General features: G+C 40.6%; 1 protein-coding gene across 2 annotated transcripts; it reads right to left on the bottom strand.

Annotated features, from left to right (window-relative positions):
• Positions 1–35,697: 35,697 nt before the first annotated feature.
• Positions 35,698–49,240, bottom strand: LOC148038964 (uncharacterized protein At4g15545-like). Of its 2 annotated transcripts, XM_087674832.1 has the most exons (11): positions 48,966–49,240; positions 48,475–48,770; positions 40,193–40,261; positions 38,297–38,356; positions 37,885–37,966; positions 37,642–37,752; positions 37,282–37,545; positions 36,898–36,943; positions 36,739–36,817; positions 36,525–36,643; positions 35,698–35,992 (listed from the first exon to the last, which is right to left on the bottom strand). In XM_087674832.1, the coding sequence occupies exons 2-10, from the start codon at positions 48,757–48,759 to the stop codon at positions 36,542–36,544; spliced, it is 1,098 nt and encodes a 365-aa protein (XP_087530958.1). In that variant the 5' UTR covers positions 48,760–48,770; positions 48,966–49,240; the 3' UTR covers positions 35,698–35,992; positions 36,525–36,541. The 2 variants fall into 2 exon arrangements, with proteins under 2 accessions (XP_087530958.1, XP_087530957.1); XM_087674831.1 differs by having other exon boundaries at positions 35,698–36,643.
• Between the last annotated feature and the right edge of the window lie 22,849 nt (positions 49,241–72,089).

Raw genomic sequence — 72,089 nt, 5'->3', positions numbered from 1 at the left:
TGTTAAGGACAAAGAATGACTCATTAGTCTACTCAAAGGTACAATGATGTGTTTACCTAGAACTACTTAGACATCAAGGAGATATCCCATCAAGTGCTGACACATAAAATACCATTAAATCTTGATGTGAAAACAATCAAGTAAAGACTATATCCCACGAATTCTTGCTATACTTACCATGTTTGTGGACAAGCTACAAAAACTAGGATTCAATAGCGAAAGTAAACTTATGGACTGGGTCTCACACATCATAGTGGTACTAAAAAAAAATGTGACAAAGTACGTGATAATTATAAAAGGTAAATGCCACAATCAAAAAAGACCATTATTGACTACCATATACTAGTCACATGGTTGAAAGAGTGGTAGGAAAATAAACTTATATCTTTCTTGATGGTTTTTCTATAACTAAGGGCAAGTCCACCTAAATGAAGGCAAATGAAGGCCACTTTCCAATTATTTCAAAGGATGGTTAATTTTTAATTAAACACGGCATCATCTTGGGCTATGTGGTATCCAAGGATTGTATATTAATTGATATTACAAATATTAGATTAATAATGAATCTTCCACCACTTGGAAACTAGAAAGAAATTCAATGCTTCTTAGGATATACAAGATGCTCTATGTGCTTCCTCGTGTTGAATTATGCCATGATAACAAGACAAATCTACAAACTTGTGGTTGTCTAGGAATAGGCTAAGGAATGCCAAGATTCTTACAAAGATCTCAAAAAGGTTCTTGTAATTTCATCCATGTATGAGTGTCAAATCAAATGGTAGCATTCCATGTGCACATTGACCCATCTAAGATTGCAATTGGAACATATTGTGCTAGCCTAGTGAGCATAATATGGACTTTCTCATGAGTTTCACCAATACATAACTCACTAATGCATAAATGAACTATCAAATAATTGAAAGGACAAGATTGGGAATAGTATATGCTATCCATTAGTGCAAAAATAAACTATTGAATAATTGAAAGAAGGAAAGAATCTAAAATAGTATATGCTATAAAAAAAAGTTGATATTGTTTACTAGCCATGCCCTTCACATTCTTTGTAGAACATCAAGTATTGTTGTAGTTGGTAAACAAACCATGGGCCATGGGAAGAATTGATTGATGGCTTCTCCTATTGCTAGAATTTGTTAAGATTCATGGATCTAGAGCATGGCTATGGTGGATGGAACACAAAGATAATGTTCATGATGACATAGATTAGAGAGACTAGATGTTACTCAAGTGAATTAGGTTCCAAGATGGAAGCTTGGACTCATAAATAAACATAATCTTGAGTATGAAACTTCTGACTATGATTGAAAGGACAAAGTGCAATAGTATTCCACCATTGAATGATAAGAGAGTACAATATTTTATAGGCTCATGATGGTTCCCTTTTTCTTCATTGTGCCTATGGGATTCAGGCATCCTATATTTTAGGCATCTCTAAACTGTAGAGTCTTGCCCTACTACTCCATACAAATAAGCTATCATGTGGGTGTGACTGCATAACTCTCAACATCCCTCCTAAATCACAACCATAAAGAAAGCACTAAGTGTACAGAGGCTATCATGAGTAGAACCTTGCTAAGTGTGGGCATACCACAAATAAGTGAAGCATCTAGAGGCTGTTGTAGGAAAAACAAAACATCCTGTTAAGTGTGGGTATACCAAAACATGGCAAACATCCAGGGATTGTTACAAGGTCTCATTAATTATGTAGAGGCTATTATGCATAGGCTGCATGAGGAGTTTTACAAGCCTTATGACATGAGTATTAATGGAAAGTATGAAGGGAGGTGAGCCCTAAAGTGGAAGCACAAATGAGAACAAGAGCTATGGTGGAAGGAGCAAGAGTAAGAGAGAGAGACACACACACACAATATGGAAACTCCAATAGTCACAATGTGTGATTGGTAGTCCCTATATTCAAATGTCACTGAAATAATAAACAATGAAGTGACAATGATGGGCGTCCACTGCCTGTAGTGTGTAGGTGCAGCGCAAACACTATCAATGTAGTATTACACAAGCAGTTAGGTAGAGGTGCCTTACCCCCAATAACTTCCCACTTAAAGGCAAATTTTCCTCGATGAGGAGTGAAAAGAAAAAATGAAAAGACAATACAACATATACATAGATACAATAGGATGAGGAAAGATGTCATCTCATCCAATGCTCATCAACCTCCTAAGGAAGGCAAAGTGCTCTAAAGAGAGGCTTTTCATGAGCAAGTCTACAAGATTCTAGTCAATTGAGATCTTGACAAGGTCAACAAACCTGTCCTCAATGGCCTCACAAATGAAGTGATATCTCACCTCAATGTGTTTTGTCTTCGCATGGAAGACTGGATTCTTGGCTAACTAGATAGTACTCATAGAATTCAAATGCAATGTAGGGATAGCATCTACAATACCAAGGTCAGCAACCAAACGACCCAACCAAATGGCCTCCTTGCAAGCCTCAATACGCTGAAATATAATTAACCTTTGTAGTAGAAAGGGCTATGCATTTTTGCACCCTAGACATCCATGAAACAACACCTCGAGCAAAAGTGAACAGATAGCCAGAAGTTGACTTCCTACTATTTGCATGTTCTACATACTTAAGTTAGTGTATTCCTTGACTCATGTATCTTGGCTACCATAACAAATGCACATATCAACAGTGCCCTTCAAGTATCTCATGATACCCTTCACGGAATCCCAATGCCTCTTGCTGGGTGTAGCCATATAACGTGCCACAACACCAACTGCAAATGCAATATCTAGACGGGTGGCTATCATGGCGCATGCATAAGACTGCTCACTACGGATGCATAGGGAATCTTGGCCATCTTAGCTCTCTGATCATCTATCTACAGACAATCGGCATGTGATACCTTCACATGAGAAGGAAATGGATAGCCAATAGGATTCACATCCGGCATATGGAAGCGCTCAAGGACTTTATGGATATACTCCTAAGACAGATAGAGTAGTCCTTGAGACTTGTCACGCATAATGTGCATACCAAGTATATGAGAGGCTTGCCCCAAATCTTTCATCTCAAAGCTCTTCTTGAGCTGAGCCTTAAGAGCATCTAGCTCATCATGAGCTTTCCCTACTAAAAGCATGTCATCCACATAAAGTAGCAAAATTAGTAATGAACCATGACATGCTTTCTTTTGTACAAGCATGGATCCATAACACTAGGCTGTAGCCCTATGACTACATGAATGTATCAAATTCGTGGTACCATTCCCAAGGTGCCTTCTTCAAGCCATAAAGACTCTTCCTATATTTTCACACTAGGTGTTCCTCCCTGCCAGGCTTTGCAAAGCCCTTAGGCTGCTCCATGTATATCTAATGATGCAAGTCTCCATGTAAGAAAGTCATCTTGACATCCAACTAATACTAGTCCAAGTCAAGCTATATAGCCAAAGCCAAGACTAAGCATACAGTGGTCATCTTAACCATAGGAGAGAAGACATCATCAAAGACAACACCATGCTCCTATGCTTAAAACCTTTTACTACCAATCTGGCCTTATATGCCGCTAGCATGGGGTGTCTAGGGGTACTTTTCAACTTGTACACCCATTGGCAAGGCAAAGTGCATTTGTCACTAGGCAAGGAAACCAAATCCCACATATGATTCTTATGCAACGAGTCAATCTCAGACCGCATAGCCCTCTCCCAGGAGTGACTATCACCCCTACACATAGCCTCATCATAGGTGAGGGGCTCTCCTATGTCTGTAACCAAGACATAATTTGTGGAGGGCTCATAATGGTTAGGAGGTCATCTATCTCTAGTAGAATGCCTCAAGGTAGGCTGTGTTGCCTATCTAACATCCTGTTTAACATCCTGGCCATGAGGATCGTTTCTGGTGTGCAGGCTATCTATTTGGCTGTGTGGGAGCAGGGGGCTCCTCCTGAAAGATAACCCTGTGTATCTCAATAACTTTCTCAGGATGTATATACATTTTGTCCTCATGGAACACAACATCATGGTTGTGGATCACTTTTTGCGTGTGTTTGTGGATCCCAAAGACAATATCCGATCTCAGCTACATCTCCATAGCCAAGAAAAATGCATTTCACACTTTTAGGATCCAACTTATTGCATTTGTCCTTGGGTACATGACAGAAGGCCTCACATCCAAGGACACACAAATGAGCATATGAAGGAGGCTTTTATGTCCATACCTTCTCTCTAACTTGGAAGTCAATACCATTAAAAGATGGCCTGTTAATGAGATGCACGACAGTAGAGACTACCTCAGCCCAAAAATGTTGTGGTAAGCTTGCTTGGCTAAGCATACTACGGACCCTCTCCTGGATAATCATATTCATACACTCAGTCATACCATTCTGGGGAAAGGGCGGTCAACTAATGCTTAATACCTTGCTCATCACAAAACTACTCAAAGGCACATGAGACATATTCACCCTCGTTATTTGTCCTTAGGCATTTCAACCTGTGCCCAGAGTTGTTCTCTCCTAAAGCAAGTCAACGGTGAAGACATTAGATTTTTAATTTATGGGATAAGCTCAAACCGTACGTGAATAATCATCAATAAATGTGACAAAGCACTTCGCACCTCGCAATGACCAACAAGGAATGGGTCCACATACATCTGAATGCACAAGAGCCAAAGGCTCGCCCATGTGTGGAATAGCAGACTTTTAATGCGAATTCTAGTAAACAATGATCACATGACTCAAAATGCGAGTAGTGAAAATGTGGAAGATACTACAAAGCACTAAGCATTTTCATTCCCTTAAGTGACATATGCCCAAGATGAGCACGCCAGAGAGATACATGTGGGATAGAACCCACTGACAAAACATGGTCAATAGTACTAGATACAACCAAGGGGTAGAGGCTACCAAACTTGGCACCTCTTGCAAGAACAAGCCTGCCACGAGTTCTTCCATGCAGAATCACCAATTCATATATGATAACCTACATCATCAAGCTTCCCATCATACATAAGGCTTTTATTCAATGCAGGTACATGATGTACATTATGCAAAACAAAAGTGCTACTAGAGGGAAACTGTAGAGTGACATCGCAAATGCCAACAATAGCAAGAGACCGCACCCAAATCCAAGATCCAACACTCTGCATGCATAGACTAAGCCTCGATCAGCTAAGAGGCATTACATGAAGAGGCTACTAAGATGTAGTCACCATTGGACTCCTCAGGTTGCATGACATTTATCTCCTCAATCTTTACGCTGGAAATTGCAGGTATAATGCTATCATTTCATTTCCCTTGCAATTTTTCTTTCCCCTTTTCTTTGTGATTGTCATCGTGCAACGTATGGCACTGTGGTCATATGTGTCCTACTTTCCCATAATAATGGCATGTAAAATCAGACTTACATCCACGAGACTTGATGCATCCACGTGACTTAGACTGGGACTTTTGAGAGTCCTTCCCATGGCGATCATTATCTTTCTTACCACTTATGCCACCTCTAACAAATAAAGCATGTGAACTATGGGAAGCATCATTGTCTTTCCTATTCATTTCTTCAACCAAAAGAGCACTTTCTACATCTTTCAATTTCAGCTTATCAAGTTTTTTGGTACATATCGCTATGAGAAATACATCCCAAGACTTAGGTAAAGTGCCAAGCAGAAACAAAGGATGTAGATTATCGTGAAATCAATACCCTGTTGAAGTAGATTCTTCATGATAGAATGAAACTAGCTAAAGTGAGTGGACAATGGGTCCCCTCCTTCATGCAAAGATCCATCAACTGTTTAAGCCAATACATCTGCAAAGCACGGCTCTGCTTTGCATAAAGTTTTTGAATCTTTTCCCATGGATTACATACACTACGATCTTCATCTTCAACAACATTATTGTGGACCTCTTCAGAGAGTGATAAAATGATAGTGGACCTGCATAGTGCATCTAAATTAGCCTAGTCATCATCATTCATATTCTCATGTTTAATAGCTTTGTTTCATAGTGGCTTAATATGCAATTTCTGCACCAAAACTTGCCGTATTTGAGACTTCCAATAGCCATAGTTGGTACCATCCAACTTGGCAATGTTAAACAAAGTCATATCTTTGAAATGACTAGCCATAATGAGTAAACATGCCAAAACAAGCTGAAAATAAGAGAAACTGCTAAAATGACCACCTGTCCACCACCGAATAGTACCAAAAGTATATCAAAATGACATGATTAAGCTCAGTAAATACATCACAGAGTCTGCATAAAATAACTTGCTGTAATAAATCACAAATGTGAGAAAAAGAGAGCAAACAATGAGCTAACAGTGATCCAAAGTCAAGTATGGCTGCTAGGTTACATCCTGCATGAAGCGGGCATGTAACAAACACTGTACCAACCAAGAACTATGAGCCAAACACCCAAATGTGTCAAAGAAATCGATGTCAGTAGAAGGATACAAGCCTCGGCATAAAGAACTCAAAGAGTGAGCCAAGTTAGGTGTATGCCTAATTGATAGGACCTGATAGCAATCGATGTCAGTAGAAGGATAACAGCCTTGGCATAAAGAACTTAGAGAGTGAGCCAAGCTAGGTGTATGCCTAACTGATACAACCTATGAAGGTTGGTCTATGCTCAAAGAGTAGACAGATCAAATGAGCCCAAAAGCATCCAATGCAGACAAGTATCTATCAAGAGCATAGACATGTAAGAGATCCCAGTCTCATCTACTGAAGAAGCTCAACTACATAAACCACAAGCTCTTGCTTTATCTAGAGATAGCATGAATCTCCCACTAGTAGAAAGATCAATGTCAATCAAGCAACCAAGCTCAAAGATAGCATTTAAATACATAAGGCATCATGGAGCCAAGACCATATATCAATGGAGCGTCCAGAGCAAGGGATCAGTCAAGCATCACCTATAATATCCAATACATCATGTAACAGTCAATGTCAAATCTCTGACAATCCAAATAAGCATCCAAGAGCTCCAAATTATGCAAATGAAAGCCCAACTAATTCTCCAAGTGGAAATCAAACACATACAATATAAGGAGCATGCATTTCTGACATATGCATCAAAGGATGTACCAAAGGGTCAAGCATACCATAGGCATAATGACTATCACAAAGCATGCCATTGTACACTAATGGCAATTAAATGCCAACCAAGAAACGGATCTTGATCATCAAAGCTCAAAAGGCATTATGGAGTAATACAAGACATGCGCCAACCTCTGTATACATCCATGTAGTCATATGAGTCACCCGAGAAGCACCCATGATGACCAATAGGTAGAGCCTACATTGATCAAATAGGTTTCAGCCCTGGTTATTACAACAATAAATTCACTATCAAAATTGAGTAAATTAGTCCTCAAATCCATCTCAAATCATGGGCATATGATATACCAATGTACTAGGATCAATGGTACACATCAGTAGTGCATATAGACCACTCGAATCATGGCCAAGAGTAATAGGCATGTATATAGTAGTGAATACATTGTCAAACCAAGCTATTTTAGTACCAAAATCATCTCCAAATCCAATCCATAACATGGACATAGCATTTCCATACATGTAGACATCACCCCAGCATAACCGAGCATCATAAGACCAGCAAAGTTGACCATAGAAGCATTAAATAGAGTGTTGCCATGTATTTCTAGCCAATAAACCTTGGCCAAAACAAAGTAAATGAAGTGTTTAAATTAGTCCAAAATCAACTCCAAGAAATGACATAGCATCCTAGAAAATATAAGCATCAAACGGGCATCAGCCAACCAATGGCAATGAGTGTAGATATCAAAGATAAGTGCTATCCTACTTTATGACAGTCTGTGGACTATTATAATAGTCCAAAAATGAAGCTTAGCACTCAAATCTAATGCCAAGAGTGGAAGGATCAATTCCAAGCATAAAAGCCAAGTGTATAAGTGCTTGTATAGCTATCCAATGAAGAAGATATGATGTAGGAGATGAAAAACATGAGCCGCTCCTTAAAAAAGGGTATGTTTGACACAATGTGATGATGCACCAGCAAGGTGAGGGCTATGGGGGGCTACTCCAACTTGCTCAAGATGGCTCAAAGAGTGCCCAAGAATAATGCAACCAATAGGAAGCTTGAATGGAGTGGCTATGGTGGCTACCAATAAAGAGATAACTGCTATAGGTATTTGAATGGAAGCTAAGAGTGTGCCACTCACTAGCAAAGAAGAAGGCTTTGATACTAGTTGAAGGGAGGTGAGCCCTAAAGTGGAAGCATGAGAGTGGGAGTAAGAGCTATGGTGGAAGGAGCAAGAGCAAGAGAGAGACACACACAAAATATGGAAACTCCAACAGTCACAATGTGTGATCGGCCTTCCCTTTATTCAAATGTCACTGAAATAATAAAGAATGAAGTGACAATGATGGGTGTGCACCACCACCTACATAGGTAATATAAGTGTAATAATACACGTGCGGCTAGGTAGAGATGCCTTTACCCCCAACAAGGTACATATAATAAAGAGTTCTAGTAAAAAGTGGAGACAAGGACCGACATGCCCTTGTGGTTTTCTTCATGAAATATGTCATGGTAGGGATAACAAATCTTCTTTTCTTTGTCTTCTTCTTTTTTATAGTCCACTTTGCTTTTGACTTTGCTCTTTTGGTCTTCATGGTCTCCTTTTTCTTGGTCTATTTCTTTATGGTCTTTCTCGTCTTCTTCTTCATTGACTTTGCTTGCATTAGTCTTCATGTCCCCCTCAAGAAAAGATATCACCATTTTTTAGATTTACATGATGACCGAGGTAGCTAGAGTGACTGCAAAATCTTCAAATGAAATCATAGATTGCACTTTAGTGCGGGCTACTACATTTCTTCTTGCAAGTAGAGCACACAAGTCTTTCATGTAATGTAAATGAGCATTAAGAGTCATATTGTTCTTCTTCTTCAAGTTGAGGAACTTTCACATTAAGGCCTTCTTTTTTATCATTGGCATGACCAAGAATCATCTTCAATTCTAAGATTTAATCAGTAAGAGAGTTGATCTTTGAATGTGTCAAGAAGATTAGTGTTAACCAACACTAGGTAGTATCAAGAGATACTATGTAATTGAACCTTCAATGTTACATCTTGATGTTGGAGCACTTGCTTGCTTATTTCTATTTTGATTTCCTTGATGGATACTGAGTTTTACAATAGATTAGAGTGTCATTGACAAGCTTGAGGTGAAGCAAGTAAGAGATTGATGTAAAAGATGAGCTTGAAGTGAAATGGCTATGGAGTCCACAGTTAAGATTTCTTAACCCGACTGGTTTTTCGTCTGCTGCTGCTGCTCGTGGAAGTGATCATTGCCCGAGATTTTTGGTGGGGAATAAGGTCATATAGTGTCCTAAAAGCCCTAAGGTCAAAGGGAAGATCACAGCCTATGTGCGCAGTGACAGCAATCTGACCTGATGATGGTGCAGAATATGCAACGAGCTCAAATTCATGCAATGCTGGTCTAGGGAGGCACCAATGTCAAGGCTTTATGTAGCATAGAGAGTTCCCTGAGCAGAGGGAGATATCTCCAAAAGTAATCATGATGAGATGTTGCCTAGTTGAGGAGATCCAGCTACTCCAGGTGAGGTAGGTATGGCTGGCTATGGAGGTTATGAAGGATAGAATGTGGATGAAAGGAAATAGAGTAGGAGATGAAGACTTCTTATGAAGCTGAGCTGAGGGATGACTGAGGAGAGCTGAATGAGAAGTGAGTAGAGTTTGCAGAGCTAACCCATGCTCACCATGGCTCTGATACCATGTTAAGATGCATGGATCTAGAGCATGGCTATGGCGGATGGAACACAAAGACAATGTTCATGATGATATAAATTAGAGAGACTGATTGTTACTCAAGTGAATTAGGCTCCAAGATGGAAGATTGGACTCATAAACACAAACTTGATATGACACTGTTGAGAAATAACAAATGATGTATGCTCCAGGAAGAGATGTCATGAATCCCATATGCACAGTGAGGAGAGTGGAGAAGCTAAAAAGCTATAAAGACATGTACTTGATTCACTTTTCAATTAAAAAATGATATTTTTACTTTGTGCTTCATTCTATGTCTCTGTCATGGTCAGCTCAAGATTGTGTTTATGAGTCCAAGCCTATATCTTGGAACCTAATTCACTTGAGAAATAGTTTGTCTTCTTGTCTATGTCACAATGAATCTTGTTACCAACTTTCGTCCTCCATAGTCAGTGCTATGCTCTAGATCCATGTTTTCTCACATGGTATCAGAGCTAGTTGAGCATGGCTTAGCTTCTTCTCTGCTCTTTCAGCTTCTCCCCATCTACCCCTAGCTTAGTTCAAGTGCTTGACCCCATTTCTTCACTTAAGCTTCATACTCACTGTTTGGCAACCATAGCCAAACAGCACATACCTCTGTTGGAGCTCTTCAATCTCCTCATCTAAGCCATATCATTATAAATCTTCTTCTAGACTTTCTTCTCCTACTCATGCCACATCACTACATCACCTTAGAGGTCGAGATTGTGCACTCCAACAGCCGGCATTACAAAAATTCAACATCATTGTCTCTGCTGCGCCCTGTGACGGTCGTACTGTCTACGTGACGTGTGGAGGCTACAATTCGTCCTGCAAGCATAGGGCAATTGAAGCTTATTATATGGTCCATATACCCATCAAATATTTCTTCAAATGATCCATGCTACAAGTTGCACCAATCGAAAGAACAGACAGCTGTCTAAAACCCTAAGAGGAAGCCATAGCCAGAAACTTGAAAAAGCTAGGCAACCTTGGCTCTTTCTCACTGTTCCTCCTCACTGAATCCTCTGCCACTCAAACTTACTCAAATTCCAACAAGATTTCCTCTCCAAGACAACAAGGAAAAAAAAAATTCAAGAAGAAGATTAAGCATCAATGCCCAACATTGAGCTCCAAGATAGTATCTCCTTGATACTCATGCAGTGTTGTTAAACACTAATCATCCTATGTCTCTTAACACATTTAGATGCAATTTCTTTGCTGGTTATTTGAAGCTAATTGATGCTGGTCAAAATGGTAGAGCTGGAGAAAATAGCAAAGTTTAATGGGAAAGGCTTTCATGCCTAGAAGGAGAATACCATGTACCACCTTATGCGGAAAGATTGGTGGGACTTGTTTGAAGATGAGGAAGAAGATGCAGATGACAAGAAAAAAGATGTTATAGAAGACCAGCCTAAAACAAAGGCATGGAAAAAGATGAACAACAAAGCTCTAGGTATTATTGCATGGGGTCTATCAAATGATGTATTACACCACATCTTTGGCATCAAGGATGCAAAGAAGGCATGGGAAGAACTTGATAAGATCTTTGGTACACAAACAAAGAACTCAAAGGTAAAATTACTTATGTAGTTTTATAAGTTGGATGTAAAAGACAGTTCATATATGACTGTACACATCAATAAGTTCAAGAGCCTTAAAACTCACCTAGCAACTCTCAAAAAGAACATTGATGAGGATGAGGCAATAACAGTGCTACTTGCCAATGTTAATCGTGAACCGTATGAGACCCTTGTTTCAACACTAAGTAATGTTCCCAATCTCTCACTCAAAGATATTGAGCACTCACTGCTTGATGGAGAAAGAAAATTTAAAAGCAAATATGTAAAAGAATCCAGCTCAAGGGAAAATCTCTTATACACCAAAGGAGCTGCTGGACCCAAAGGAAGAGGTCGAGGATTCAACACTGACAACAAAAGTCGAATGACATGTCATTATTGTGGTAAGACCTGCCATATTGCTAGTGAATGTTTCCATAAGAAAAGAGCACAGTATATGTAGAATGACCACCACCAAAGTCAATTCATGAATGAAGAAGAAGAAGAAGATGCTTTCGCTACCATCAACAACTCTAACAAAGTGTTCTAAGGAATTTGTTCCCATAATGGATTTGCTTTGTAAAAACCCTTGCCAAAGATGTAAAGTCTCAAGCTCTAACTTGACTAGGCTGCCTATGAGCTAGTCTCCTAGGCCATGTTATCATGTAGGGGAAGGCAAACGCTAGCAAGTGTAGGGACTCATCATTTGAGGGGGGAATTTAGAAATAACAAATGATGTATGCTCTAGGAAGAGATGTCCTGAATCCCATATGCACAGTGAGGAAAGTGGAGAAGCTAAAAAGCTATAAAGACATGAACTTGGTTCACTTCTCAATTAAAAAATACTATTTGTACTTTTTACTTCATCCTGTGTCTCTGTCATGGTCAACTCAAGATTGTGTTTATGAGTCCAAGCCTACATCTTGGAACCTAATTCACTTGAGCAATAGTTTGTCTTCTTGCCTATATCACTATGAATCTTGTTACTGACTTTCGTCCTACATAGTCAGTAATATGCTCTAGATCCATGTTTTCTCACAACATTGACTATGTCTGAAAGGACAAAGTATAATAGTATTCCATCATTGAATGATAAGAAAGCACAATACTTTTTATAGGCTCATGATGGTTCCCTTTTTCTTCACTGTGCCTATGGGATTCAGGCATTGCATCTCTCTCTAGTAAATTATAGAGTCTACGGCAAGAAGAATATAGAGGAATTACAAGTGAAACCACTTTCATGCAAACACTACAGCAAGAAACTGTTAAAAGATAGGCATAGGAACCCACCATAAGCAAGGGTGTATGAGGGCAGATGGGTGTGAATAGCCTGAAGGACAGGAGAAACCCTAACCCTAGCTAGGCAAAGGCTATATAAACAGCCTATGGGTCACTATCAAGTGTAAGATAGAGTGTACCCAAGTTCTACCTTGAGCAACTTAGTAAACAAGAATTTGTTCTTGTACTTTGAGCTCCTATCTCCCTCTTGTGCATAATTTTCTTGTTGCAACTCTGGTTTTCCACATGGTATCAGACCCTTCTCTGATCCTTTCAGCTTCCTCAAACCTTAGCCTCACTAAATGCACAAGAAAATCTTCATTTCTCTCATCTTAGACCTTCAAACTCCATAGCCAGCTTGACCCCCTGACCTTGGAGGACAAGAGGAAGCCAAAGGAGAGCATTTCAGCTCCTGGCTTCAATTAAGAACTTTTTCCCTGACACAAGGAAACCACATGGCACTTCAAAGGGCAACATTGGGCAGCGTGGTAGATGGCATTGAAGAAATCATCAAAATGGCGCAGATCTGCAGACGTCGACTTTCAGATATCAGTGCAACTTGAATACTTAGCAATCTCTCCAATAATCATAGGGCTTACAAAGCCCCCTCAGTGGGATTGTCTCCCTCTAAAAGGGTTTGCTAAAATTCTTCTTGTATTGGCTGCAATCAACCAAACCTTAACTATCAGTTTCCTGGCAGCCATAACCAGGAAGCTTCAAGCTTTTTCATCCTTCAAATTTTTCAATGTTTGAACACTAACAGTGATTCTAGTCACTGAATAATCCTCTCCAAAGTTAGTTGAAGGTCTAAAAGCTTCATTTCAATACTTTTACACTCGGTGGGTCCTTTTAATTCAGTAAACACTTCACATCTTACATCTCAAGTGGCATAAAATTTGAGATGAGTGCTTGTAAGCACTAAACCACACTGCTCAATCATTTTGCTGCTAGTATTTACTCAATCTGAGTTTTTTCATTACAAATTAAAACCATTAAGTGCTCTACTTCATTTTGTAAGGCTATGTGTACAAGTATAAACACATAGACCATCCTATCCTAAACTTGTCTTGCTTACTGCATATCATGTGTAGTTTCTTTCAAATACCTTGGTCAATAAGATGAGTGTCATTGTACTCTCCTTGGAATCATCAGCAATAAGCATTGAAATCATAGATTTGTCGTCCTTGTCCAACACAAGGTGCATCAACTAAACCATACCACAAGGAGGAGCCAAAAGTCCAATCTCGGTTCACATCATTGAAGCCTAAAAAGGCCATTAAACCTCAAAAGAAGATTGCACATAAGAAAGGACCACCAAAGTCATATTTTGAAGTATTACATATGTATGATTTTTAGCCTTTCTCTTCATTGCAATTTTGGATATCGATTGTTTGTAACACTGACCTTGATTTTCTTTCGCATTCATTGGCAAGTTTGTAAGGGACTAGACATAGTCCTTGTCTTAGCAAGTGGTAAGACCTTCCCAATGGCCACAACCTATGTTGATGACCGCTCTCAAATTCGTAAATTTGATGGCAAATATTTCCACCCATGGTAGGTACTTATCAAGTACAAGATGATGGAGAGCGGGTATTGGCCTCTCATTCAAGGCACTAGAGCTGTAAACTCTGCAAATCTGGTTGATGTAGAGGATGACCAATGTGCCCAAGCAATCATAATGTTACACTTAGATGAGTCCTTGATTCATCATGTTGATCAACTTAATACTGCTAAAGAAAAATGGGATGAGCTTGCAAATCTCTATGGATCCACTAGTAAAAATACTAAAATCTTCCTTAAATTTGAATTCTTTAGCGTGGAATATAGATCAGGAGAAGTCTTGGAAAAATTCATTTCTCACATGAAGGGACTCACGGCACAGCTTGCCTCAGTACAAGCTCCAATCCATTAAGAGGATGCTATTGTTATTCTCCTAAAAGCTGTAAAAAAGGTGTTTCCTACCCTTATAACCACTCTTACCAACATTCCAAATCCTACCTTGGCAAGTACCATCCAATCATATTTGGATGAAGAAAAGAGGAACCACAAAGAAGGCAGCACCAATCAGGCATCTTCAACTTCTCGTGATCAAGTTTTGGTACATACGGTTCTCACTAAATGTTCTTTTTGTAAGAAAAAATGGCATATTGTAAACAGTTGTTGGAAGAAGTATTCCCAAAAAATGAAATGTAACAAATGCAAGAAGACAGGGCATATCACTAGTAAATGCCCCAACATTCATGAAGTACCCAAAGAATTGGTGGCCAACCATGCCTCCAATCCATCTGATGATCGACTTTTTTGAGTCTCTAAACCATCTACCTATAAACACTCTTGTAGCATGATCTAAAAAGGCATCCCATTTGTTTTGTTGGGGGGGGGGGAACATTTTACATGCCTCGTAATACAATGCCACCCTGGCATTAAGGGGGGGTGTTAGAAGATAGGCATAGGAACCCACCATAAGCAAGGGTGTATGAGGGAAGATGGGTGTGAATAGCCTGAAGGACAAGGGAATCCTAACCCTAGCTAGGCAGAGGCTATATAAACAGCCTTGTCAAGATTGTGGGAGAGAATGAAGGAGTCTCACTTGTAGCTTTCTTGCTTGCACAATGGGGGAATACACACAAGGGTGGAGGCTGAAAACAGTTTTCCTCTTCTTAGTTGTGTAAGCCAAAAGAACTCAAGTACAAAGAAATAGAAGAACCCTAGATATGGGTCTCAAACCAAACTCAACTAACTAAGGTGGCATACTAACTGAGCCACGAACTAGAGTAGATAAGGATAGCTATCATGTAGCTATTATTCAGGGGCGGTGTACCAACCGCATCTGCAACTGACAAGTCGGTGACATAAATACACAACGGTCACCCTGGCGTATCACGAGTGGAGCTCGATATCTCAACACTCCCCCTCGAGCTCAATCCCAATTCCTGCACACCAAGCAGGTCTCTGAACTTGCGCAGCTTCTCTGCGCCCAATGCCTTCGTGAATATGTCAGCTACCTGATCCTCTGTGCTGACATAAACTAGATCAATAAGACCTAGTAAAACCCTCTCTCGCACATAGTGATAATGCACCTCAATGTGCTTTGTTCTAGCATGATAGACTGGGTTATTTTCCAAGTGTATACTACTCATGTTGTCACAATAAATGACAACTGGCCCATCTGTAGACTGATGCATATCATAAAGTAGCTTATGCAACCAAGCTACCTCACATGCAGCCATTGCTGCACCCCTGTACTCAGCCTCTGTGCTCGACAAGGCAACTGTAGGCTGTTTCTTGCTGCTCCAAGTGACTGCAGCACTCCCAAAAGAGAACACATATCCACTGGTAGAACGTCTATCAGAAATGCTACCAGCCCAATCAGCATCAGTGTATCCATGCAACTGTATCTGAACCCCAGTCTCATAAAATAGTCCATACTGCAATGTGGACTTCACATACCTGAGTATGCGTCTAGCCGCATCCAAATGCAGTTTCCTTGGAGCCTGCATAAACTGACTTACCAATCCAACAGCATAGCTCAAATCTGGCCTGGTAATAGTCATATAAATCAAGCTTCCTACTATGCGTCTGTACATAGTAGGGTCTTCCAGAAGCTCACCTGCATCTGCGCTCAGCTTCACATTCTGCTCCAAAGGAACTGAAATAGGCTTACAGCCTGTCATCCCATATTTGGACAACATGTCCAATCCATACTGCCTCTGCAAGTGCTGTATCCCACTTGGTGATCTAATCACCTCAATGCCCAAGAAATAACGCAGCTCTCCCAAATCCTTCATCTCAAACTTCTGCTTCAATAGCATTTTCACATGAAGGATATCTTCATCACTGTCACCTGTCATAATCAAATCATCAACATAAATGACAAGTAGCATAATACCTTTCTCTGTTTTTCTCACATAAAGTGAGAAATCTGCCTTGGAAATCTGAAAGCCAATAGTGACAAGATACTGTCCTATCTTGTCAGACCATGCTCTAGGTGCTTGCTTCAAGCCATACAAAGCTTTCTTCAACCTGCAAACAAACTCAGGATGAACAGCATGCACATAACCTGGTGGCTGCTCCATATATACCTCTTCTTGCAAATCACCATGCAAGAAGGCATTCTTTACATCCATCTGATGTAAAGACCATCCCTTTGATGCAGCCATAGCAATGACTGCTCTTACGGTTGCCATCCTTGCAACCGGACTGAATGTTTCTTCATAGTCAATGCCATATGTTTGTGCATACCCCTTGACTACTAATCTTGCCTTGTATCTGTTCACAGAACCATCTACATTGTGCTTCACCTTATAAACCCACTTACAGCCAATTGCATTCTTACCTTTAGGCAAAGGTACCAATTCCCATGTAGCATTTGCTTCCAAGGCATCCATTTCTTCATCCATGGCTTTCTCCCATTTTTCTTTTCCCATGGCTTGCTCAAAAGAAGTGGGTTCTGGTTCCTGTATCACTTTGACCATATATGCATAGTGAATGGCTGTAAATCCATCATATTTCAGCCTATCCACAGGATACCTAACTCTGGTAGACCTGCGCAAAGTGGGTTCACTCCCAGGTGCTCTCAAAACATCCCTGGTCTTCCTTACTCCAGGTGTAACAATAGAAGGAATACCCAACTCATCATCAATGCTCTGTTCTGAGCCACTGGATTCACCATCCACATAAGAGTGACCTGCATTCACATCAAACATGGGCTGATCAACCTTCTCTTTTCCTTTTCGTGATACCTGCATACCACTATCTGCATTACTTTGAGAAGATTCTCCTGATCTCAATCTGCCTGTCCATGGCGAAGAGTGTGAACCACTACTAGAGGACGCTCCAGGTCCACTAATATTTTGTGACTGCTGCTGTGAATTCTGTGCAGCATTACCATTTTGTGCCTCTACATCATCAATCACATTTACTGGTTTATACCAGCTACTCATCTCATCAAAAACAACATCTCTGCTCACTGTAAACTTACGAGTAGAAGGGTTATAGCATCTATACCCTTTTTGCTGCAGAGAGTAACCAATAAAGATGCACTTCTCAGCTTTTGGATCCAACTTGGATCTCAACTCATCTGGCACATGTACATAGGCAATGCAACCAAAAATTTTCAAATGAGAAATATCTGGTTTCCTACCAGTATACCTCTCCTCTGGAGTCATTCCATGTATTGCTGCAGTGGGAGTCCTGTTCATTATGTAGATTGCTGTAGCAACTGCTTCAGTCCAATAAAAATCTGGCAGGTCTTTTTCATTGAGCATGGCACGAGACACCTCTCCAATATGTCTGTTTTTTCTTTCTACAATTCCATTTTGCTGTGGGGTATGACTGCATGAATATTGCTGCTTTATGCCATGCTCCTGCAGGAACCTTGTAAACTCATTTGAGAGGTACTCTCCCCCTCCATCTGACCTTAGGCATTTTACTTGCAGACCTGTTTCTTTTTCAACCATAGCTTTAAGAGTTTTGAAATGCCCAAAAACTTCACTTTTCTTTTTCATAAAATACACCCAAACTTTTCTGCTATAGTCATCAATAAAACTGACAAAATAATGACAGCCTCCAAGAGATGCAGCTTTAGTAGTCCACACATCAGAGTGGATTAATTCCAATGGCTTCTTACTCTCTTGAACATGTCTAGGAAATGGTTTCCTTGCCTGTTTTCCAAACTGACAGGCTTCACATACCTTATGCATTTCTGCAACCTTGAATTTTGGCAATCCTGCAACAATATTTTGGGCCTACATTGATTTAAGTCGCTGTACATTAACATGACCAATGCGTTTATGCCAGATATCAATATCTGCAACTACACTGGTCCCATGTGCAAACATTGCTGCACTCAATTCAGACATGTCTGCATCCAATGTAAACATACTGCCCTTCTTCTTTCCTTTTGCTATCAAGCGACCTTTATTTTTCATATCCTCAACAAAGCATCCATGAGGATTAAATCTGACCTGCAAGCCCTGCTCAACCATTTGACCAACAGAAACCAGATTCTTGGTGATATTCGGGACATGAAATACATCGGACAGGTATTTCTTTTTCCCATCCTGCATAGACAAGGGAATTTTTCCAATCTACACAATAGGATGTACAGTATCATCACCAGTCTCCACAAATCCTGGTTTTTCCATTTTCCTTGCATCCTCCATCCATTCTGCATGACCTGTCATGTGGTTTGATGCACCTGAGTCAACATACCATACATCGTTGCTTTCTTCTGCACTTGTCACAGAATTGTTCATGTGCTGCACCATGAACAAATGCTCATTTCTGTCACCACCCTGTCTACTAGAAGATGCATAATTCCCTTGTTGCAGTTTTCCATTCATGATGTCATTCTGCTTTTTATAGCAGTCTTTAGCCATATGACCCATTTTACCACAGTAGTAGCATTCAATATTACTGTTTGCATTTTGACCTCTTTGCCATCCACCACGACCTCTTTGGCTCCCCCTGCCTCTAGAGTTACCACGTCCTCCTCCATAGGACTGGTTTTCTTGAGTTTGCTGCATATTCTGATTTCTACCACGGCCTCCAAATCGGCCTCCTCTACCTCTGCCTCTACCTCTTCCAGCATTTGAGTAGAAGACAGCTTCTTTTGAAGTTCCTCCTGAAGAAGATGCACCACCATTTCTCTCCTCCTCAGAAATTAGAAGAGCAATCAACTCCTCAAAATCAGGAAATCTTTCACGAACTGAAATGGATGTCCGAAACTGTGCATAATCCTTTCCTAGACCATTCAAGGTCACGGAAACTAAATCATCATCTTCCACTGGCGACCCAATGGAAGCAAGTGCATCTGCAATCTTCTTCACCTTCATGTGGTAGTCATTGATGCTCATATTTTCTCTTTGCACATTGTGCAACTCTTGCTTGAGCTGCATTTTCCTGGCTTGTGTATTTGTGCTATACATCTTTGACAGAGTATCCCATGCCTCCTTTGGCATACTTGCATCTTGAATATGCACAATCATAGAGTCTGAAATGCTGATAGACAGCCAATACATAACTTTCCTGGCTCTCTCATGCCATGCTTTAAATGCTTGCATTTGCTGTTGATTGGGAACATCAGGAAGAACTGGTTCTTCTTCATTTCCTGCAACAAATTCCCAATATCCTTTTCCCATAAGGAAATTCGTCATTCTAAACTTCCATGCTTGGAAGTTGTTCTTGTCAAGCTTTTCAGTGACAATCTGTGAGAGAGAATCAGACGCCATTACAGAATACTGCAAAAAGTTCTGTCACTGCAAAGAACACAGCTTCAGCCTCACAAGGGCAAATCTGCAAAACTGGCGAAAGTGGTATTTGACCACACAGTCACTTCCTAGTGACGATTTTACATAAACAGAAACCAAGGATGATTCTGTAACTCCCAATATCTCTGCGCACAAGCATACAATGCAATTTCTGTGGTAACTTTTCACCGACCTGTAGAACAGTGGTCGCACAGCATAAAACAGGGCTTTTTCCTGAGTGCGTGCAGAAAACTTCCGCCTCCAAAACAGGCCCCGAAATGGCCTCAAATCAAAAAAATAGGGTCGCCAAGAGCTAAAGCTCTATCCCGCAGCATATACTGCCCTCTTGCTGCAGCGCGAAGGGCGTCTCAACCTGAGACAATGCACTCCTGCAATTTCCGGCTGTGCTACCTGCAGAGATCTACTCCCAAAACAGAAAATGAAAGCAACACTGCTCCTCTTACCAGAACACCGCGAGCTTGGCTTGCTTTCTTGAGCTCCTTACCACGAACAAGGCTCTGATACCATGTCAAGATTGTGGGAGAGAAGGAAGGAGTCTCACTTGTAGCTTTCTTAGTTGTGTAAGCCAAAAGAACTCAAGTACAAAGAAATAGAAGAACCCTAGATATGGGTCTCAAACCAAACTCAACTAACTAAGGTGGCATACTAACTGAGCCACGAACTAGAGTAGATAAGGATAGCTATCATGTAGCTATTATTCAGGGGCGGTGTACCAACCGCATCTGCAACTGACAAGTCGGTGACATAAATACACAACGGTCACCCTGGCGTATCACGAGTGGAGCTCGATATCTCAACAAGCCTATGGGTCACTATCAAGTGTGAGATAGAGTGTACCCAAGTTGTACCTTGAGCAACTTAGTACAAGATTTTGTTCTTGTACTTTGAGCTCCTATCTCCCTCTTGTGAACACTTTTCTCGCTGCAACTCCGGTTTTCCACAGAAACATGCTACATTCGTAGCTCTTGTGGGGCCAACAATGTTCAAAAATATGACACACTTTGTCAAACGCTACAATGAGTGCAGATGAACAAAATTTCCAATATCAAAGGTCAATATGGATAATAAATTTTGTGCCACCCATTAGCCCCATTGCTTTTAGTGCTCACAAGTATGCTACATTATTGCAGCCATAGCTCACATGAAAAATTTGGTAAAGCTAGGGCCACTCATAAAATTGATGTCCAAAGAATGGCCAAATTCTTGTCAAAGCACGTCATTTCCAAATTTTGTGTCCCCACCAAGTTTGTCAGTGACCAAGGGACTCATTTTATAGATGTAGTAATCATATATCTTTTATCTACATTCTTGGTCCTAGATTGAAAATCTTGATATAGAGATGCTAGATAAAAGATTGGGGTGGGGAAAACATTTTGTCTACATTCTTGCTTTAATTCTTGATATAGAGATGTTGCAAACAAAGTACTGCAAAATGTACTATAACATTTTCCACGTGCTCCACGTATAAAGTATATTTTTCAAAGCCATGAACTATCAAAACTTATGGATTGGTGGTCAAAAAATTCAAACAAAGATGAGATTATCCATATCCTGGCTTATTGTCCCTCAAGCACATTGATGCCACATGACCAGATTTTGGAATAGAGCTGTGCAACATCAAGATAGGTGTGGCCTTGGATGGTGTTATTAGTGGATGGTGTCAATCCATTCTTCATGAGCTGAAGAAAATGGTCAAGATGGCTAGTTGTGGTAATAAACTACAACTTTTTGCATTTCCTTTGCATGAAAAAAGAGCATCTAATATTGTCTTTATTGATCCTTGATAAATGCTAAGTAAAGGACATAAACATATATTTGCAACCTCTTATCGATGACGTGTAGGCTTTATGGAAAAAGATAGATGTGGTTAATGTGTCTAATGCCAAAAATAAGAAAAACTTCAAAGTTTGTGGTATCATAGCTTCGATTATCCATGACTTTTCTGATTGTGGATTTTTCTCTAGTATGCACGATGTTCATTCAGTTTGTATCAAATTCAAGTTTATATTCAAACCTTGTTATGCAAACTAAAGTGATTGCTTTTGTGTAGATCCACGGCTATGAGGCTTACAGTGATTGGTTAAGATCAATATATAGGAAAAGTCTTGAGAGCTGAATTTTAGAGTCAAATTTAAAGCGCAAAAGTGGCACGAGATCCATAAAAGAGGTGCCTTTAGCAAAAAATGTGTCTATCACTGATCAAGGAGCTAGAGTTTTCCTAGGTGCATTTCGATGTCAGCAATCCAATGCAAGTGACCGTTTGTCAACTGGAGTCCATTTCACCCCCCATTTAATGGCTACAAGGTTTGGCATTATGAAGCAACCACCTAATCTGAAACTTAGAAAGCAAGTGACAGGGGCCAGGATAATAGTTTTTTAAATGCCTAGAAGCCACCCGTCCAATCGGATCGCAAATTTGATGTCGTTTTCCCCTCTGTTTGGACCGAAACCACTTTTGCAGAATAGTGTGAACAGAAGAAAGTGAACTGGTTATTTTAGAGATTAAAGACTGATGTGTTTAAAAGAAGGATGCAACCAAGAAACATGACAGGGGGGGTGGGGGGGAGGGGGCTGCATTTTTTTGGTGACCCCTTAATCCATTGAAAATTTGGTTTCTTTACTCATTCGAATCAGATTTCATGATCCTGGCCATGGATTCCCTACGATGAGGGAGAATGGATGCTGGTTCATGAGATGAGATGTGATGAATGGAATAAGGAAGTGCAAAGGAGGCATTAGTGACTATAAAAGAGCATTAGCGGCTTCTCGTTTTCGAAATACAACACGTGCGTATGCGGATTATAGTGTAAGCCGTCTTTTATTGAGTTTTATGATGAATCTTTTGTTCTTATCATAGAAAATGATTAGAAATGGTTGAATATGCTTGAATATTCCTAAAATCATAGAATAATTAGTAATTTTCATCAATTCACATAATGAAAATCAAAACTATAAAACCCACAATGCGAGATTTAGTAGAATTTTCATGGGTTTTTTAATTCAAATGTTGTTCTTGTAGAGTGATATTGAATATAATACTGAATTATTATCCACATAATCATTATAAATTTGAAAATAAAAATATCAATTAATATTAAAATAAATGATAAAAATATTAAAAATGAAATTTGTAATGGAAATTTTTAATTTTTATGTGTAAAATTTTACTATAAAGAAGGTATATATGTATGGATGTATGATAAAGATAGGGCATGGAGATATGCCTCATCCTACCTCCATATTTATGTGAAAATGTGTATTTATCGCTTTTCTACATAGAAAAATGATATGAAACACCCTTTTAAACCGTGCATGATTGCAAAATCTAAACGGTAGGGGGAAAGGGATGGTGGAAAGTGAAGTATCAATTAAATTCTAATTTCCATACATATCGTGACATATAGGATAGGCTTCATTTAATTTTAAAGGGACAGTATTAGTCTGATATTATTTCTAAGCAACATAGCACTTTGTTAGAAAGGAAATCATTGAGAGAATGTTTTTCACATGATATGTTGGCTTATTTGTGGTTAATTTGTTTGAGCACTATATGGCATTACACCTTGCATTTGCATTCTTATATATAGTATCAAGAAAGAGGAAGTCTCGTGGATTACGATTGGTTGCTAAAAGTGTTTGACGAATGATGATAGTGTGAGGATCCCTGAGATGTAGGATAGTACGATTTTCTTTGGGGATTGATTAAGTGAGGAAACAAAATTATCTCTTGGAACACTTTATCAAAAGAGTGGACAATGTGATGATTGTGTTTTATGTTTGAGATTGCACATCCTGGGGTCAATCTTCGGGGTGTAGGAGAGCTATAGGAGCCACAACGATCAGCTGGGGGGTGCTTTGCTGCATGGATCAACGTGTATGTAGCATTAAATTTTACATTGTTTATGCAACTTTAAAAGTCGTGGAATAATTAAAAACATATCCTTCTTAATAATTAGCTCTTACCCAAACTAAAGCTTCACAGCTCCAAATTCCTATATCAAAAAAAACACCCAAATTTGATTCCTAACCTAACCATGCATGCTTCCTAAACACACAGCATACATGCAAAATATCAATTCCTCCACCAATCCCTTCTACACACATCTACAAGCTTCCTATTTCTACACACACCAAGAGAGCAAGCACCACACTTGGTCGATTCCACCCACATCCTAGAAAATGGAACCAAAATGTCGAGCCTCATGTGTGCTCAACAATGGGACATGGGCACATCTCTCACTAATTCAAGAGTTCAACCAACCACAATAGATGATCTATCACCTAGTTGCCCACTCTCCAACTCAAAACCATTGCACACTTTTCTCATAGAAACCATGCAAGATGAAGTTCAATAGTCTATGATATTGTAGTAGAGACATGTCTTTATCTTCTTGTCATTATAGTCCTTACTTAAAGTGGAGTAGGTGGTCTTTCATCCTCATGTAAGCAATTTGCATGGCAAGCTCTCATCCCAATGCTCTTGAACCTCCTTCCACACTTGGGTATTGCACAAGCAAGTGGAAAAAAAAGAAGAGAACAATGGATACGATGTCTCTCTCTCTCTCTCTCTCTCTCTCTCTCTCTCTCTCTCTCTCTCTCTCTCTCTCTCTCTCTCTCTCTCTCTCTCTCTCTCTCTCTCTCACTCTCATAATTGAAATCCAACTAAGTGAAAAAATTTCTCTATTCTACCACCAAGAAATTTTACAACTTGTATGAGCAAGCCCAATCCTGACATAAATATTTACAACAATATTATTTATTTCAACAACTTTGAAGTGTGTATTGTGAACGGATGGCACCTCAGATAATTTTTCATTTCCAATTTGAATTCCGAATCTTTGCTTGGCTTCGCTTTTTGAGGGTTAACAACCCATTGCCCTTTACCCCCAGCAAAAGTTAGCTAAAAGCTCATAAATGACTTGAAGTTATCAATAGCTCAATTGCACTTTTCAAAGCTAGATCAATAAAATATTATTTGAAAGCTCATAGTTTAATGTTTCAACCCCCATAAATGAGCTTAAATAGTGTGAAATTATTAAAATTTTTGTGAGCATAACTTAGTTCCATTCTAGACTGAACATTGGAGAGCTAGTTATTTAGCCCAAGAGTGGTACTTTTTTTAGACAAGTGCTAGCGTAGACCACTCATGGGCTCAAAAAATTGGATCTTTGTGTCGAGCAAAAATGGGTCATGTTTATAGAGGTTTTCAAGGTTTTTTGGGCATTTTGAGCTCATTTTTGGGTTGAATTCACCCTATGTTTTTCAAAAAAACATATATGTTAAAGCATATCTAGATGTCACCTAGAAGCAAAATTTTGTTGCATAATTCCAAGATGATACACCTAGTGATATCACCTAGAAGCTAATAAGCCATGTAATCACAAAGGGTGATTCAAGGACCCACCGAAGGGGGGTGTTAAGAAAGTAGCCAAGGTTCACATTTGCTTATATGCAAGTTAAGTTGTACAACATAAGCCAGGTAGAGAGGTTATGCCCTCCATATAAAATGGCCTTCGGCTTATTATACTCAATAACAAGTAATGCCAACAATAGTGGGGCATCCTCTAGTAAGTCTCCAAGTTGATTCCTTTGTTCACTTTAACTTTTATTTACATTACATTATGTCCTTCCTTGTGTATAATACAATGCACCCTAAGTCATTAGACATAATTTAGTAAAAATGTATTAGCTCATCTACCCTACTTTTCTTCCTTGAAAAATATTAATTTATTGTGTAGGTGGGAAAGCCATATAGTGCTTCCTATCCTCCATGAACAAATTTGATTCATCTCATAGAGTTTATAATATTGTAAAGAGCTAAGAATAACTTGGCATCGACAAGTCAAGAAACTAAGTACCTTCTTGGAGATGAAGGCTTGCCATCATTGACTTGAGGAGATATACTCCAAGCCTTCCTTGATAAGGATACTTATTTTCTTAAGTAACGTGAGAGGATCATAAGCCTTGATCTAGCTAATCTATTCAACCTAGAGATGCTATATTTGGGTGTGCCATGACATTGGTATTGGCATTATTTATGTTGCCATTACCAAGTCATTATAAAAAAATTGAAAATCCTTAAGCCATGTGGCAATATATAGCTTCGAGAAAATGCATGTGCTAAAAGAAAGAGTTTGATTTGGCTTCAAAAACAAGAAACGAAAAGCAACAAGCAACCGCAAATAGCACGATGCTACCTTTTAGAGGAAAATGTGGGTTGGCTTTGCACAAACTCCCTTAATGCTCTTTTCTTTCCTTATTTTTCCACAACGCGCTACTGTTTCCTAATGGATCTAGAAACTATCAAGCAAGAAGAGAGGTTGTCAAGTGAGGCTATGAGGTACAAGGGCGACAAATTCTTAACAATATATTTTCTATGGCAACGAATAGTTAGTGTATGAAACATACAGCACAAACATAGTAGTTTCTAGTTGTTTCTTCAACCTTCTAAACATTCTTATTTTCCCCTTTGAATGCATACTATACAAACTAACATGGATAAACAACCATTATTATCACAACTTTCACCTACCAACAAATCCTCAAGTAAGTTTCCTAACTTGCAAAGCTCATTCTCTGCCATCCAATACTCTTTTTAATAACACCCATTGAACTCATGAATTCTACTCATGTTGAAGAATCATCTTGTAGATTTTTTGTTATGAGCTAACCAAAGCCAACCAAACATAACAAGTCTGATATGAAGATGAGAACGGTAATAATTTGTATAAGTTTTGTGTGTGTGTGTGTGTGTGTGTACGTGCGTGCGTGCGTGCGTGCGTGCGTGCGTGCGCGCGCGCGCGTACCTAAGAGAGCGAGAGAGAGAGAGAGAGAGAGAGAGAGAGAGAGAGAGAGAGAGAGAGAGAGAGAGAGAGAGAGAGAGAGAGAGAGAGAGAGAGAGAGAGAGAATGAAGATGAACTACACTACTTCATTATTGAGTTGAAACTCAATGGTTGTAATCAAAAAATAGAAACCCTAATGTTGACATATCGAGCTCCACTCGTGATACGCCAGGGTGACCGTTGTATATTTATGTCACCGACTTGTCAGTTGCAGACGCGGTTGGTACACCGCCCATGAATAATAGCTACATGATAGCTATCCTTATCTACTCTAGTTCGTGGCTCAGTTAGTATGCCACCTTAGTTAGTTGAGTTTGGTTTGAGACCCATATATAGGGTTCTTCTATTTCTTTGTACTAGAGTTCTTTTGGCTTACACAACTAAGAAAAGGAAAACTGTTTTCAGCCTCCACCCTTGTGTGTCTTCCCCTATTGTGCAAGCAAGAAAGCTTCAAGCGAGACTCCTTCCTTCTCTCCCACAATCTTGACATGGTATCAGAGCCTTGTTCGTGGTAAGGAGCTCAAGAAAGCAAGCCAAGCTCGCGGTGGTCTGGTAAGAGGAGCAGTGTTGCTTTCATTTCCTGTTTTGGGAGCAGATCTCTGCAGGTAGCACAGCCGGAAATTGCAGGAGTGCATTGTCTCAGGTTGAGACGCCCTTCGCGGTGAAGCAAGAGGGCAGTATATGCTGCGGGCAAGGGCTTTAGCCCTTGGCGACCTTGTTTTTTTTATTTGAGGCCATTTCGGGGCCTGTTTTGCAGACGGAAGTTTTCTGCACGCACTCAAGAAAAGGCTCAGTTTTATGCTGTGCGACCACTGTTCTACAGGTCGGTGAAAAGTTACTGTAGAAATTGCATCGTATGCTTGTGCGCAGAGACATTGGGAGTTTCAGAATCATCCTTGGTTCCTGTTTATGCAAAATCGTCACTAGGAAGTGACTGTGTGGTCAAATACCACTTTTGCCAGTTTTGCAGATTTGCCCTTGTGAGGGTGAAGCTGTGTTTTTTGCAGTGACAGAATTTCTTGCAGTATTCTGTAATGGCGTCTGATTCTCTTTCACAGATTGTCACTGAAAAGCTTGACAAGAACAACTTCCAGGCATGGAAGTTTAGAATGACGAATTTCCTTATGGGAAAAGGATATTGGGAATTTGTTGCAGGAAATGAAGAAGAACCAGTTCTTCCGGATGTTCCCAATCAACAACAAATGCAGGCATTTAAAACATGGCATGAGAGAGCCAGGAAAGTTATGTATTGGCTGTCTATCAGTATTTCAGACTCTATGATTGTGCATATTCAGGATGCAAGTACGCCAAAGGAGGCATGGGATACTTTGTCAAAAATGTATAGCACAAATACGCAAGCCAGGAAAATGCAGCTCAAGCAAGAGTTGCATAATGTGCAAAGAGAAAGTATGAGCATCAACGACTACCACATGAAGGTGAAGAAGATTGCAGATGCACTTGCTTCCATTGGGTCGCCAGTGGAAGATGATGATTTAGTTTCCGTGACCTTGAATGGTCTAGGAAAGGATTATGCACAGTTTCGGACATCCATTTCAGTTCGTGAAAGATTTCCTGATTTTGAGGAGTTGATTGCTCTTCTAATTTCTGAGGAACAGAGAAATGGTGGTGCATCTTCTTCAGGAGGAACTTCAAAAGAAGCTGTCTTCTACTCAAATGCTGGAAGAGGTAGAGGCAGAGGTAGAGGAGGCCGATTTGGAGGCCGTGGCAGAAATCAGAATATGCAGCAAACTCAAGAAAACCAGTCCTATGGAGGAGGACGTGGTAACTCTAGAGGCAGGGGGAGCCAAAGAGGTCGTGGTGGATGGCAAAGAGGCCAAAATGCAAACAGTAATGTTGAATGCTACTACTGTGGTAAAATGGGTCATATGGCTAAAGACTGCTATAAAAAGCAGAATGACATCATGAATGGAAAACTGCAACAAGGGAATTATGCATCTTCTAGTAGACAGGGTGATGACAGAAATGAGCATTTGTTCATGGTGCAGCACATGAACAATTCTATGACAAGTGCAGAAGAAAGCAATGATGTATGGTATGTTGACTCAGGTGCATCAAACCACATGACAGGTCATGCAGAATGGATGGAGGATGCAAGGAAAATGGAAAAACCAGGATTTGTGGAGACTGGTGATGATACTGCACATCCTATTGTGCAGATTGGAAAAATTCCCTTGTCTATGCAGGGTGGGAAAAAGAAATACCTGTCCGATGTATTTCATGTCCCGAATATCACCAAGAATCTGGTTTCAGTTGGTCAAATGGTTGAACAGGGCTTGCAGGTCAGATTTAATCCTCATGGATGCTTTGTTGAGGATATGAAAAATAAAGGTCGCTTGATAGCAAAAGGAAAGAAGAAGGGCAGAATGTTTACATTGGATGCAGACATGTCTGAATTGAGTGCAGCAATGTTTGCACATGGGACCGATGTAGTTGCAGATATTGATATCTGGCATAAACGCATTGGTCATGTTAATGTACAGCGACTTAAATCAATGCAGGCCCAAAATATTGTTAAAGGATTGCCCAAATTCAAGGTTGCAGAAATGCATAAGGTATGTGAAGCCTGTCAGTTTGGAAAACAGGCAAAGAAACCATTTCCTAGACATGTTCAAGAGAGTGAGAAGCCATTGGAATTAATTCACTCTGATGTGTGGACAACTAAAGCTGCATCTCTTGGAGGCTGTCATTATTTTGTCAGTTTTATTGATGACTATAGCAGAAAAGTTTGGGTGTATTTTATGAAAAAGAAAAGTGAAGTTTTTGGGCATTTCAAAACTCTTAAAGCTATGGTTGAAAAAGAAACAGGCTTGCAGATAAAATGCCTAAGGTCAGATGGAGGGGGAGAGTACCTCTCAAATGAGTTTGCAAAGTTCTTGCAGGAGCATGGCATAAAGCAGCAATATTCATGCAGTTATACCCCACAACAAAATGGAATTGCAGAAAGGAAAAACAGGCATATTGGAGAGGTATCTCGTGCCATGCTCAATGAAAAAGACTTGCCAGATTTTTATTGGGCTGAAGCAGTTGCTACAGCAGTCTACATAATGAACAGGACTCCCACTGCAGCAATACATGGAATGACTCCAGAGGAGAGGTATACTGGTAGGAAACCAGATATTTCTCATTTGAAAATTTTTGGTTGCATTGCCTATGTACATGTGCCAGATGAGCTGAGATCCAAGTTGGATCCAAAAGCTGAGAAGTGCATCTTTATTGGTTACTCTCTGCAGCAAAAAGGGTATAGATGCTATAACCCTTCTACTCGTAAGTTTACAGTGAGCAGAGATGTTGTTTTTGATGAGATGAGTAGCTGGTATAAACCAGTAAATGTGATTGATGATGAAGATGCACAAAATGGTAATGCTACACAGAATTCACAGCAGCAGTCACAAAATATTAGTGGACCTGGAGCGTCCTCTAGCAGTGGTTCACATTCTTCGCCATGGACAGGCAGATTGAGATCAGGAGAATCTTCTCAAAGCAATGCAGATAGTGGTATGCAGGTATCACGAAAAGGAAAAGAGAAGGTTGATCAGCCCATGTTTGATGTGAATGCAGGTCACTCTTATGTGGATGGTGAATCCAGTGGCTCAGAACAGAGCATTGATGATGAGTTGGGTATTCCTTCTATTGTTACACCTGGAGTAAGGAAGACCAGGGATGTTTTGAGAGCACCTGGGAGTGAACCTACTTTGCGCAGGTCTACAAGAGCTAGGTATCCTGTGGATAGGCTGAAATATGATGGATTTACAGCCATTCACTATGCATATATGGTCAAAGTGATACAGGAACCAGAACCCACATCTTTTGAGCAAGCCATGGGAAAAGAAAAATGGGAGAAAGCCATGGATGAAGAAATGGATGCCTTGGAAGCAAATGCTACATGGGAGTTAGTACCTTTGCCTAAAGGTAAGAATGCAATTGGCTGTAAGTGGGTTTATAAGGTGAAGCACAATGCTGATGGTTCTGTGAACAGATACAAGGCAAGATTAGTAGTCAAGGGGTATGCACAAACATATGGCATTGACTATGAAGAAACATTTAGTCCGGTTGCAAGGATGGCAACCGTAAGAGCAGTCATTGCTATGGCTGCATCAAAGGGATGGTCTTTACATCAGATGGATGTAAAGAATGCCTTCTTGCATGGTGATTTGCAAGAAGAGGTCTATATGGAGCAGCCACCAGGTTATGTGTATGCTGTTCATCCTGAGTTTGTTTGCAGGTTGAAGAAAGCCTTGTATGGCTTGAAGCAAGCACCTAGAGCATGGTCTGACAAGATAGGACAGTATCTTGTCACTATTGGCTTTCAGATTTCCAAGGCAGATTTCTCACTTTATGTGAGAAAAACAGAGAAAGGTATTATGCTGCTTGTCATTTATGTTGATGATTTGATTATGACAGGTGACAGTGATGAAGATATCCTTCATGTGAAAATGCTATTGAAGCAGAAGTTTGAGATGAAGGATTTGGGAGAGCTGCGTTATTTCTTGGGCATTGAGGTGATTAGATCACCAAGTGGGATACAGCTCTTGCAGAGGCAGTATGGATTGGACATGCTGTCCAAATATGGGATGACAGGCTGTAAGCCTATTTCAGTTCCTTTGGAGCAGAATGTGAAGCTGAGCGCAGATGCAGGTGAGCTTCTGGAAGACCCTACTATGTACAGACGCATAGTAGGAAGCTTGATTTATATGACTATTACCAGGCCAGATTTGAGTTATGCTGTTGGATTGGTAAGTCAGTTTATGCAGGCTCCAAGGAAATCGCATTTGGATGCGGCTAGACGCATACTCAGGTATGTGAAGTCCACATTGCAGTATGGACTATTTTATGAGACTGGGGTTCAGATACAGTTGCATAGATACACTGATGCTGATTGGGCTGGTAGTATTTCTGATAGACGATCTACCAGTGGATATGTATTCTCTTTTGGGAGTGCTGCAGTCACTTGGAGCAGCAAGAAACAGCCTACAGTTGCCTTGTCGAGCACAGAGGCTGAGTACAGGGGTGCAGCAATGGCTGCATGTGAGGTAGCTTGGTTGCATAAGCTACTTTATGATATGCATCAGTCTACAGATGGGCCAGTTGTCATTTATTGTAACAACATGAGTAGTATACACTTGGCAAATAACCCAGTCTATCATGCTAGAACAAAGCACATTGAGGTGCATTATCACTATGTGCGAGAGAGGGTTTTACTAGGTCTTATTGATCTAGTTTATGTCAGCACAGAGGATCAGGTAGCTGACATATTCACGAAGGCATTGGGCGCAGAGAAGCTGCGCAAGTTCAGAGACCTGCTTGGTGTGCAGGAATTGGGATTGAGCTCGAGGGGGAGTGTTGACATATCGAGCTCCACTCGTGATACGCCAGGGTGACCGTTGTATATTTATGTCACCGACTTGTCAGTTGCAGACGCGGTTGGTACACCGCCCATGAATAATAGCTACATGATAGCTATCCTTATCTACTCTAGTTCGTGGCTCAGTTAGTATGCCACCTTAGTTAGTTGAGTTTGGTTTGAGACCCATATATAGGGTTCTTCTATTTCTTTGTACTAGAGTTCTTTTGGCTTACACAACTAAGAAGAGGAAAACTGTTTTCAGCCTCCACCCTTGTGTGTCTTCCCCTATTGTGCAAGCAAGAAAGCTTCAAGCGAGACTCCTTCCTTCTCTCCCACAATCTTGACACCTAATATGGCAATTGTGCCTTTTGTGTTCTTAGAAATGTTTGTGTTTGATTCCAAAGCTTCAAATTCATAGGCTCTTGCTTGATAGGCATGCCTTTTTTTTTTTAAATAAGAAGTGAATTATAAAGGTGCCTCAAGGGAAGCCCCAACATTTGAACTCACACACTTATGTACACACATGCGCTCAAACCACTTGGGCTACAACCCATTCGTATGTTGCTTAGTTGGGCTTGTGTTTGTCTTTTTTGCTACATTCTTCGCATTTAAATGATCTTCTTGTTTCAAATTTGCCACATGTGCATGTGCTTGAGTGCCAATTCAAGTCACCAATCAAATTAACACCCTTATTATAAGATCCCCTTCTCAATAACCCAAAAAAATATTGAGAAAAAGGACTAGACAAGGCAACTACGATTGTATCCATACTTCTAACATGTTAGACACTAATGTGTCTCTCATGAATGTCCTTCCTCAACCACCACTACTTCTATTATTTAAGAATCAATTCAATCATATTCAAGAGGCAATTCAATCTATTAATTGAGAAGAAATCCAATCATATATAAGACCAAACTAAATTGCAAAAGCATATTTCTCCATGACTTTCAAGGTTTTACATTACTAGCATGGATGGCAAATTGGTGCCATTCATTGCACAACCAAGAGAGAGGGACGATTAACTCTTAGAGCATGGAGAGCAACGGCAAGAAAAAAAAACAAATAGATGAATATGTTGGTGGGCAATCTCCAATGCTACACACACGCACACATGGGAGGGAGGGGAGCTTTTCACCATGCAAGTTAAAAGAGTGTTGACTTATAAGGTTTCAAAAGTGGTATAATAACTCAACTGGCTCAATGAGAACTTCATCAATATGCTTTTTATATGCACTTTCAATAGTTCAAGCTCAATTTCACAACCTTAATGTAGATCCAATCATCAAAAGCTTCAAACCATTGGTATAACTCAATGAGGGATCATTCCACATCATGAAATATTCAAAGGAATATATATTGAAATGTTTTCAATAGATACACAATAATGTATGCACACATTCTAAACACATCCATAAGAGCAATGTGTTAAAAGTTTATATTTTCTAATATAGTAGTTATCAAGTGTATCTTGATCTTCTTTACAAATGCATGGACTTCAAGAGAGATCATGTCTCAAACCTTTGGTATTTTATGGGTACAACAATAAATTACTTAAAACAATTCAATTGAGTTTATCACCTAGTAAGTTTAGTTTACAAACTAATCTCATTACAATAGATATTAACATTGAACACTTTAATGACTAGCATGCTAGCATTTGCAATTGGAGACCATATTTCATGATGTGATGATTGCATGACAATGTCCCAAAATTACTCATGCACCATCTACGGTAGACATTATGGGGGCAAAAAAGGCTCAATGAATATGTTTTATTGCATTGTTTGCATGATTTTACTTTGGATCTTCTTGGCTAAAACAATCAAACAATGCCCCAAATTTAACTTCCTTGATCTGCTTAAGATTGGTAAGTACATAGTAGACTCTCTTTGAGATGTGTTGCAATATCTAAACTGAAATTGCTTTCTCAAACTCCAAGGTCCCTATCAACATATATTGAACCAAACAATTGGACTATCATCCTTTCTTAGATCACTTCAACAAGCACACCTATTACACACCCCAAAACTCCTCATCTAAGATGCTTTGAGAGCATATAATGTAATTGAAAAACATTATCATGGATCACGAATTGGATGGACAATGTATTAATGATTTCCATAAAAGGACTAATTTTGCCCTATTTGTGAAGAGCACATTACTTTGAAAGGGGGGTCTAAATAGCCACAAAAATTGCTAGATTGAGCTTTTCCTACAAGAGAATAATGATAAGGTTTTAATAAGGAAAAATTACCTTATTGAATTTGAGTGAATTTTCGAATTAGTGCAACATCAATTTTTCCCACAAGAGCTAAAGCTAAGGTTTGGAAGTCTATTAATATATCTTGAAAGTTATGCACATGATCCATGGAAGCATAAGAAAGAGGCAACTACATTATTATGACATACTAAGAAGGTGCATTTATCATCTTTGACCAAGTTAACACATGCATTTATGGTATGGTGGTCTAGCCAACTTTTCCCAAGTTAACACATACATATACTTCTAGGGAGATTGAATTTAAAATTTTGGATGTTTTGAATATATCAATTTTGGACCAAGATAACCTAAGCATACTTTAGTATGGTGGCCTCACACAAAAAAGCGAGGCCACAAGTGGTTCTTAGAACAATCCTAGTATATGTTTCAAGCTAAAGGAGCTAGCAAACTCAATATAGTGGTCTCACATACAAAAGTGAGGCCACGTGGTTCCTAAAACACTCCCTACATATGTTTCAAGCTAAACGAGCAAGCAAGGTAGTCAAGAGTTGGACCCATACTTGAGATGTGTTTTGCAACATAGCAACTATAAGTCTCAAGCAAGGCTATGTGCTTTTCTTCAAAACTACCATCCACAAAGAACCATCTTATGCATCCCTTTTTTCCTCAATAATGTACCTAAATTCCATCATTATTTAAGACAACTTCAAGTGGGCCTTAGTGGTCCACAACTATCACAACAAGAAGCATACCCCTAAAAGGGCTTTTCCCTTGGAGAGTGCATTTCATTTTCATTCCATCAACCCAATTGAAGAACCACATCAAAAAATGCATGCTAGAAATAACGCCAAACATTCGGACAAGAACTATGACAACAAACGTAAAGGTCACAAAACAAATGACTCTATCTTTGGTGAAGCACAATCTCCTCACTGTTTGGCTGGTCATGTTCACAACCCAAATTTATCCGACTTAAAAATGTATCCTGCGTAGTTGAGGCAAGATAAGTATTTCAAGTGTTTGACAATGCCACTCACTTCAAATCTAAGAAAGCTAAATGTTTCGAGGGTGCAACCATGCATATGGAACATCATTTGGCCTATTTAAGCACACATATGTAAACAATATTTACACTACATACATCATATGAGGCTTGTCCTTCAGGAAAGCAAACCTTTCTTCCCTTAAGCAAAGAACTTATACACAAGGAGAAATATAAGCACACTAAAACTCAATGTTACACACTATCTTCCTATTCTGAATCGAGCGCATTCATTTTGGTGATTGGTTGTTATTAGAATTACATTATTTGCTATTTTGACTTATCACTTCAGAAGGCTTTACTACAAATTGAATCATGTATTACCTCTAGCTTTTTGCTGCTGAGAAGTATCAAGCGTTTCAATAATGATTCAAATAAAAAGCTTCATTTAATCGAAATAATCACATTGTTTCAATTGGAGCTGTGATCCATTGAGCTTATGCAGCACAAGAAATTCACAAAAATCACTTTGAGTTGTCAGCTTCATTGGATGTTTTTAGAATGAACATTTGGAGAGAGTGTTTCAAAACTACATATAACAGGAGCACCTCCTCCCAAAACACCGAACTAAAATCATGTTCAAGCCAACTAATCACCATTCTGATGGCATGTTTTACTGGCCAGCACACTTTGGGGCTTCAGTTCCTCCGTCCTGATCATTTGACAAGAATTTGCACCCCCATTATTTCTCTTATTAAAAAATCAAGATTTAGGATCTACTGCCAGCTATTGTGTTAAGTAAAATCAGAGTTTCTGATTTACTGCACATTAAGTTGTCATAATGAAGGCTGTTTTCTGTACCAACTCTTGTGCAGATTGCTGGACTTTCTGAACCATTAAGAAATGGACTTTCTTATGTGAGCAATAATTAGAGTTTGAATCAGGTAACACATGTACAAGGGCTACAACCGAATTGCAACTATTAAGCTTCGACATTCAGAAAGGTCGTAGCTTATCACAAAGAATCTCAGATTACTGGAAGAGACAGAACCTACCTTTTGATCTTGCAAGTTTTTAAACAACATGGTAAGTACACCAACCAAGCTCAATCCAAGCATATCTTATCTACCAAAATTTGAATGTCAATATGGTGTCAAGGTGGCGTTGCTTCCAAGCTGCAAGCTGTGAACTGGCAGAGACTTCTAGCTCGAAGTTAAAGACAGTAAAATGAGATGCAGTCAAACCTCCAAGGCAGAAACCACTATGATTGAGCTGGAAGGTGACGACTTAACAGACTGTTGAAGGACTGGTACAAATCTTTGTTCTCAGCTCCAAAAATTTCATTTGCCTTTTGAAGGGTCTCCTATAACAAGGATGCCAGTTAGCTTCTGTAATGGCGATAGTTAACTGCACAGACAGGAAAGCATGGACAGAGATGAGCAAATATACAAATCATACTTCTCTACTCTGCCGATGGGCATTAAGCTCCTTGATGTTTGCCAAGAATGCACTAAATTGTTCATATGAAAGCCGATTCCTGCAAGAAACCAACTGATTTAATAAAACTTGTATGTGGGAGCTGTTTAAATAAAAATTTAGCATATGCAATTTGTTTACCTGGCCTGACGGAAAAATTCTTTCCCATCAACTCGAGGAGTTCGAGCTGCAACAAGTAAAAACACTATTAAATGAGATACAAATGTCGCTTGTGAGATCAGGACAAAGGATCCTATATCTAGCACATGGATCAATCCACCGCAAAAATGAAAGAAACAAACAAACAAATTGAAAAGCGCTCTTTTGATGAAAGCATTGACAGAATCAGGAGTTCAGTGTGCTGCTATTACTCATGATAAAAGGTGCATGAGAAGAGCTAGTGTTGCTAGAAAGAAACTGAAATATTTGAAGACTATTCAGGAACATGAATGGATGAACAGAACCCGTAGACTGTCTGTGCACTTCAAGAACCTGTACTTCTAAGATATGGGGACAAATTAGGACCTGGAAGAGAGCCTCGAGGTGGAGAGTTAGGTGCTGTTGTCCGCTTGCTCGTTGGCTGAGATGAATAGAACGATGTTCTGACCTCACCAATTGAATGTTGTTTAGGTGACCCCGATGCTGAGCGTCCCCTTGGCGAACCTGCTGCTGACTGTTGCCTGGGTGAACTGGCCGTGGATTGTCTTTTGGGTGATCCCGTGGGAGTAAGTTGTGGTGTCAAACGGGTCGGAGTCAATGAGAATGATTGAGAGAATACAGGCTTGGAAACTGTTGAATCCACACAAAGAATCAACACTTGTTAACGAACGAAATCCATATTTCTTCCAAACCCAACTAGTTTCTATTGCTTGGCATAAAGCATACCATCTGCCTCGGAACGGTCGTCATCAGTTTGCATGGAAAAATACTTCGAAGGAGTTGCTCTGGCTGATCCATCATCCTCATCTAGTTGTGCCCTGGGCAGTGATACATCCGCTTTTTTGACAAAACAGACCATGTTAGAACTCAAGCATGGATCAAGCTCCAAAAGATTAGATTAGAAAAAAGAAACCACCCCACTGAGCAGGTACATCTTTGTGGGGAGCTCAGATATGGTTGAGTACTTACTGCTCAGTGAATTGCTTGACGACAATGAGCTACCCAATGAAGCAGCTTGACTGGCAGCTATTTTGTCTGCCATTCCAGAATGCTAACCAAATCAACCGCGCCCCGCCCCCCCCCCCCCCCCCACAAAAAAAAACACCCAAAACCCAACCAAAAAAAAAACATAACATAATAACGAGAACCCAAAACCCAACAAAAAAAAAAACAGCACAAAAAGTCAAAGGACCTCATAAATCTTATGAAGGATTGTCTAGTATATACTATACCTCATACCAACACCTCAATAAAAGCAAATAAAGTGCCTTCCAACATTAGAATATCTCATGAAGTTGTATTTTACTTTATATAATTCTGATAAATCAAGTAGAAAAACTTCAGAACATAACAAGGTCTATGGGGGTATATAGATCCTTACTGTAGTAGTCTCATCATCCTCCTGCAACGACTGCATTAAGGCTCTCTTAAACGTCTCAAGCTGAAAGAAGCAACAAGTTAAACCAACTATTTGCTGAAACTTTACATACCAAGAAACCGACAACCCGCAGCATAAAGAAACATGCTATCCACTTCTGAGTCAAACGAGAAAACATCATGTGTTACAGCATGCAGAGCAAAATCTGGACTCAATTAAAAGGAAAGCAGTAAACACAAAACAAATCCCTGATGTTGTACAAAACCAAATTGGATGCAAATATTTCACGAGAACTTGCTCTGCCACATGATCAGCTTTATTTCAATCCACTGCATCCATACCACTGATAAAATTGAAGAACAGGGTGGTGGAAGGCGTCCAACAGATGCAGGCTCTTGATCAAGATTTAGTCACTCACCTATCAGCTTCAACTTGAGTATGACACAATCCATAACAGTGTCAATGTCAATGGGGATGTAGTCCATCACTGCTAATAGATGACAGGTTGCAGGATAATTTCTGTTTTAGTCAGAGACAATAATTACAGGCATTACCAGAACCACAATTGGACTACCATTGAGGGAGTCCAAGGATGCCAATTGGACTATCATTGAGGGAGTCCAAGGACACTAGCACAGGCAAACGGCACTGATGGCACACTTAGCATCAAAGATATTATCAGACATGCATCCACAAGTAATTGGCTCAGGGCGACAGACTGACCCTGAAATACTAGTAGTGCAATCAGTCAGATTAGTGCTGGAGTTATGAAACTACTTCCATCTAACTCAACGTATGATTTTTTTAAAGATTAAAATTCCACGTACATTCTTCTTTAAATAGGATCAATTGTATAGCAATTTCCTTATTGGTAGTTTCACCAATGGGAAGTGGGAAATGAATGCTATATCCCAAGTGCTATTGGCCCCTCAGTTAAGTATGCATAGATATTTGAATTATACATATAGAGGATGCATGTTGCAACCTACTAGGAAGTCACAATTCAGCCTTCTCAGCTCTAGTTCAGAGAAGTTGGTAAAAAAGGTGAGATAAGCACTCAACTCATAAGAAGGCAGTCCTAACTCCTGATTCATCAGAGGTGTGCATGTTTAGAGTTGTGCACATTAAAATAGTTTGTTTTACACACAAAACTCCGTATTAAAAGGTTGAGAAACTGCAAATGATAAGAAACAGAGGGGTAAGCTTATCGAGAAAGACAAACTTTGGAGAAGATACCAAAGGCCAAATTAATTCTTTACACTACTAAGGCAAGGTTTCATTATTTGTCTCTCTTGCACCTTCACTTTGAGATGATTTGGTTTATAATGGATAATCACCAAAAGTTGTGATGTAAAACATGGCTGCCTACCTTCTACTTCATTCTGTATGCCTTTAATAAACACACCCATTAACATACCCAGTTTTGATACCTACATTACCACTGCATCGACAACTGATTTCACTTATTCAGTTAATATACAGCAGAGTATCATCCATGAAACATGTTTTTGTCACAACTTCATGTCACAATCCATGACCCCCTACAATACTCCAGCAAACATCTGGCTCGATATTTGGTACAAGTCATCAATTCTATTACTCCATTCAGGTATGTGATGGAAAAATTTTCGCAGTCTGACAGGGCAACATTTTAAACTCAGACCCCACTACACAGCAAGCAGCCTTTTGACCATGGTACACTCATTAAAAGTGATGTAATCAACAAGGCCTAATTCTGAAGTAAGTTATGCTCCAAAATCATGCTACTGACGTCCAACCAAGCATGAAACTAAATTGTTTACCTGGCTTATAAGTGCATCCTAAAACGCACCCTTGAAAGTAATCACACATTAAATTCATAAACCACCTGCAATATGAATCATGGAGAAACAGGTGTACCTTGGCCACGTCTCGAGTAAGTTTTTTCACTGTAGCAGCAAGATTATTTTTCTCAGATGTTAATTTTACCTGTAAAACTAAAAGAAAATATCATTAGTACAACATGGAGGCAGTATGGATCTTGCCAATTTTTTTGAATCCTGACACAACTGTAGTTGAAACCTAATAACTACAGTGGGAGAAAGTTTATCAAAGATCCTAGACAAAAAAGACTTGCAGTATGACCTGCTAATGCACTTCCTGGTGAGAAAGTTTCTTCTGTTTGAAAGAAGCAATCCAAGATCAAACATTAGCTTATAACTTGCATACAGAATTCCCAAACCCAAGCCTCCGATTAGTGACAGGCCAATTCACTGGGCACAGAATCTAAATGGAGGCAGAAAGCACTATGCTTGTTCTAGAACCTTTCGTGCATCGGGATGGGCAAAATGAAGTAGCATGTTATCCATGCATATGAATATATATGAATGCCCTGTATTATTTGCTAAAATTCCTTTATATTGCTCAATTGCATCAGACACTTCATAAATTCTTTGAAGCCTGATGCTAGCATGTCTGAACACTTACAACTATAGAAAAAGAGAATCTACCCTAAGGTACAGGAAAAACTTCCAGTAAAACCTGCTAACATGTTTCATGGGGATAAAGCCCATTGTGATTCCATTCTTCTAGTGAAATCGATCTTCCATACTCACATATTAGATCTCAAGACATGCACACACAAACCATAAAAATAGGCCACCAAAGACCTTCACTATACAAAGTGCTTTCCACCTCATAGTGCCCCCAGGTCATGCCACCTTTGTACTAACAAGTATACCTTACTCTCTTACATTTTTATTCTACAAAGCACTTGCCCATGAGTGTTGTGAGGAGAAAAAGGAAACCAAAAGACATTGCCTCTGACGTAGAGACTAAGAAATGCATTTTCTACAGTGTGAGAATGTCTGCACATTTTTAAAAGGTACAAACCATTTGAATTCCAAAAGTTCCATAAATTTCAAGTGACTTCTAGGAGTGGCACTAGCATCAAGGATGAAGCTGATGACATTGGCTTTGCATTAGAGGAGATGGGCATGGATGAGGATCTAAATGCTGATGAGACTTGAATCATGGATGGTGAAACATGGTGCATGTTACTGTTGGTCTGTTGAATGTTCAATTGTGAAGAACTTGAATGACATTGAACGTAAATACTAAAACCCATCTCTTAAGGTTTACAAAACTTATAAAATCTCTGAAACCCATTTGACACCTCTCGTTCTCGAAACCCCAGGAACTATAGCAGCTACACACACGCACACATACACATACATATATATAAGGCTTAACAACCGACCAAAAGCAAAGCCAGTGATTCTCTGCTAAAACCTTCCACACGTGAAAGCCTTCATTAACACCTCTAGGAAACTAAGCACACCGAGAACCACGAGAGAGATCGCACACCTCACTCTACAACCTCAATCTTCAACACCTCAACCACAAACCATGAATGATATGGTCAGAACATGTGAACTTAAGACTTGGACATGATGGAATCGTGGATATTTGCATTAGCAATAATAGGCAAAGGCACAACCTTAAAAATTGTGAATCCCCAAAGGTTAAATTGCAAAACTTTGAATTAAGGTTCAAAAAAGTGGTTTTACTTGACGTGAAAGTCTTGCACCAAAGTTTAGGCAATAAGTTTGGGTGAAAGTTTGGCACTGTCACTTAAAAATTTAAATTTGGGCAAACACTAAAAATTAAATATTCATTAGATTTAACCTAAAATTTTTACATGGCTTGGCAAAAAGCATTTTTCATCTTCGTCTCTCTCGTTCCAACATGCAAATTTCAAAGAAGCCATGCCATGGCTAGTGTAGAGAAGCCAGATTTAGCCTAAAAATTTTGCATGGCTTGGCAAAAAGCATTTTTCATCTTCATCTCTCTCATTCCAACATGCAAAGTTCAAAGAAGCCATGCCATGGCTAATGTAGAGAAGCCAGATTTTGCCATTCTCAAGTACACAAAGCATTCTCTAGTAATGGGAGAGGTTGGAACAACAATGTAATTGTCAATTAAAGTAACAACTGCGTTTGGAGCAATGTCATGGCATGTGTTTTGCTGTCTTGGATAAGACCAAGGCTGGAATATATACTCTCTCTCTCTCTCTCTCTGTGGTGATGAAACTTGCTGATCAATATTGATTGGGGTTTTGCTAATCAAGGCTGACAAAAGGTTTCTGCTAATAGGGCAAATCAGGGCTGTTTGATGCAAAACTTGGCATTGCATACTGTTGTACAGGAGTGTTTGGGCATGCATGCAGTGTTTTATCAACATACTGCTTGGGATGTAAACAACAATGTGAGGCATGTGTGCACATATGAGAGTGCCTTTGGGACAGTGTGTTGCAACAAATAACACTATTACAGAAGAAACAGAGGACAGATGCACAAGGACAAAGGTGAAATGATTTGTGTGAGCTTGCTCAATTAATTCTTGGCCAGATCAATGACTAGTCTACAAGCTGTGTTTTTAGGATTTAAAGGGAGATTTCAGGGGGATGCCATTTGGATTGTAGAGCTTCCTTAAGTTTTTCAAAACTTTCTTCTTAGTTTGTTCCCCATTTAAAGTCTTTCCCTTTCCCTCTAAGCTGATTGGTTATAGGTGTGAGGCAAAGAAACCACGAAACATATAAGAACTCAACTACAAAAAATTAACTCAGATAGAAACACAAGAAAACACAAACACAAAAGTATAGAATGAAGGAATAACTCAATGAAATAAATAAAACAATATATGTCCAAAGACTTGGAGAAAAACTCAAGCCCCTGTCTTTCTAGTGGACTAAGCATTTGTCTTTCAAGGAGCAAGGTGAAGGCCAATCCCCATGCAAGCCAAGGGGCAAATGGGTTTAGAGGCTTGCTAGTCAATTTTGACAGCAAGAGGCACTTGGATCAACAGAGGAGATCAAAGGATCTCAGTTGTAGTCCTTCCATTTGCAATATAAGATAAAGAAATACCACAAGGGGCACCAATTTTGGGGCCAACAAGGTGTCCAATGTCCGAGATTAAAGTAGTAAAGTGTGCATTTTCAGTTTATGTGAATTTTATGCTTGCTGTAATTAGTGTTAAATCAGGTTATTTACCACTATATCTGAGAAGGAAGGCTAGTTTCACTACGAGATATGAAAACGCAGTCGTCTGGATGGTGGCAGCTAGTTGGCAACAGGTGGAGCAATCACTAGCAAGTGGATAGCAAGGGTGAGGGTGCAATTGTTAGTATAATCAAATTGGATATTTAGATCACCATCAGTTTCCGCCTATCACCCAACACAGTCAGCTTGTGTTCACAAATGTAAATTCTTAAGTCATGTTATTATTTATATCTCTCAACTTCGATTTTCAGGTGAATGTAGATGAGTTCAAGTTAACTAGGGTCACACTTAAAAGTGTGAATAGAGAGAGAGAGAGAGAGAGAGAGAGAGAGAGAGACAAAGAGCAAGATGCTATCTTCAAAGAGTTCTTCATAGAGTTGGAGCCATAGTTACGTGAAAGGTCCCAAAACGGCTCCAAGACACGTTTGGACCGTGGAAACAAGAGATGGTGTGGACCGAAACGTTTCATGCGTTTCGGTCAAGCGCCACATGGCATTTCAAGTCCCTTGCGAAACATTTCGGCTATCGTTTCAAGGCATGACGATCAGGTGCCGAAACGCTTGGTCTCAATTGTTATGAACATGGCTTCATTTTTAGTTGTGCCTCGTTTACAACGTTTCGACTGGTTAAAATGTTTTGTGTCTCGTTTTTCTTTTTCTTGTTTCATGCCTATTTCGTTTTGTGCTAGTTAAAACGTTTTATGTTAAATGTTTTACGTTTTCGTTACCATAAAACCTTAACAAATAAAACATTAGCACAAAATGTATTAGCATAAAATGTTAGCAAATAAAAATGTATTAACAAGCGTCTCTTTTAAAACTTAAATTACAACGTGGCTTTTAAAAGAACAATGGAGACGAATCTAGATTCTAGGTTGATCTGATTATTAAGAGATTCATAAACTAGTCACCGGTCTGCCACGATGCCAGGACTGCCACCACTAATAACCACACTCTCTCCCCCATTTCATTTCAGCCATGAGCAGACTGTTGTAGAGATTCAAATCAAATCTCTCTCTCTCTCTCTCTCTCTCTCTCTCTCTCTCTCTCTCTCTCTCCAAAAGTGGTACCTCCCACAGCTGGAGCAGAAAATCATTTCAATACGTTGAAACATGCCTATCAGTGACCATACATGCTGCAACAAAAAATCTCTCTCTCTCTCTACAATACATGGCTTACTTTCTATCATGTAATTCGTTCCATGCATAAAAGCAAATTTAAAATCATAATAGCTCCTCTCTCTCTCTCTCTCTCTCTCTCTCTCTCTCTCTCTCTCTCTTTTTCGTAATCTCTCTCTCTCTCTCTCTCTCTCTCTCTCTCTCTCTCTCTCATATTAACAATTATTCTCTCATTATTCACATAATAAAATGACATTAGATTACTGAGTGCTCAAGATCACTCTCCCACACATTTTTAAGCTTTTCACCTTTACCTTGAATCTTATCCTAAATTCTAATCCTATAAATATGTGCATGAAGCATCAATCCAACTCACCTCAAGTCTCAAGCCTTTCAGTTCCAACTTCACACCACTTGGATTCAACAACCAACTTAAGCCTCAAGCACACCTCACTCTCACATCTTGCATTTCAAGTTGAAGCCTCAAGCACGCTTAGTCAGCCAATAGCCTTTCAATTCCAACTTCAAGCCACTTCGATTCAGCAGCCAACATAAGCCTCAAGCACACTTCTCACTCTAACATCTTGTATATCAAGTTGAAGCCTCAAGCACACCTCTCTCTCTCTCTCTCTCTCTCTCTCTCTCTCTCTCTCTCTCTCTCTCTCTCTCACACTTTCTCCCCTTACCTCATAATGAGGCCTCAAACCATGGAAGCCCAACTTAATGAAACCCCAAGAGAGAGAGATGACCAAAGCCAACGATTGGTTGCAGCAAGTTAGAGTGGTGGGATCATACAATAGCAAGGCGGATGGAGCAAGGCATTTTGAGTGTCGCTTTTGTGGCATCAAACAAGGTGGAGGTGCTAATCAAGTGATGGCGCATCTCCTTAATGTTCCAAGCCATGGTATCAAAGGTTGTGACAAGACACCACCAAATCCGGAAAGTGAATAGCAATGTGCCATATATTGGTAAGGTATATAAAGCAATGGATCGTCTCATTGAGAACATCCGTGCTCTAGACCTTGCTCCAACCAAAAAACAAGAAATTGATCTTGCGGTAATAAGCAGATGGCCAATGAGGGCACCAGATCAAGCTAATGGCGATGGCAATACCAAGCACGAACAGTAGAGTGTCGAAGTGTGCACCTGCAAAGGGAAGACTAAAGACTAAAGAGAGTGTGTGTCTGCCAAGTGGGGGAGGCTAGCTGTAAACAACCATAAATGCCCAACCAACATCAGTAGGTGACAAAAAAGCTGGCCAACCAACATTTAATGCTGGTCACTAAAGAAAAATGCCATAAAAAATAAAGGTGACCTTGAAAAAATCCCAAATGACAATGACAATGTCCGACAGGTATAGGCAAATTGTGAAGAGCAGAAATTGACCTAGGAATGCACACACGAAGCCAACAAATAAAGAAAATGCACCTAAACTACCAAAGTTTCTATGTCTCCATCAGACTCTAACAAAGCTCACAACCAAGAGATGACAAACTGAAATAACTAACATAGACCAGCTAACAACAGCCCCTCTTCGGCTTTTATTAAGTTATTCTCAATTCAAAATCTTCTTGCATGGTCAAAGAATGTTGAGGTACTCCTTCGTGAAATTTTCATCTACCCTAGACAAGTTATGAATAGATTTATAAATTTTAGCAAGAATTTTTCACCCATTTGTAAAATAAACCCTATTAAGATTCAAATAGCTCTTTTATTTTACCAATAGTTGGTGAAGCTTAGAGTAATGGATACATTTAGTTTTGGTTCCATGTATGGCTCAAGCGAGCTTAAATGAAAGGCATGATACAAATGAGTAGGAAGCTCAAGCCGTGAGAAACTTCATTTAATTTGACAATTACTTTGAATAGTCCAAACCCTATTAAGATTCAAATAGCTTTTTTATTTCACCAATAGCTAGTGAATCTTAGAGTAATGGATACTTTTTGTTTTGGTCCCATGTATGGCTCAAGTGAGCTTAAATGAAAGACATGATGCAAATGAGTACGAAGCTCAAGCCGTAAGAAACTTCATTTGATTTGACAATTACTTTGAATAGTCCAAAGAATCACTCACTTGTACTTTAAGTGTCTGCCCTCCCTTTGAGTTACGCATATATTCATAACTTTCTTTAAGCATTGTTTGGTTAAGAAAATCACCCAAAGGCGATTAGAAGCTAACCATATTTGTTGGATAGCTTGAATGAAAAACTCTTTCTTGTAAATTTCTCCAAAAAATCACAAAGGCAGTATTCTTGTCATAAGCATCACTCATGTCTTGAAAATCTTCATAATGTGCCACTACGATGCTTACAATACTCTAGAAAGAGCACTTGCAACCACATTATGCTTTCCAATATAACAAATTTTAAACATAAAATATTAATAATAATTTTTTCCATCTTAAATATTTCTTCTACACATGCTTTTGAGTCTTCCGACGCTTCAAGCTTTGATGATTGATTTTGACAAGAAAATATTGCCTCAAAGGTGATCATTCAATATCTTCAAAACGTGAATCATAGAAAAGTTCCTTTTTCATAAATATCATACATCTTATCACAAGCATATGCTTCAACCAAAATGGTTAAACCAAAGTCTAGATTGACAAAATCAAGTCTAGAAATGAGACAAAGTTTTCTTGATGCATCCATCAAAGATGATTTTTCTTTGTGAGGTCATGGAGGGGGGAGAAGCCATGTGTGCAAAATACTTGATAAAGTGGCAATCATTGTCACTTGAAAAGAGCTCTTACATAGCATCCATACTGGGAGATTCCTAAATTTTAGTGGAGGGTCCCTAAAATTTAGGAGCATCAAATTGCCTAAGGATACAGATCTCCTCTCAACCCAATTGCACAATCCCCCACCCAGACTAAGTGGCATTAGTATTGTCCTCCAAAGTGTAAGCAACTGTGTCATCTCTACATGTCCATCTTCTAGTTGTGAGCCTCAATATGATTAGAATAGGACATTTGGAGCTCTAGCAGCCATCATATCCATCAAGACCTTTATTCCTTGCATGTCTAGCTTGTTATTTCTTGCTGCTATCTGGCACTAAACAGAAGCACTCCTTTCTTTTTGGCATCCTGATTGTTATGATCTGTTTGACCAGTATGATCAATGCTCACACATGCCATTCAGGCCACACTAGTTGTGATTCTCCCATCATTGCTACCATGTGGCACCTCTCAGCATTTACTGCAACCACTCGATCAGCTTTGTCTCTTGTTTATTGGTCATCCTGTCTACATTTTTATTCGTGTGTTCATCCTTCTACTATCGTTCTCAATCAATCCTCTTCCAATTCCTCTATCTTCTACTACTCCATCCAGCACCCTCATTGTCCTTCTTATCTGACCCTCGTGCAAGGGCCTCAACTCATCACATCAATCATGTAACTTCTAGTTTGTATTCAAGTTTTGTTCTCTTTTTTCTAACTTCATTCCCTTGTGTTCCCACTTCCACATTACATAAGACCTAAAGAAGATATCAAGAGCTGGTGTCCCATACCACCAACCCATACCATCCCAGTATACAGACAAGATGACCCCTTTAGAAAACCCTACTGATGGCCAGTACCAAACAGCAAAATTTCCTGGATGATGTTCATGTCAAACGGTACTCAAGGAGTTTGATGATGACGTTATTCATCCTGGCACTTTGGTTCACTTGGACATGCAATGCATCGTCCATTAGCTGCAGCAACTGTAAACGTCTTCAGAATCCTCTAATGGCTGAGAGCATCATCCAAAATCAAACTTACAAACAGCTGCAGCAAATCAGAACCTCAACATTTGGGTCTGTTGGAACATGCATTATATCACCCAATAGTTGTAGCAATGATAAAGGTCTTCAAACAATCACTCCATGGAAACAAGGAAAGAAGCCCTTTCAACAAAATGCTATCACCAATTCTACAATGCACAATATGAAGAGTGGACTGAGTACACTGACATTTAAAAAGCGACACAGAAGTACCTAAATACTCTAATGATCTCCCAGAAATCTAAAAGCCAAATTTGCACACCTGTTCATCAAGTGCCTGGGAAAGACGAGAAGTGGTTTCTTGAAGGGCTTGTTCCAGCTCACTGATGCGTTCCTGCAAGTTGTACACAATCTGCTCCTTCTCAGTCAATTGCTGTCGCAGTTTTCCTGATTCAGACTCCAGCCTCGACAAGCGTGAAGAGATAGCCATGGCGGTTATCTTCCGTGCGACATCAAGCTGCTCATAAGGATCAGAAGGAAGCACAGCAAGCACTTCTTGAGGCAAGTCTGAACTTGTTCCGTTGGCCATCTGGTCGAGGATGATCATCAGATGGCAACCTGTGTGTTAAAAAACGGGACAACATTTACAGGACGAAACAGAGCATTGCATCATCCATAAACGGGACAGAACAGGGTATTTCACTTGAGATATCCACGAAAACGACGGAAACAGGGTGCAAGACGGGGCATTGCACTCTTCATTAAGAGAGCAGCATAGGGAAGAATGCACAAAAGAGGAAAGACCGGGCTTACCAGCTTAACACTGTATAGCTCTGACGGAAGCTACAAGAACAGGAACAAATGTTGAGCGAGCTATGGAGGGAGAGAGAATCGTATGCAGGTGTGAGAAACAAATACGAGACGTTGCAGGGCATCACCACATGCGCCTGGAACGGTAAGGTTAGACAGGGCAGCAGAGAGTTATTAAGGAAGGGGGCGGGGAGGCCTCTTAGCCCCGGCCAATCCAATGAAATGAGGAGTGAATTCACAGGACGTTTGTCCGCTGCCGGCTTGAATGAAAAGAGTGGGCGATAAGAAGTTTTACTAGTGAGACCGAATTTTGTACCTTACACCTTGGAGGGTCCAACCGCAGTATTATATGTCGTTTCCAAGGTTGGAAGTACAAAAAATCTCCCTCTTAGCCCTAGCCCTTTGTCATCATCGTTCAGATTTTGACATTCGGTCCCACTTGATTGTCACTCTCACCTTCAATTTCATCTCTACCAACTTCAGATCCCTTTTTCTTTTTCAATCATGCAAGAGTTTTAAATTAGTCAAAAATTAAGAAATATTTACAACACCATCCATGGAGTGTGGCATCGAGCCAATACACTCAGCTTTTTGTAAAAACGCTCAAAGATCCAATCAGTAGCTCTTAAGGGCTTGAGAATAGACCTAAATTCAACATCTAGCAAACTGATACATTCATCAAGAGGTTTGTTGGGACCTCTTCCAAAAACACAGCCATTTCTTCCATTTTGAATGAGCTACAAAGCTAGAGCAATCAAGAAGGCAATAAGTTTCCAATTAACTTCATCGAGGTTGCCTCTATCAACAAATAATGCAACTGGCATGCTAAATTCACCTCAATTGCATGACCCACTAACCAACACATGAGTCTTCTCCAGAGGGGCATGTGTCAACATGGTCCCAAAACAGCTTCTTTTTGTTCTCATCAACTCATTTGCACAAGGGACACAAAAGCAACAGAGGCATGTGTTTGGCTAATTTTAAGAAGTAAATGTCGTCTAAAGACATTGAAGCTAAAGGAAGAAGTGGCCTTTCATGACCTTTTGAGGTGCCTCTTCCATGTTGCCAATCTAGTTCTAGGGAATTTTTTGTTCCATTTTATTGCCACATTCGTAGAAATAGTTGGGGAGGGTCTCCTTATGCCCTCCTTCTTTTACTATGCCACAAAGATTTGCCATCAGATGACTCCAACAAATGCAAGACAGAGATCTATCATGGTACAATAGTTGTTGGCCAATTAGGGGTAATGTCCACTAGTATCCTTTCAAGCCTATTTATTTTCATGCTCAAAAGTTGGAATCTCTCCACAATCCATTCCACACCATGAAAGCAATGATGCCATGCATCCCAAATGTCTATCCAAGACTTTGTACCTTGTTATTGGTGGAGGGCATAGGAAACAATGTAACCGAGGGGTCAAAGGGATGTGAATTGAGCCAAATACTTTTGTTAAGTGTAGGATTACCTATCTTCCTAATTTTGCTCCATGAAGCACTAGCTACTAATGCACCTTTAAGCGAGTTGAAAAAGAAGTATTTGAAACATCTCCATTGATTTCCCAAGTGCCTCTCTGTTGGATTCTAGCTACCTAAACCGCCTTCTTTTCATGCATCTTCAGAAATCCTTCAATGTTATTGAGTAGTCTTTGCAAATGGGGATCCTAGGGGGAATGGAGTAACACATTCATTACAACATGTAAGCCTTGCTTATCAGAAGGGATGATCTTCTAGAAAATATGTGTCTAGTTTAGAAAAACATGAGCAACTTTGTCTCCTTCCTATTTTAATCACGCTAATTGATACCACGATTGGCAATGTGGTCCAAAGAAGTCATATCCTAAAGACCTGGAAATAATAATTTTTCACCTAGTCACCATTTGCCATGAGTAGCATACATGCAGTCAAGTCTAGTAGCTCTTCATGTGAAGCCAACATGTTTGTTGTGCTAGGTGAAGGAGCACTTCCCTTCTTCCATTGTTGCGAGATCCTTGAGATTTGCAAGAACACAAAAGATTGTCCCACACTTCTCATTCTTCCTAAATCTTATTGCTCCTTCCATGTGATCTATCACCTTCACTATATTCCATATTCCAATCTCCTCTAAGGATGCCCACCTAATCAAGCACATTATTTTTACTTGCATCTAGTTGCACAACCAAGATGTTGGAAGCATAGATAGAAGCAATCATTAGATTCTCTTATCCAACTGTGATTAATGTTGCTATAGAGCTTTTTTATTTGGATCCCATTGCAAAGCCCTTATTACCAAGACGTTGGAAGCGTAGGCAGAAGCAATCATTAGATTCTTTGATCCAACTTTTATTAATGCCACTATAGAGCTTCCATCACTGGCTTTCCATGATAAGGGCAAAGAAAGATCATCTTTGATGTAGAGAAGTGAGCTACCTTTCCCCCTATAACATGCAACAAGGTAGAAGGTATACCTTGGCATAGTTAGCTCTTTATAGCTCTCATCATCCAACTTCACTTTATGAAAGGCAATCATAGCTCGTGTTTCAAAATCAAAGAGTAGCATATTTACTTCCATAAATTCGATTCAAGCCCCTTGATATTCTAGAAGTCGATGTTCACCTTGGGTGTAGACCAGCCCTAATCAACACATGTAGTTGGGCTTACCCAATAGTTTGCGACCTTTAATTGGGGCAAAATAGTTCCAACAAAGATCTAGCAAGTTTCTTGAGAGAAACTTTGCTCTTACCTTTGTTGTTCTTCTCCTTGGTGTTGCTCATACTAGGAGCTTGATTTTCGCTATTGCTCTCATAGCTATTGGCCTTTGTTTTGGAAAGTTCCTATTTGCCTATGCCATCAATATATTTTAGTCTTGTCTCTTCGTTTGCAACCTCCTTTGATGCATTACCTTGCTCACCTTTCTTGTTAAATACTTTGATGTTAGAGGTCTCTACAACCACAACTTTTGATGTGGTAGGCTCCATTGGCTTCGCACAACCCTTACCTTTTTCTTTTGTTTGTTGTGCGAATTCCATTGGATGCTTGTTGGGGCATGCACTTGCAAAATGTCTACTCCCCTAACAATGGTAGCACGAGTTTGGGAAGGGTGAAAAAATGTACTTTTAGTACCACCTCAAATCCTCTCAAGTCCTCTAGTGGCTCATTGCATCTATCCCAAAGGATAGACGTCCTCCCTTCACTCTTGAGTAATCCCTAAGAGGTGGCCATTAAGGGGGCATACATGACCCAACCAACTGGTGATGGGATAGTGAGCACCTCCTTGTCATGCCATGGTTGGAAAGAAATCCAAATAGGGCACTCGTGCTACAATACACTATTGGGAGAAAAGGATGAACACCAAAGTAGCTGAGACTGTCACTTCATTCTTTATTCTTTGAGTGACATTTGAATAAAGGGAAGGCCGGTCACACATTGTGACTGTTGGAGTTCCCACATTGTGTGTGTCTCTCTCTCTTGCTCTTGCTCCTCTCACCATAGCTCTTGCTCCCACTTGTCCTTCCAATTCAGGGCTCACCTCCCTTCAACTTGTATTAGAGACTTCTTCTTTGCGAGCTCTGGCACACTGTCAGATTCCATTCGAATACCTACAGCAAGTATCTCTTTGTTGGCAACCATAGCCACTCTGTTTGAGCTTCCTATCGGTTGCATTATTCTCGGGCACTCTTTGAGCCTTCTCAAGCAAGTTGGAGTAGTCCCCCGTAGCCCTCACCCTACTGATGCAGCATCACATTGTGTGAAACATGCCCTTTTTTAAGTAGCAGCTCACAATTTTCATCTCCTACATCATATCTTCTTCATTGGGGAGCTACAGAAGCACTTATACGCTTGGTTTTGATGCTTGACATTGATCCTTCCATTCTTGGCATTCGATTTGAGTGGTAAGCATTATAGTTTGGGACCATTCTAAGAGTCCACAATACAATATTGGGAGGAAAGGATGAACACCAAAGTAGCGAGGCCAATACCCAATCACGTTCTACTATGGATGCTATTAGGACGAGATAGAATCCTTTGCCCATGAACTTGAACAGAACCAAGGTAGCTTTGCCATGCAAGTGGAGGCGTCATCCTCCAATGGGGGGTGACCCATGCAATAAATTAGTCCACTAGTAGAAAGAATATTAGTGTACCTCTACTTAACCCTATCAAGGAAAAGGGGAATAGAAACCTTGTACACCCAAGAGGCATCAACGATGTTAGCATTGCAAGCATAAATATAGGACATTTGATCTTGCAGCAAGATGGACTCAACTTCTATTGGGGAACGCTAGTTGCACATTATGATTGTTGGAGTTCCCACATTGTGTGTGTCTCTCTCTCTCTTACTCTTACTCCTGTCACAATAGCTCTTACTCGCACTCGTGCTTTCACTTTAGGGCTCACCTCTCTTCACCTGGTATTAGAGCCTTCTTCTTCCCGAGCTCGAGCTAGCACACTCTCAGCTTGCATTCGAATACCTATAACAATAATCTCTTTGTTGCTAGCCATAGCCACTCCGTTTGAGCTTCCTATTGGTTGCATTATTCTTGTTCACTCTATGAGCCTTCTCAAGCAAGTTGGAGTAGTCCCCCCATAGCCCTCACCCTACTGTTGCAGCATCACATTGTGTGAAACATGACCTTTTTTAAGCAGCAGCTTACAATTTTCATCTCCTACATCATATCTTCTTCATTGGGGAGCTATACAAGCACTTGTATGCTTGGTTTTGATGCTTGGCATTGATCCTTCCACTCTTGGCATTCGATTTGAGTTCTAAGCATTAGTTTTGGACTGTTCTAAGAGTCCAAAATACACTCTTGGGAGAAAAGAATGAACACAAAGTAGCTGGGGCCAAGACCCAATCATGTTCTACTATGGATGCTGGTAGGACGAGATAGAATCCTTTGCCCATGAACTTGAATAGAACCAAGGTAGGTTTGCCATGCTAAGTGGAGTCAAGTCATTGGTAGATGTCATCCTCCAATGGGGGGTGACCAATGCAATAAATCAGTATACTAGTAGAAAGAAGATTATTGTACCTCTACTTAACCCTATCAAGGAAAGGGGAATAGAAACCTTGTACACCCAAGAGGCATCAACGATGTTAGCATTGCAAGCATAAATATAGGACATTTGATCTTGCAGCAAGATGGACTCAACTTCTGTTGGGGGTAAAGGCATCTCTACCTAGCCACCCGTGTATTAGTACACTAACAGCCTCGCACCTGCCTGCACACTGTAGAGTGGAGGGTGCCCATCAATGTCACTTCACTCTTTATTCTTTCAGTGACATTTGAGAAAAGGGAACACTAGTCACACATTATGATTGTTGGAGTTTCCACATTGTGTGTGTCTCTCTCTCTCTTTCTCTTACTCCTGTCACAATAGCTCTTACTCCCACTCATGCTTTCACTTTAGGGCTCACCTCTCTTCACCTGGTATTAGAGCCTTCTTCTTCCCGAGCTCGAGCTAGCACACTCTCAGCTTGCATTCGAATACCTATAACAATAATCTCTTTGTTGCTAGCCATAGCCACTCCGTTTGAGCTTCCTATTGGTTGCATTATTCTTGTTCACTCTATGAGCCTTCTCAAGCAAGTTGGAGTAGTCCCCCCATAGCCCTCACCCTACTGATGCAGCATCACATTGTGTGAAACATGACCTTTTTTAAGCAAAAGCTCACAGTTTTCATCTCCTACATCATATATTCTTCATTGGGGAGCTATACAAGCACTTGTATGCTTGGTTTTGATGCTTGGCATTGATCCTTCCACTCTTGGCATTCGATTTGAGTTCTAAGCATTAGTTTTGACTGTTCTAAGAGTCCAAAATACACTCTTGGGAGAAAAGAATGAACACCAAAGTAGCTGGGGCCAAGACCCAATCACGTTCTACTATGGATGCTGGTAGGACGAGATAGAATCCTTTGCCCATGAACTTGAATAGAACCAAGGTAGGTTTGCCATGCTAAGTGGAGTCAAGTCATTGGTAGATGTCATCCTCCAATGGGGGGTGACCAATGCAATAAATCAGTATACTAGTAGAAAGAAGATTATTGTACCTCTACTTAACCCTATCAAGGAAAAGGGGAATAGAAACCTTGTACACCCAAGAGGCATCAACGATGTTAGCGTTGCAAGCATAAATATAGGACATTTGATCTTGCAGCAAGATGGACTCAACTTCTGTTGGGGGTAAAGGCATCTCTACCTAGCCACCCGTGTATTAGTACACTAATAGTCTCGCACCTGCCTGCACACTGTAGAGCGGAGGGCGCCCATCAATGTCACTTCACTCTTTATTCTTTCAGTGACATTTGAGAAAAGGCAACGCTAGTCGCACATTATGATTGTTGGAGTTCCCACATTGTGTGTGTCTCTCTCTCTCTTACTCTTACTCCTGTCACAATAGCTCTTACTCCCACTCGTGCTTTCACTTTAGGGCTCACCTCTCTTCACCTGGTATTAGAGCCTTCTTCTTCCCGAGCTCGAGCTAGCACACTCTCAGCTTGCATTTGAATACCTATAACAATAATCTCTTTGTTGCTAGCCATAGCCACTCCGTTTGAGCTTCCTATTGGTTGCATTATTCTTGTTCACTCTATGAGCCTTCTCAAGCAAGTTGGAGTAGTCCCCCCATAGCCCTCATCCTACTGATGCAGCATCACATTGTGTGAAACATGACCTTTTTTAAGCAACAGCTCACAGTTTTCATCTCCTACATCATATCTTCTTCATTGGGGAGCTATACAAGCACTTGTATGCTTGGTTTTGATGCTTGGCATTGATCCTTCCACTCTTGACATTCGATTTGAGTTCTAAGCATTAGTTTTGGACTGTTCTAAGAGTCCAAAATACACTCTTGGGAGAAAAGAATGAACACCAAAGTAGCTGGGGCCAAGACCCAATCACGTTCTACTACGGATGCTGGTAGGACGAGATAGAATCCTTTGCCCATGAACTTGAATAGAACCAAGGTAGGTTTGCCATGCTAAGTGGAGTCAAGTCATTGGTAGATGTCATCCTCCAATGGGGGGTGACCAATGCAATAAATCAGTATACTAGTAGAAAGAAGATTATTGTACCTCTGCTTAAACCTATCAAGGAAAAGGGGAATAGAAACCTTGTACACCCAAGAGGCATCAACGATGTTAGCATTGCAAGATGATTTCATTATAGGACATTTGATCTTGCAACAAGATGGACTGAACTTTTATGAGACTTTTGTTGGGGGTAAAGGCATCCCTGCCTAGCCACTCGTGTATTAGTACATTGACAATCCCACATCTACACATTGCCGGGCAGCAGATGCCCATCACTTTCACTTCATTCTTTATTCTTTCAGTGACGTTTGAATAAAGGGAAGAGCTGGTCACACATTGTGATTGTTGGAGTTCCCACATTATGTGTATCTCTCTCTCTTGCTCTTGCTTCTTTCACCATAGCTCTTGCTCCCACTCATGCTTCCACTTCAGGGCTCACCTTCCTTCAACTAATATTAGAGCCTTCTTCTTCACGAGCTCCTGGCGCACACTCTCAGCTTCCATTCGACTACCTACAACAGTTATCTCTTTCTTGGCAACCATAGCCACTCTGTTTGAGCTTCCTATTGGTTGCATTATTCTTGGGCACTCTTTGAGCCTTCTTGAGCAAGCTGGAGTAGCCCTCCATAGCCCTCACCCTACTGATGTAGCATCACATTGTGTGAAACATGCCATTTTTTAAGCAGCAACTCACATTTTTCATCTCCTACATAATATCTTCTTCATTGGGGAGCTATACAAGCACTTATATGCTTGGCATTGATCCTTCCACTCTCCGCATTCGATTTGAGTGCTATGCATTAGTTTTGGACCATTCTAAGAGTCCACAATACACTATTGGGAGAAAAGGATGAAGATTAAAGTAGCTGAGGCCAAGACCCAATCATGTTGTACTATGGATGCTAGTAGGACGAGATATAATCCTTTGCCCATGAACTTGAACAGAACCAAGGTAGCTTTGCCATGCTAAGTGGAGTCAAGTTATTGGTAGATGTCATCCTCCAATGGGGGATGACCCATGCAATAAATCGGTATACTAGTAGAAAGAATATTAGTGTACTCTGCTTAACCCTATCAAGGAAAAGGGGAATAGAAACCTTGTACACCCAAGAGGCATCAACGATGTTAGCATTGCAAGCATCATTATAGGACATTTGATCTTGTAGCAAGATGGACTCAAATTCTGTTGGGGGAAAAGGTGTCTCTACCTAGCCGCCTGTGTATTAGTACACTAACCGTCCCGCACCTGCCTACGCACAACAAGGTGGCGGGCACCCATCACTGTCACTTCATTCTTTATTCTTTCAGTGACATTTGAATAAAGGGAAGGACAGTCAACATTGTGATTGTTAGAGTTCCTACATTGTGTGTGTCTCTCTCTCTTGCCTCTTGCTTCTTTCACCATAGCTCTTGCTCCCACTCATGCTTCCACTTCAGAGCTCACCTCCCTTCAACTGGATTAGAGCCTTCTTCTTCTCGACAAGCTCAAGCTTGGTCCTAAGCTTGCATTCGAATACCTAGAGCAGTCTTTTCTTTGTTGGCAGCCATAGCCACTCCATTTAAGCTTCCTATCGATTGCATTATTCTTGGGCACTCTTTAAGCCTTCTCGAGCAAGTTGGAGTAGCCCCCATAGCCCTCACCCTACTAATACAACATCATGTTGTGTGAAGCAGACCCTTTATTAAGCAGCAGCTCACATTTTTCATCTCCTACATCATATCTTCTTCATTGGGGAGCCATACAAGCACTTATACACTTGGTTTTGATTCTTGGCATTGATCCTTCCACTCTTGGCATTTGATTTGAGTGCTAAGGATTAGTTTTGGACTGTTATAACAGTCCACAATACAGTAATGGGAGAAAAGGATGAACATCAAAGTAGTTGAGGCCAAAACCCAATCACATTCTACTTTGGATGCTAGTAGGACGAGATAGAATTCTTTGCCCATGAACTTGAACAGAACCAAGGTAGCTTTGCCATGCTAAGTGGAGTCAAGTCATTGGTAGACATCATCCTCCAATGGCAGGTGACACATGTAATAAATCAATATACTAGTAGAAAGAAGATTAGTGTACCTTTGCTTTACCCTATCAAGGAAAAGGAGAATAGAAACCTTGTACACCCAAGAGGCATCAATGATGTTACCACTGCAAGCATCATTATAGGACATTTGATCTTGCAGCAAGATGGACTCAACTTCTGTTGGGGGTAAAGGCCTCTCGTTTAGCCGCCCATGTATTAGTATATTTCTAGTCCCGCACCTACACACTATAGGGCGGCGGGCACCCATCAATGTCACTTCATTCTTTATTTTTTTAGTGACATTTGAATAAAGGGAAGGCCGGTCACACATTCTGACTGTTGGAGTTCCCATATTGTGTCTGTGTCTCTCTCTTGCTCTTGCTCCTTTCACCATAGCTCTTGCTCCCACTTGTGCTTCCACTTCAGGGCTCACCTCCCTTCAACTGGTATTAGAGCCTTCTTCTTCGCGAGCTCGAGCTTGGTCCGACACACTCTCAGCTTCCATTCAAATACCTATAGCAGTTATCTCTTTGTTGGAAATCATAGCCACTTCGTTTGAGCTTCCTATCGGTTGCATTATTCTTGGGCACTTTTGAGCCTTCTCGAACAAGTTGGAGTAGCCCCCCATAGCCCTCACCCTGCTAATGTAGCATCACGTTGTGTGAAAAATGCCCTTTTTTAAGGAGCTCCTCATGTTTTTCATCTCCTACATCATATCTTTTTCATTGGGCAGGTACATAAGCACTTATTTAGTTGGTTTTGATGCTTGGCATATCAATGGCGTTAGCATTGCCAGTATCATTATAAGACATTTGATCTTGTAGCAAGATGGACTCAACTTCTGCTGGGGGTAAAGGCATCTCTACCTAGCCGCCTGTGTATTAGTACACTGATAGTCCCGCACCTACACACTGCAGGGTGGCAAGCATCCATCACTGTCACTTTTTTCTTTATTCTTTTAGTGACATTTGAATAAAGGGAAGGCCCGACACACATTGTGACTGTTGGAGTTCCCACATTGTGTGTGTCTCTCTCTCTTGCTCTTTCTCCCACTCGTGCTTCCACTTCTGGGCTCTCTTCCCTTCAACTAGTATTAGAGCCTTCTTCTTCGTGAGCTCGAGCTTGGTCCACCGACACACTCTTAGCTTCCATTCAAGTACCTACAACAGTTATCTCTTTGTTGGCAATCATAGCCTTCTTCTTCATGAGCTCGAGCTTGCACACTCTCTGCTTCCATTCAAATAGCTATAGCAGTTATCTCTTTGTTGGCAACCATAGCCACTCTGTTTGAGCTTCCTATCGGTTGCATTATTCTTGGGCGCACTTTGAGCCTTTTTGAACAAGTTGGAGTAGCTCCCCATAGCCCTCATCCTGCTAATGCAGCATCACATTGTGTGAAACATGCCCTTTTTTAAGCAGCAGCTCACAATTTTCATCTCCTACATCATATCTTCTTCATTGGGGAGCTATACCAGCACTTATACACGTGGTTTTAATGCTTGGCATTGATCCTTCCACTCTTAGTATTTGATTTGAGTACTAAGCTTCAGTTTTGGAGTGTTATAGCAATCCATAGACTGCCATAAAATAGGGCATCACTTATCTTTTCATTGCCATTTTTGTTGGATGATGCTCGGTTATGCTTGGTTGATGTTTATATATTTAGGGATGTTATGTCATTACTTGGTGTTGATTTTGGATTGATTTAACCACTTAATTTGCTCTATTTTGGCTAAGGTTTGTGTCAGAAATATAGGGAAACACTCTAGTTGATACTTCTATGGTCAGCTTTGTTGGTCTTATGATGCCCGGTTGTTATGCTGGGTTATGTCTACATGTATAGAAATGCTATGTCCATGTTATGGATTGGATTTGGAGCTGATTTTGATACTGAAATCGCTTGGTTTGATAGTGTATTCATTGCTATATACACCAGGATTGAACCTCTTTTAACAGGGATTTTATGTGCCTATTGCTCCTGAGCATGATTCGAGTGTTCTATATGCACTATCGATTGTTGATACTAGTACATTGGTATATCATGTGCCCATGATTTGAGATGGCTTTGAGCTTGATTTGAGGACTGATTTACTCAGTTTTGATAGTGAATTTATTGATGTAATAATTGGAACTGAAGCCTATTTGGTCAGTATATGCTCTACCTTCTGGTCATGAGTGCTTTTTGAGTGATTTATATGACTACACGGATATATACGGAGGTTGGCACATGCCTTGTGTTGCTCTGGAATGCCTTTTGAGCTTTGACTGAGCTCCATCTTGGTTGGCATTTGATTGACATTGGTCTGCAATGGCATGCTTTGTGAAAGTCATTATGCCTATGTTCTATGCTTGACCCTTTGGTACATGCTTTAATGCATATGTTAGAAATGCATGCTCCTTACATTGTCTATGTTTGATTACCACTTGGAGCTTCAGCTGGGCTTTCATTTGCATACTTTGGAGCTCTTGGATGCTTATTTGGGTTGTCAAATATTTGACATTGATTGTTACATGATGTACTCGATGTTATAGGTGATGCTTGACCAATCCCTTGCTCTGGATGCTCCGTTGATATACGGTCTTGGCTCCATGATGCCTTACATATTCACATGCTATCTTTGAGCTTGGTTGCTCGATTGACATTGATCTTTCTACTAATGGGAGCTTCATGCTATCTCTGGATATTGCAGAGCTTGTGGTTTATACAGTTGAGCTTCTTGAGTGGATGGGATCTCTTACATGTATATGCTCTTGATAGATACTTGTCTGCATTGGATGCTTTTGGGCTGATTTGATCTGTCTTCTCTTTGAGCATACACCAATCTTTGTCAAGTCCTATTAGTTAGGCATACACCTAGCTTGGCTTACTCTCTGAGTTCTTTATGTCAGCGCTTGTTACTGACATCGATTGCTCTGACACATTTGGGTGTTTGATTCATGGTTCTTGGCTACTATCATGTTTGTTACATGCCCGGCTTCATGTAGGATCTAACTTGATAGTCATACTTGACTTTAGATCACTGTTAGCTCATTGTTTGCTCTCTTTTTCTCATTGCTGTGATTTATTACAGCATACAGCAAGATGTTTTATGCAGACCATGATGTATTTACTGAGCTTAATTTTGATGTACTTTTGGTACTATTTGGTGGAGAGGTGGTCATTTTAGCACTTTCTCTTATTTTTAGCTTGTTTTGCATATGGTTTTTGCATGTTTATTGCTAATTACAATAAGCTATTTTTTGCATAGTGCCTCTATGTTGTTTGACTCATTATGGCTAGTCATCTCAAAGATACGGCATTGTTTAACATTGCCAAGTTGGATGGCACCAACTATGGCTACTGGAAGTCTCAAATATGGCAAGTTTTGGTGCAGATATTGTAGATTAAGCTACTAAGAAAAAAATGTATTAAACCCAAGAACATGGATGATGATGACTGGGTTAATTTAGATGCACTATGCAAGTCCACTATCATTTTATCACTCTCTAAAGAGACCCACAATAATGTTGTTGAAGATGAAGATTAGAGTGCATGGAATCTATGGGAAAAGATTCAACAACTTTATGCAAAGCAGAGCCATGCTTCGTAGATGTATTGGCTTATATAAATGATGGATCTCTGCATGAAGGAGGGGACCCCATTGTCAGCTCACTTTAGCCAGTTTCATTCTATCGAAGAATCTGCTTCAATAGGGTATTGAGTTTCAGGATAATTTGCATCCTTTCTTTCTACTTGGCACTTTACCTAAGTCTTGGAACAAACAATGACACTTCTCGCGGTTCACATGCTTTATCCTTTAGAGGTGGCAGAAGTGGCAAGAAAGGTAATGATCGTCATGGAAAGGATTCTCAAAAGTCCTAGTCTAAGTCATGTAGACGTAGCAAGTACTGTGGATGTAAGTCTGATCTTACATGCCATTACTGTGGGAAAGCAGGACACAGACAGTCTTAGTGCCATAAGATGCATGATGATAAGTGCAAAGAAAAGGGGTAAGAAAAAGTGCAGGAGAAATCCAATGATCGCAGCATTATACCTGCAAAGTTCAGCATAAAGATTGAGGAGATAAATGTCATGCAGCCTGAGGAGTTTGATGGTGACTACATCTTAGCAGCCTCTTCATGTGATACCTCTCAAGCTGGCTCAGTCTATGCATGCATAGTGTTGGCTCTTGGATTAGGGCATATCTTTTTATGTGACCCCCTACTATGAGTGGTTTCATACCTATCGTAGTGTATCTAGTACTATGCGCTTAGGTGATGATCGGTCTCTTGCTATTGTTGGCATTGGTGATGTTACTCTACAGTTTCCCTCTGGTAGCACTTTTGTTCTGCATAATGTACGTCATGTATCCACACTGACTAAAAGCCTTATGTCTGTTGGGCAGCTTGATGATGCAAGTTATCATATATGCTTTGGGATTCTGCATGGAAGATAACTCGTGGCAGGCTTGTTCTTGCAAGAGGTGCCAAGTCTGGCAACCTCTACCCTGAAAGGTGAGAAGGATCAAAGCTTACACGCGAGAGCTATGGCAAGAGATCAAGAGCAAGAAAGAGAGAGACAAGAAATGGGAACTCCAACAGCCACAATGTGTGGCTGGGCCTTCCCTTATTCAAACTGTCACTAAAAGAATAAAGAATAAGTGACTGTGACAGGCGCCCGCCACTTGCAGTGTGCAATGGCGGGTACTGTTAGTGTAGTAATACACGGGTGGCTAGGCGGAGGTGCCTTTACCCCCAACAACCTCCCACTTAAAGGTGAATCTGCCCTAGTGAGAGAAAGAAAAAGAAAAGACAGTACAACATGTACACATGTACAACAGGATGAGAAAAAAGACGTCATCTCATCCAATGCCCATCAATCTCCTGAGGAAGGCAAAGCACTCAGTAGTGAGGCTCTTCGTGAGCAAGTTTGCAGGATTCTGCTCAGTCAGAATCTTGACAAGGTCAACAGACCTGTCCTCAATGACCTCACGAATGAAGTGATACCTTACCTCAATATGTTTCATCTTCGCATGAAAGACCAGATTCTTGGCCAACTGAATGGCACTCATAGAATCCGAATGCAGTGTAGGCATAGCATATGTCATACCAAGGTCTGCAATCAAATGGCCTAACCAGATAGCCTCCTTGCAAGCCTCTGTGACTGCAATATACTCGGTCTTTGTAGTAGAAAGAGACGTACACTTCTGTGCCTTAGACATCCAAGAGATAGCCCCTCCAGCATAAGTGAATGCATAGCCAGAAGTGGACTTCCTACTATCTGCATGTCCTGCATAATCAAAGTCAGTGTATCCCATGACTCATGTATCCTGGCTGCCATAACAAAGACACATATCTGTTGTGCCCTTCAAGTACCTCATGATACCCTTCACGGTATCCCAATGTTTCTTACCAGGTGTAGCCATATAACGTGCCACAACCCCAACTGCAAAAGCAATATCTGGACAGGTGGCTATCATGGCATACTTAAGACTGCCCATGGCTGATGCATAGGGAATCTTAGTCATCTCTGCCCTCTGCTCATCTGTCTGTGAACAATCAGCCTGTGAAACCTTCACATGAGAAGGTAATGGACAACCAATAGGCTTAACATCCTGCATGCGGAAGCGCTCAAGGACTTTATGAATGTACTCCCTCTGTGACAGATAGAGTAGTCCCTGAGATCGATTGTGCGTGATGCACATACCAAGTATATGAGAGGCATGTCCTAGATCTTTCATCTCAACGCTCTTCTTGAACTGAGCCTTAAGAGCATCAAGCTCCTCGTGAGCTGTCCCTGCTAAAAGCATGTCATCCACATAAAGTACCAAAATCAGTAAAGAACCATCACGGGCTTTCTTCGTCAGAAGCACGGATCCATAGCACTGCGGCTGTAGCCTTGTGACTACATGAATGCATCAAACTTATGGTACCATTCCCTAGGTGCCTGCTTTAAGCCATATAGACTCTTCTTTAGCTTGCACACTAGGTATTCCCTGCCAGGGTCTCAAAGCCCTTAGGCTGCTCCATGTAAATCTCATCATGCAAGTCCCCATGTAGAAAAACCGTCTTGACATCCATCTGGTACAAGTCCAGGTCAAGCTGTGCAACCAAGGCCAAGACTAAGCATAGGGTAGTCATCTTGACCACAAGAGAAAATTTTTCATCAAAGTCAACACCATGATCCTGCTTAAAACCCTTAGCAACCAATTGAGCCTTGTATGCTAGCTTGGGGTGTCCAGGGGTACTTTTTAGCTTGTACACCCACTTGCATGGCAAAGCCTTCTTACCCGGAGGCAATGAAACCAAATCCCAAGTCTTATTCTTATGCAATGAGTCAAGCTCAGACTGCATAGTCCTCTCCTAAGAGTGACAATCACCCCTGCGCATAGCCTCATCGTAAGTAAGAGGCTCTCCTACATTTGTCACCAATACATAATCCATAGAGGGCTCAAAACGGTCGGGAGGTCGTCTAACTCTAGTAGAATGCCTCAACCCAAGCTCTGCTGCCTGACCGACATCCTGTCTAACATCAGCATGTCTAACATCTAGGCCATGAGCATCAGGTGATGCTGCATGCTGTCTAGGTGGCTGTGGAGCGGGCTGAACGAGAGCAGGTGGCTCCTCCTGAAAGATAACTCTGCGTACCTCAACCACTTTTTCAGACTGCATATGCATTTTATCTTCATGAAAGATGACATCATGACTGCGGATCACTTTCCGTGCCTGCGAATCCCATAGATGGTAACCCATCTCTCTTGCATCTCCATAGCCAATGAAAATGCATTTGACACTTTTAGGATCTAGCTTATTGCGTTTGTCCTTGGGTATATGGTAGAATGCCTCACAACCAAAGACACGCAAATGATCATAAGAGGGGGGCTTGCCTGCCCATACCTCCTCTGCAGCCTGAAAGTCTATGCCATTGCTAGGCGACCTGTTAATGAGATGCATTACAGTAGTAATTGCCTCAGCCCAAAAGTGCTGCGGTAAGTGAGTTTGGCTAATCATGCTATGGACCCTTTCCTGAATGATCCTATTCATGCATTCAACCATACCATTCTGGGGTGGGGTATAAGGGGCGGTCAACTGATGCTTAATACCCCGCTCATCACAAAACTGCTCAAAAGCATGTGATACATACTCAACCCCATTATTTGATCTTAGGAATTTTAGCATTTTCCCAAACTGGTTTTCTGCCAATGCAAGCCAATGCTAAAATGTATCTAAGACATCGGACCCTACATGAGTAATCATCTATGAAAGCAACAAAGTACTTTGCCCCACCAAGTGATTGACAGGGCATGGGCCCACATACATCTGAGCGCACAAGAGCCAAGGGCTCACCCATGCATTTCTTACTAGACTTTTTATGCGTATTTCTAGTTTGCCTGCCATACAAACAATGATCACAAGAATCAAAATGTGAAGAGTCAAAAGGCGGAAGATACTGCAAAGCACGGAACATTTTCATTCCTTTAAGAGACATATGCCCCAAATGAGCATGCCGAAGGGATACGTGGGGAATAGAACCCACAGAAAAAACATGATCCAATGTAGCTCCAGATACAAGTAAGGGATAGAGGCTGCCATACTTGGCACCTCTTGCAAGTACAATCCTACCATGAGTAATCTTCCATCCAGAGTCCCCAAAAGACACAAAACACCCTGCATCATCAAGCTGTCTAGCTGACATAAGGCTGTGATTCAACGCAGGTACATGCCGCACATTATGCAAAACAAAAGAGCTGCCAAAAGGAAACTGCAGCCTAACATCTCCAATGCCCACAATGTCAAGAGACTTGTCATCATCAAGGCGCATAGAACCAGACATAGTACGATAGGTATGAAACCAATCTCTAGAGGGTGTCACATGAAATGATGCACGTGAATCCAAGAGCCAACACTGCGCATACATAGAGTGTATCTCAGAAGTCTGTGAGGTATCGCATGAAGAAGCTGCAAGTATATAATCGTCATTTGAATCAGTGGCTTGCGTGACATTAACCTCTTCTATCTTCACACTAGACTTTGCAAGTACTATGCTACGCTCAGAAGACTTTTCCTACACTTTTTCTTTTCCCTTTTCCTTGCGCTTATCATTGCGCATTTTATGGCACTGTGGCCTAATATGTCCTGCTTTTCCACAATAATGGCAGGTAAGATCAGACTTCCATCCACGGGACTTACTGCGACTATGTGACTTGGACCTGGACTTCTGAGAGTCCCTACCCTTATGATCATTATCATGCCTGCCATGTCTACCATCTCTAATGGTCAATGCATGTGAAGAGCGGGAAGCATCATTGTTTCTCCTGTTGATTTCCTCAATCAATAAAGCACTCTCAACATCTTTGATTTTTAGCCCATCAAGCTTGTTCGTGCATATGGCAGTACGGAATACATCCCATGATTTAGGAAGGGTGCCAAGCAGAAATAACGGGTGCAAGTTATCATTTCTCAATACCCTATGACAACAGATTCTTCATGATAGCATGAAACTGACTGAAATGAGATGATAGGGATGACCCCTCCTTCATGCGAAGGTCCATTAATTGCTTCAGCCAATACATTTGTGATGCAGGACTCTGCTGCGCATAAAGCTCCTGAATTTTCTTCCATAAGTTCCATGCACTCTGACTCTCATCTTCAACAACATTATGATGGACCTCTTCTGAGCGTGACAAAATAATGGTAGACTTGCATAGCTCATCAACTTCCATCCAAACGTCATCATCCATATCCTCAGGTTTGATAGCACAAAAGCCGTAAATATCAAGCAACAAAGCTGGAACAAAGCATGTACAACCACCAGTGAAAAGTGTCCAAGATCAAGCATCAATGATACATCCCAAACATGTAGGCGGTAGAGCATCCATATGTAGCATCCATAGACATCAAGTACATCCCAAAATAAACTCTGGAAAGCCAATAAATAGCCCAATTAAGCTCCGAGAATCCAAAGTCAAGCCAAGACAAAGCTCCAATAGTAATAGGCTCCAAACAATGTAATTAGCATGCATAGGTGACATAACCTGTAATGGCGGTCAAGGTGGTCAAGCATAGACCAAAGCATGCCATCTTGCATCAAAGATGGAGCATCCAAATGCTTTCCAAATCTAAGCTCAAGCTCAATCAATGATCCGGAGTGTAAGCCAAGCTCAAAGTCGGTCCCCAAACGTTAGTATATCACTATGTATGCCCGAAACATAGCCCAGATAGCATAGGCATAACCAAGCATGAGTTAAATAGCTTCAGCCCAACTATGTACATCAGAGATTCACTGTGCAAAAATTGAATATTTCAACATCAAAATTAGCTCCAAAATGGTGGAAATCAATAGGCATACATCCCCGAATCAATAGGCATCAACCGGGACCAATCGGGCATCAAATAGTAATGCGGCGCAAGCATAAACATCAAATGTCACTATAGCACTGTTATAAAATGCATGTGGACTGTTATGACAGTCCCAAAATAGTACCAAATCAGACCCAAGTCAATGTTAGTGCTCAAGGCTTCAAACCAAGCTCCAAGCATGTGTATAGGCATCAAATGAGACCCTTTTGAAGTGCCCAATGGCCTGGGGAAGAAGCTGGAGATGAAAAGCGTGGGGCTACTATCAAGAACATGCTAAAAACTAGTGTATTTTCTCTTGTAGATGTTGCTGAACCACATGGGCTTAATGAGGTGGAAGGGAGGCTCAAATGGGTGCCAAGGGTGGCCTACAATAGGCCTTAACAAGCCTCAGCAAACCAAGTGGAGAGAGAGAGCTTCAAACCTCCATGGGGAAGCTCAACAATGGCTGTCCTGTTTCTTGCAACCTATGAACTAAAGTAAATCCTCAAAAGAATGCTTGAATACCTTTGAATGAAGGGCTTGAGGGTGCCTCAATAGGCCGAGAGGAAGCTCAGGAAGCCTGGGAGTGACGTGAGCTTAAGGGAGCCAGCTATGGCTGCCGAGATGGAGACCCAATGCGAGTAGGGAGTCGATGGGAAGCTGAGAATGCCACGAGCAAAGCTCAAGAGTCGGGAAGCCGAGCTCTGATACCAGTTGAAAGGTGAGAAGGATCAAAGCTTGCACGCGAGAGCTATGGTGGGAGAGCAAGAGCAAGAAAGAGAGAGACAAGAAATGGGAACTTCAACAACCACAATGTGTGGCCGGGCCTTCCTTGATTCAAACTGTCACTAAAAGAATAAAGAATAAGTGACTGTGATGACGGGCGTCCGCCACCTGTAGTGTGTAGCGGCGGGCACTGTTAGTGTAGTAATACACAGGCGGCTAGGCGGAGACGCCTTTACCCCCAACATACCCCTTGGTTATATTTGGTACTATTGACCATGTTTTGTCAATGGGTTCTATTCCATGTGTATCTCTCTAGCATGCTTGTCTTGGGCATATGTTGCTTAAGGAAATGAAAATGCTTAGTGCTTTGGAGTATCTTCTATCTTTTGACTACTTGCATTTTGAGTCTTGTGATCATTGTTTATATGGCTGGCAGACTAGGAATTCACATAAAAAGTATGGTATTCCATGCATGGGTGAGCCTTTGGCTCTTGTGCATTCACATGTATGTGGACCCATGCTTTGTTAATCATTAGGGGCTGCGAAGTACTTTGTCACATTTATTGATGATTATTCACGTAAGGTATGGGCTTATCCCATAAAGGAGAAATATGATGTATTTGCAGTCTTTTAGCATTGGCTTGCTTTAGTAAAGAAACAATCTGGGCATAGATTGAAATGCCTAAGAACAGATAACGGAGGTGAGTATGTCTCATGTGCCTTTGAGCAGTTTTGTGATGAGCGGGATATTAAACGTCAGTTGACCGCCCCTTATACCCCTTCCTAGAATGGTATGGCTAAGCGTATGAATAGGACTATCCATGAGAGGGTCCATAGTATGCTTAGCCAAGCAAGCTTACCACAACATTTTTGGGCTGAGGCAGTCTCTATTATTGTGCATCTCATTAATAGGTCACCTTCTTGCAATGGTATTGACTTCCAGGTTGCAGAGGAGGTATGGATAGGAAAGCCTCCCTCATAAGCTCATTTGCATGTCTTTGGATGTGAGGCCTTTTGCCATGTGCCCAAGGACAAATGCAATAAGCTAGATCCTAAAAGTGTGAAATGTGTTTTCCTTGGCTATGGAGATGCAGGTGAGACGGGATATCATCTTTGGGCTCCGTAGGTGCAAAAAGTGATCTGCAGCCATGATGTTGTGTTCCGTGATGGCAAAATGCATATATAGCCTGAGGAAGTTGTTGAGATATGCAAGGTTATCTTTTAGGAGGAGCCCCTTGCTCCCACACAGCTAGATAGACAATTTGCACCAGCAAACTGATCCTCATGGCTAGGATGTTATACATGATGTTGAACAGGCAGCACAGCCTGCACTGAGGTGCTCTATTAGAGAAATAGACAACCTCCTGACCATTATGAGCCCTCCACAAATTATGTATTGGTTACAGATGCAAGAGAGCCTCTCACCTATGATGAGGCTATATGTAGGGGTGACATCACTCCTCGAGAGGGCTATGCAATCTGAGATTGACTCGTTCATAAGAATCATATGTGGGATTTGGTTTCCTTGCCTAGTGGCAAGCGGGCTTTGCCTTGCAAGTGGGTGTACAAGTTGAAAAGTACCCATGGACACCCCAAGCTGACATACAAGGCTAGATTGATAGCAAAGGGTTTTAAGTAGGAGCATGGTGTTGACTTTGATGAGGACTTCTCTCCAGTGGTTAAGATGACCACCCTACGCTTAGTCTTGGCTTTGGCTGCACAACTTGACTTGGACTTATATCAACTGGATATCAAGACGGCTTTCTTACATGGGGACTTGCATCGTGAGATATACATGGAGCAGTCTAAGGGCTTTGAATCGCCTAGTAGGAAACATCTAGTGTGCAAATTGAGGAAGAGTCTTTATGTCTTGAAGGAGGCACCTAGTGAATGGTACCACAAATTTGATATGTTTATGCAATCACACAGGGCTACAGCCATAGTGTTATGGACTCATGCTTGTATATGAAGAAAGCCCGTAATGATTCATTATTGATTTTTGTACTCTATGTGGATGGCATGCTTTTAGTAGGGAAAGCTCATGATGAGCTAGATACTCTTAAGGCTCAGCTCAAGAAGAGCTTTGAGGTGAAAGATCTGGGACAAGCCTCTCATATACTTGGTATGCACATTACATGTGACAGGTCTGAGGGACTATTCTATTTATCATAGAAGGAGTATATCCATAAAGTCCTTAAGCGCTTCCATATGTAGTATGTGAAGCCTATTGGTTGTCCATTGCCTTCTCATGTGAAGGTATCATAGGTCGATTGTCCATAGACAAATGAGCAGAGGGCCAAGATGGCCAAGATTCCCTATGCATCCGTAATGGGCAGTCTTATGTATGCCATGATAGCCACCCATCTAGATATTGTATTTGCAGTTGGTGTTGTGGCACGTTATATGGTTACACTTGGCAAGAGGCATTGGGATGCCATGAAGGCCGTTGTGAGGTACCTGAAGGGCACTGCTAATATGTGCATATGTTATGGTAGCTAGAATATAGGAGTCCTGGGGTACACTAACTCTGACTATGCAGGACATGGAAATAGTAGGAAGTCTACTTCTGGCTATGTGTTCATCACTTTTGTTGGAGGTGCTATTTCATGGATGTCTAGGGTACAAAAATGCATAGCCCTTTCTACTACAGTGGCCAAGTATGTTGCAGCCACTAAGGCTTGCAAGGAGGCCATTTGGTTGGGTTGTTTGGTTGCTGACCTTGGTATTGCAGAAGCTATCCCTACATTGCATTCGAATTCTATGGGTACTCTCCAGTCAGCCAAGAATCCATTCTTCCATGTGAAGACGAAACACATTGAGGTGAGGTATCACTTCATTCATGAGATCATTGAGGACATGTATATTGACCTTGTCAAGATCTCAATTGACTAGAATCTTGAAGACTTGCTCACGAAAAGCCTCTCTACAGAATGCTTTGCCTTCCTTAGGAGGTTGATGGGCATTGGATGAGAAGACATCTTTCCTCATCCTGTTGTATCTATGTATATGTTGTACTATATTTTCTTTTGTCTTTTAAATCCTCATTGAGACAAATTCATCTTTAAGTGGGATTTTGTTGGGGGTAAAGGTGCATTTGCCTAGCCACCCATATATTACTACACTGATAGTACCCGTGCCTGCACACTATAGGCAGTGAGCACTCATCATTGTCACTTCATTCTTTATTCTTTCAGTGACATTTGAATAAAGGGAAGGCGGGTCACACATTGTGATTGTTGGAGTTTCCACATTGTGTGTGTCTCTCACTTGCTCTTGTTCCTTCCACCATAGCTCTTTGCCCGCTCTTGCTTCCACTTCAGGGCTCACTCCCTTTAACTTCCACCATATCAACATCGAAAGACTTGAGAACTTGCTTATAGTCAAGGCATGGATAATATTGCTCAATACTCATTAGCTCTATTTGTTGGTGCTTCCTTAATAGTGTCTATATGCAAGGAGAGATACCATATCGTGAACTAATGCCACATGAATGTGTAGTGGGCACCATGTTAGGGAGTCAATGCCATGACAAAACTTAAAATCTCATGTTCTTTACTTCACTTTCTTCTCTCTATCCGATAGGTACACCTAGTGGATGTTCAACCCTTCTTCTCTCTCCCTCTTCTTCTCCCTTTTAGATATTATCTTGATGGTCTCCCATCAACTTTGGATCTTTGATAAGTGCATATCTTTCGCATGTCTAGCCCCTGCAAAGTAGAATTAGAGGCAAGAACATTGTCTTCCATTAGATGTGGTAGAAAATCTAGCCCTCTTGACTATACAATGGTCACCCTTCCATGGAGGAGGCTTAATTTCTTATCACCTTCAATATTTTTGTTCTCAAGTGTTCAAGGGAAAAAAAGTTTTGTTGCTATCAACAAATAACCAAATTTGTGAAAGTAAAAGCTTAGGTTCACTAATGACATGCATGTGAAGTTGCAAGTCCTCAAACCAAAAGATGTAAGCACCATTGTTGAGGCTTGAATGTGAAGATGAGTTAATTTGTCCCCACAGAGTAGTCAAAGGAAACATAGAGATAAGTACAAAGA

Source organism: Lygodium microphyllum, chromosome 3, assembly GCF_053477565.2.
Source record: "Lygodium microphyllum isolate KBCC chromosome 3, Lygodium_microphyllum_v1.1.10, whole genome shotgun sequence".
Lineage (NCBI taxonomy): Eukaryota > Viridiplantae > Streptophyta > Polypodiopsida > Schizaeales > Lygodiaceae > Lygodium > Lygodium microphyllum.
Note: the sequence above shows the minus strand (reverse complement) of the source record. Positions and strands in the feature narration are given on the sequence as shown.

Excerpts from the sequence above, each read along its gene's own strand:
- LOC148038964 (XM_087674831.1), bottom strand. The coding sequence starts at position 48,759 with ATGATCATCCTCGACCAGATGGCCAACGGAACAAGTTCAGACTTGCCT. Across the intron at positions 37,546-37,641 it reads CGACCGTTCCGAGGCAGATG|TTTCCAAGCCTGTATTCTCT; the intron begins GTATGCTTTATG and ends TGGATTCAACAG. Across the intron at positions 36,818-36,897 it reads GAATTTTTCCGTCAGGCCAG|GAATCGGCTTTCATATGAAC; the intron begins GTAAACAAATTG and ends GGTTTCTTGCAG.